This window comes from Parus major, unplaced genomic scaffold, assembly GCF_001522545.3.
Source record: "Parus major isolate Abel unplaced genomic scaffold, Parus_major1.1 Scaffold101, whole genome shotgun sequence".
Taxonomy (NCBI): domain Eukaryota; kingdom Metazoa; phylum Chordata; class Aves; order Passeriformes; family Paridae; genus Parus; species Parus major.
Window position 1 is genome coordinate 52,693 of NW_015379261.1, and position 72,089 is coordinate 124,781.

General features: G+C 36.0%; 2 long non-coding RNA genes across 3 annotated transcripts in view; both read left to right on the forward strand.

The window, feature by feature from the left end:
- LOC117243751 overlaps positions 1–2,866 on the forward strand; it is a 3,631-nt gene extending 765 nt beyond the window's left edge. For both annotated transcript variants that reach the window (XR_004495627.1, XR_004495626.1), the window contains exons 2-3: positions 2,429–2,533; positions 2,650–2,866. This is a non-coding gene — a long non-coding RNA (uncharacterized LOC117243751). The remainder of the gene's footprint in view (positions 1–2,428; positions 2,534–2,649) is intronic.
- Positions 2,867–26,700: 23,834 nt separating this feature from the next.
- Positions 26,701–57,475, forward strand: LOC107198531. The gene is made up of 4 exons (XR_001519040.2): positions 26,701–26,776; positions 32,806–32,887; positions 34,075–34,152; positions 56,072–57,475. It is a non-coding gene; the product is annotated as an uncharacterized LOC107198531 (long non-coding RNA).
- Positions 57,476–72,089: the final 14,614 nt, after the last annotated feature.

Here is a 72,089-nt window from a genome sequence, read left to right on the forward strand (position 1 = left end):
ATTTTTACAGAAAAAAACCCATTCCATGTTTAACATTAAATTTATATAGATGTTGACATATTTTGCTGCACAAAGATCTAAGCTTGCATATTATTTGATTTTCATTTGATAGTAATTGCTGGACAAAAATGTTTTCAGCTTCATGTTAGGTGATACTGCATTAGTTTGAAAAAACAGAGCAAAATGGAGTTAAATACACCTATTATGAAGCACACATTTACTAAACTATCAATGAAAGATTTACAGGATTAATTAATCTAAGCAACACAAAAAATTGTTGTAATTGTTTTGATGGAAAACACATGTCTTGTTAATTTTAAATGTATCAGCCTAAAAATAAGTTTACACATTTTAATGCAGTGGTAACAGCTAATACTTGTCTGTAATTTCTATAAATATATTTATTAAGCTATTTTAAATAGAATGGTTATATCTGAAATGTGAAGATAGTATGACATAAAAAGACGAGCTGGTATATTAAATAAAACCAGGCATTATTCAAAGAAATATTTGAAATTATTATTAGCTGCCATACCCTAGTTTCCTGATCACAGTGCAAATTGACTTAGAAAATTATAGTTTGCCTATCTAAAGTTTCCACTACAATGGAATTTGAGTCATAAAGCACCTCTCTACTACTACTTTCAGTCTATGCTTTGTCTTTAATACAAATCAATTATCTCTGGACTGTCTGAATTTTAATAATATTGAATAGCAACTTATTTTTTCTCTGTACTGTGTTCTGCTGGACCATAATCTCACAAAAAGATTTCAATATACACACAAAGACATCTAACATAAGTTCTTATGCAGCTGCATGGCCATATCATTACTTACATCACTTTTGGTATTTTTCAATGCATAATTGTGTCAGGATAAATGTGTTCATTGCAATGTTTATGGAAAGTGACTGAAATAAGTCAGAAATGTATCATGATGCATCTATAACTGAATGCATATTTGGAAATGCTTAGTGGTGCTGCTGATTTAATTTGTGATGCTATATTAAGAGATGGCTTCTATGTACATTTTTAATATTGCCTAATGAGACTGTGGTATTCTAGAGCCTTCTGCAAAGTTAACAAGGAAATAATATAAACAAGGGAACTAATTAATGGGAGGCTAGATACAGTGGAATATTAGTTCCTCAGAATTGTGATGCCACTGCATGATGATTCAGGACACATAAATGCATGCAAGTGGATAAGTTTAGAGACAATGGAAAAGCAATGTGCAGCAGCATCTGTCACCTCCTGCCTTTGAGGAAAAGACCCTCTGAAAAGCATAACAGAAGTCAAGTCATGTTCCTAAGAACGGTTCTGATTTTCAGACTGAGAAGCATTACTAGAAACACAAATTCTGAAAGGATGTTATTTAATTAACGTGTGGAAAAGGACAGAAATTAATGTGTGTTTTAATAATTGATTGTCACTACATAGTAACTCCCTTATTAAATGTGCATTAATTATGTTTGATGCAGAGCACCATGGTTTTCTTTCCTCACATTGCTGTGTGCATATAGTGTTGTGAGAAAAGATTTTGCCCCTTCCAAAAGATCAGAATATGAAAACAATTTACCCTGTGTATAATAGTGGAAAAAGGTATCAATTTCAGCTGCTCAGCTACTTCCTAGTAAACCTGTTGGTGCAAAGGAGGCCCCAGATGGACTTCAGAGCTCTAGTGCTATTCTGGTATATGATACAGGATTACCACATTAATAAAAAATCCATAGGTAAAATATATAATATTAATTAAGAATTATAATGCAACATTTACCATGGTATTCAGATGTCCATATTCTTAATGAACTTTTTTGAAGCTGCAGATTGGGGATGGATTTTCTCTGAAGTATTTCTTAGCATCTAAGTCTGTCTGACTTAAAATGTTTCTGATAAAATGAATTTGGTAGGTGAACAAATAAATGCATTCAAGGAAAGAAGGGAAATATCAGAAATTTAAGTGAGGGCTTTGTTACAATGTGAGAGCTTTTTCCTGATAGCTGCTTTTAGTTTAGGATTGCGTTCAGCTTTTGTTTAAAGTCTGTTGGTAGCAATGGGAATATGTTTAATATACCAATTCATGCATTTCGACATCCTTCATTGTGTCTCGTTTTTGCAAAATGCTGCACTTTAGAGCTTCATAAAATGAACAAATGGAGCTAATTAATGCCTTTTCACTATCTGTACTTAATATTATGTTTTTAAAAGTCTAAAATTAATCCTAAAGAGAATTATATGGGGATCTGATGGGATTGAAATGATATTTAATTGTGCTTAATAGTTTTTCTGTACAATTACTTAGAAACTGCTCAAATTTTGGAGTGTTGGACACCTGGATTATGTAATGCAGAGCCTGGCTGTTTGTTTTACTGGAGCACAAACACTCCATTTCTCCTCCAGCACAGAATTTGTTTTCTTACTTGTAACAGCTGCTGACCTAGACATACATGAACAACTCTAAAAATAGGTATAACCTGTGAACTGCAAGGAGGTGTGCAAAACATTGTGTGTATGAAGATTCTGAAAGTCATGAGGTAAATGAAAGAAGGGAGGTTCAATGGCCAGGGTAGAGTGCCTGGTCCTTCAAGACCTGTGGGGTGGGGATTCACCCCATCAGGGAGCTAATGTCATACCCTGGTTCCTGTTCTAGAAGTTCCTGACAGAAGAGCAAGAAGCTTCATTTGTACTCAGGCACTCCAGACAAAGGAATATCCATGTGTTCTCCATTGTTCCCTTCTGCCCTGGTACCACTGAGTCCTTCTGGCTGCTGCTCTGCCTTCTGGAATAAGAATACTTTAGGTTCACCCTGGCCACTGCAGCAGCTTCTCAGAATTGTGATTCTATCAAAATAAAGGACTGTTTTCTCAGTTTGTGTTTTCTTCAGTAAAACTTAAAGATTGTTTCAATACAAAAGATGAAGCAAAGATTTTTTTCCCAATATAATTCTCTTCATCTTGAGCTCTCATTTTGCCATTGTCAAGTATAAAATGACAGGTTCATGTAGCAAGTGTTTTTGTCTTGACAGTACATTTCTTAATATTGTCTTATTTTTGGTGAACATTCCTGCTTTAATTTCCTGTTCTGTATAAGAACCAGAACACTACACTTGGAACTCTTTCATCTGCTTTGGGTAATCCAAAAATGCCGCTTGGCATCTTGAATCTTTGTTCACCAGCATGGCACAGGAGAAAAAAGTGACCTTTTAGGCCTCAAATAAAATGACTGAAAACTATCTAGAAGAAATTCAAGAATAATAAAATATTTTTAAGATGAAGGAATGAGACACGAAGAGCTTAGCCTACATTCTCAGGTAGTCAGTCAGTCCTGGCCATAGTTAATCTCTTTTCAAAAAGGTGCTCGTACCTCTACCCCACAAAAGGTTCATAGGTGGAAGGGGCTTGCACTCATATTTTTTAGAGGAAAGATAGATCATCCTAGGCTGGTTCATTAAACAACCTTAATATGCAGGTTTCTCAGGCACCTTATTTAACCTTATAGTGTTGGGGGTTTTGAAATATTTAGTTTTATTTTAGATGGCAACAAATCTCTTCAGAGCTTCTGAATGCCTTTCTTGTTTAAACAGTGAAGGTTTTTTGTTTCTTTTCATTTCTTTTAACCTGAATGCTCTTTCAGTTTGCATTGTTCATAAATTTCCTCTTCACTTGACTGAAAATTTTTAAACCAGGAGCTTGATAATTCAACTGCCAAGTAAGGAGAGTCATAGCTTTCCTTCTTGGGGAAAATGCTTGGTAAAGTATTCTGCCAAAGCTAAGGAGTCCTGTGTCATCAACTGCAAAACCATAGCAGAATTCCAGCCTAATTTCACTGCAGATTGGTCGAGCTGTGGCAGAAAGCAACTCAGAAATGAAGAAGATCACTTGATACCAGATTGTTTCATGTGGAAACAAATGAGTGTTCCATGTCTAACCAGCACACCATTCGCCAATGGTTATCCAAGAAAGAGGCACATAAACTTCGTTGTACTTATACATAGTTGTAAATCTTAAAACAAATTCAGACAGTTGATCATGTACAATAATGAGGATTAAAGTAAAATCTAACTTGTTCTTTCATGTAGTTGAGGATTAGATGGATCTCTGAATGTCACTTATATTCAGCAGAAGTGTTTCATAGATGACAGGTAAAGCCAGGCACAGGTACTTTGAAGGCACAATCAGTATATAAAATCATTTCATGTGGATAAGGAATACTAGTTTAACTTTGTCTCAGCTCCTAGGTATCACTCAGCTCAACAGCATCCTATCTCTCTGAGCTGCAGAATTACCATTTGAATTTCTGTTTCTTTATCTCAACCTCTGTTTTCTTTGTGTCTGGAAGAACTGTGGAGCAGAGACTTCATCTCAAGTATGTTCCACTTTTGACAGGTATTCACAAAGACCACGTCAATATGTGCAGTGTATTTACTGCTTTGTGCTGTTATTGCCAGCAGCTGGAAGATGTGCAGAACATTTTACTGATCATCTTCTCTTTAATGTCAAGAACAATTCATTGCAACTCCCTGTGCATAATACAGTTAAAAAAACCCAAAGAAAAGTGTTTTTCCTTAAACTGGGGTGGTTTAAGCTTAACCACTTTTCCTTAAAGTCACTACTTTTGTAAAACTATTTTTATGTCTAGGACTGAGCTGTGTTCTTCTTTTTGAAAATAGATTGTATATCAGGAAGAATTTCCAGCTCTTGAATGTGTTTATTTATTTCCTAACCATCACAGAGAAAAAAATCTAAAGAAGCCTGGTTGTAAAACCTATAAGATGCAGAACTGCATTTTTTAGCTGATAATAAAAGTTGAATGTATATTTTTTTATTCTTTTTTTTTTTTTCTTTTAGGATCCTCATCAAAAATATGAATGTGAAAAATAAAGTAGAAAAATAAAAATCTAGTAGAAAATAAGGGATGGTACTCTGTACTAAACTGGTTTCTAACAATTTTTGGCTATTTAATTTATTTAATCAGCTGAAAAATAAACAACAAGGAACATTAAAATTAAATTTCTCAAGAAGTATCAGTGCCTGAGTAAGAATCTTGTTGCAATCCTTATTCTATCCAAGGACCAAGCTGGAGGCGAGATAATTGGCTTTGAGGTGGGCAGAACTGGAGCATCTGTAAAAGCCTACACCAACCTGAGTCTCCAAGTGAACAGAGATGATGCATAAAAGATCTCATTTCTTTCTGTACTTTTTCAGGATATGCTACTTTTTCCAGGAAGACATGCCCTAAAATGACCTGGGCTTGCCACCAAGATTTATAAAAGAGAACTTTAAATTCTTAGTTAGAAGAGATGTAACTGTGTATGCAGATCTTGCATATATTTCATTAACTTTTGCCTGAAGGTATCAGTAGTACAGTTTGTGAGCAGAGAAAGATGTGAAAGAACTGTGCTGGTCATCCAGAACATTCAGTTCTAACAGTTGACAATGGTGATGACTACTGTAGTTGGGGTCAGGTTATTAATAGTGAACCAAAACTGAGAAAATTTACAGTTAAAGCCTTTGTAACCTGGCATTCTTGTTAGCCTGGACATGTCTCTGTATGTGGTTAACCTTTGTCATTCAGAGAGCTGTATCTTTATTTTGCTCAGTGAAGTTGCAGCGTTGTCATTTGGACATCCTGTCATTCATCAGCAGGAAGCTGGGCACTCAGTCTCTGTCAGAAAGTGCTACTGGGGCTCTGAAAGGTTTATTCTCTCTGTGAGAGTTTTGTTCTGTTAACCTGTATAACAAAATATCTGCTGTGTGTTAATGAAGCTTCTCATTAAGTGTATTCTCAAGTTCACTGCAAACAGTAGAAATACTGGGTTTACATTGTAGTGCATCAGGATTTTGCTTTATTGTGCTTCCTATTAGAACAGTGTTATTATGAGCCCTCAAGCCGTATGATTTACAGGACCTGAGGTTCTGGGCTTTTGTCTTTGCCTTTCCAGTACTAAAAAAAGTTACTTACAAAAGGAAATGCATTGGAGGATTGGTTCTTCACAAACAATAATAATGAAAAAGAATATGTATAGTTTGTTAGAAACTGACTGCGTGCCAAAACCATCTTCATAATTTTTCCTATAGATTTTTTATTTTCAGCTCTCCATTGATTCTCCTATTTACTCTATTTTCTTTTGAAAATGGATAGTCTATTTTTCCTACCCTGGAAACAGCTGAACATTGTAGAAGGTTCTGCTCGAATACTGTTGGATGTTTCTTTGTGTAAAGACGAAGGTTATCAAGAGAGTCAGTTTGGGGGAGAGGAAATAAAAAAGAGCAGAGGTAAAAGACCCCTATGAGGTTCTATGAAGCTAAATACAGAAAGGAATTCAATATTTTTGGCTTTAAATTTGCAAAATGATTTTGGATTAAGGACTGCCTGCTGTGTTATGGACATTTACCTTTTACACTTTTGCTCAGAAATCTTTTGTGGACACATCTTTCTGTAATAGAAAAAAGTGACAAATTGGGCCAAGTATGTGATGGCCTGGCCAGCTAGGGATGAATCCCAAGACAGCAGATACTGAAAGTGTAGAGGGGCAGGTTAGTCTTCCTAAAGTTGTTTCTGGACTTCTCTTGCTATGTGTTCACCTTGTCTTATGATTTGTGTAAAAACACAGGACAAAAACATATAATTATTTAGACTGACTTTGCTGGCTGAAGGGCTTTTGTAGAGATGACTTAAAAGTCTTAAAAGTCTTTCCATCAGGAAAGACTTAAAAGTCTTTCCTGATGGAAAACATTCCATTAGATGTAGTTAAATACAGTGGATAGAAGGAATAGAAAAATACAACTTTCTTCTGTTAACACTACGTAGTATGCCATATCAAATTTATCATGTGGGTTTATTGCTGGAAGAAAGATGTTTTAAGCATTTCCAATGGGAAGAAAAGGTAGCATTTGCATGAAGACAGAACAAAATTTGTTTGCTTTTTGTTACCTCTTGCAACTGTTCCATAATGGAGACAAAAATTCTGAATGTATTTGCAGCACAAACCCTTAAGCAAGTAAGACGATGAACAGATAAATACAAGATTTTAATTTCAGGGCAACAGATAAAATGTAATTTCTAACGGAATTAATTCTTCAGAACTACTCTTTTGATAAATGAAAAGTGAAAGGACACTTTTCAAGTGCAAATGTGTGAAAATTTATGCTTTCTCAAGGATTGTTGTGCTGTATTTGTGCTTTTAAAAAGAAACAGCTCTCTTCTAGGCCCTAAACATAGAAATCCTTTGATGCTGTGAGATATTATGTATCTAAAAAAAATACAGAATGGAAATACACAAATTTGGTAGTTGAATTTGTACTTGAAATGTGGAGTATTGTTAAGCCTGAAGGCAGAGGAGGAGATAGTGTCAGGATGTCTGGAGTTTTATTCCCCAGATATTAAACAAGTGAATTTCACCACATCTGTACCTGCGGGAGCTCCTGTCTAAAAGAAGAAGAAGAAAAAAATTCTTGTCTTAAAAAATGCAATTAAGCTATCTGGCTTGTTTTGTACTTATTTTGATGGTAGTATAGGAAGGGCACACATTTCTTGAGTGTGTGCATACAACTTCAGTATGAGACACCACTGACACAGTGAATTGAAGATATTTTTCCCTCCAGGGTGCTTGCAGATGATACAAAATGCTGTGATTTTCCTAGCAGCAGCTCGAGTCAAGCTGTGCTTTAATGTTACCAAACAACTATAAACACGAGGATGGGGATTCTCTCACCTATACACCTATAATGTTATTTGCATATACTATTAAGGCAAAGAGCAAAAAAACCACCTAGTTATAGAGTACTGTATCTCAAATCTTAGATCCATGGCTGTTCAAGTCGGCTAGAATTTACAGAGAGTGCAGCTGATGTTCATTAATCCTGATGTTCTCTCCTCCCTGCTCCACTATTTGCCAAAAGTCTTTCATTGTGTTCTGAAATATTAATTCCCTTTGTTTTCTGCTGCTTCCAAAAATTTATTTCACGAGCAATTGTTAGTGGCTATGTCTACAAGGCAAGAGAGTAGCTCTTCTCGAAATGTTAATTGATTTGCAATTTAGCTGCCAAAAAAGACCCCGAAAGGAAAGCACAGTAAAAATTTATTTTCAATTAAGGCAGTGTCTCCACAGCAATGCTGTGCAAGACTCCTTCACATCTAGACTTTTGGAGATCAGGCACATCACAGAGGTATTGCCTTTGGCCCCTCAGGGAAGGGAAGAAGCCAACCTCAGTGTAAATCTTTTGGATGAGCCAGTGGGGGTATCATTAGCAGAGATGACTGCAGCTCAGCCGGGATTCAAAGGTACGATAGCGGAGATCTCAGAATAAGAGAGGGAAAACCAGATTTTTGCACAGACTATCCCATATTGTTCAGCACAGCATTCTTTGGCTTTTACCATGTTATGAAGAAAAAGGCACAGAAAAATAAACAATCAGCCTTTCCAGCTACTAGAGTTTTTTTTTAAAAAAGCGTAAAATTTGTGTGACTGAAGAACGGAGTTGCATAATTTTCTTCGGATAGCATTTTGCGCAGAAGCACAGAGGATTTCTCACTTTTAGTGGTGGTTTCTGGTGGGAAAAGACATCTTGGCAGTAGGTGGCAGTGGAGCTCTTTTGTTGAGGATTTTGTGACAGCAGCAGAAATCCAGCATTTACCAAGCACAGCCTTTTCCAGATGCAGGCCTCAGGGCCTTATTCGGTCCTGCAATTCACTTCTTATTGCTGGGGATGTCTCGTTAGGAGATTAACTGTTTAAAATGCAGTGCTAATGTGAAAGTTTTAATTGGGAAATCCTGTGCATGTTAAATTAATCTTAAGTACTTTTATCTAGAACGCCTGCTTCATTTCCACAGTGCTTTGTATTTGCAACCACCTCACATTCTTTTGCATCATATTAAAAACTTGAAATGGACCAACAATGCTTTTTACATTGCTGAAAATCCTTAAGAAAGATGGTTTCTGAAGCCTCCTAAATCCTAAAGTGCAGATGTTGATAAATGTAATGTGAGGGGAATGGTAACAGAGCTATAGTATATTGATAGACAGTTTGTATCCATGGAGAAAATGCAGGGCAAAGGTTTCATCCTAACCACAGCTTATGTTTCATGGATAAGCACGGTGAGCTTTAGGAAATTGTGAGAACAACTGAGATTTGCAGTTTGAAAGAAAAGCAGATAGTAACTCGGCTAAACATTTAGGCTGAGGTTTTCAAAGCTGCTTTGGGGATTTTGGAGACTGGAATCTTGGGCTGCCTATAAAATCCTCAGTCCTTAGGCCTGTTTTCTTTTCTGTAGAGCTTGTGCTGTTTCTAATTTGACCACATCATTTAGACAAGTGCAGGGAACAATATATGATAGAAGGAATATATTGTTAAATGTAGAAAGGAAGATACTGAAGTTGCAACTCTGCCAAACTATAAATTCCACTCCAGATCATACTTTATGCGACCATTCAGATTTTGTCTGCATACTTTTGTGGTTATTGTTGCTTTAAAAATCTTAATCTTCCTCAGAGGCACTGTGCATACTATTTGGCAGTCTCTTTTTTTCATCATCCCAGGCATTTTTTCAGGCTGACTACTTTGGATGGAGCACTGTATGCATATAATTTCCAGATTTACTAGTCTGACTGAGCTCAAACAGTGGGATCCTTGCAATACTTCTGTGTTGCCCAGTGACATTGCTGAAAACTTGAGTAGTCTACAAAGCCAAAAAATGCAGACAGCTGGCCATGTCTTCCTTTTACATATATATTTTGGGCTTTGTCCTTAAATGGGATAATTTATTATGGAACAGTCCTTGCCTTCCTTGCCTTCCTTCCTTCCCTATCAGGATGAAAAGTTTCTGAATGTGTTTTTAGGGGAAGTCCCTTCCAGAGATGCTGAAATAATATTAATAAGATTCAAAGATGAAATGTGGATATAATTATTTGAATTTGGGTCTACTGAATAGTCTCTTTAAATCATATATAAATAATGTAGCATAGGAATTACTGTGTTCTTTATCAGGATTAAATTTAATGATGGTAAGGCTTTTTGCTATATGTGTGTCAGCTATGAAAGCTAAATTTCACATTCATCTCTTGTGCAGAATGCTTTTAAGGTAAAGAATATGAGCCCATGCTTTGCCAGAGAAGTCGGAGCAAATCTGCCAGCACTGAGGTTTTCATGGAGCTTTAGCAGTTTATATTTAAAATGCAGATGCTCATGTTTGTTTGCATGATTTCAAGGATTTTGATGAAATGTTCCATCTGATCTAGTCTCAGAAAACTCAGAGAAATATGTTAAAGGGCATGATTCATGTCTTGTATTTGCATTTGCAGAGAATATGAAAAACATAAATATTCCTCCAAAATACAAATATTTTACAAATTATTAAATCTTATCTTTCTGTGTAACCATTTTTTATAAGTGTTATACAATGCAAGCATGGTGCTTTACTATTGAAGATGGTCTGCTTTTATTTGCCCAGAACACAAAATTATTATTTGCCCTTAAATAGTAAACTGAAGTGTTAGTGAGACTGATATGCCCATATGGACAGGTGGAAAATGGCTGAAGGCATTAGAGGAGATCTGCATCAGGTAAGACCCAGCAAACCTACAGATTTATAAATACACGTATTGATTACATACATGTGTACTGGTGTGTAAAGGAGGGGGAAAAAGGGCTGAAGTAATTTTAAAAGCAGGTATTCAGCTTGGAAAGGTGTTTGGAGAGAAGAGTCACAAAACCAGTAATCCTTGGTAAAAAAGATTTGTAAAGTTCTGAGCAAGGGCCTTGAGGGGAAGCCATATGAGGAGTGGCTGAGGTCTCTTGGTCTGCTCAACCTGAAGAGGAGACAGAGAGGAGACGTCCCTGCAGTTACAGCTTCCTCATGAGGGAAGAGGAGGGGCAGACACTGATCTCTGTGGTGACAGTGACAGGACTCAGGGAATGGCCTGAAGTTGTGTCAGGGCTTGTTTAGGTTGTGTATCAGGAAAGGGTTCTTCACCCAGAGGGTGGCTAGGCACTGGAACTGCTCCTCAAGGATGTGGTCACAGCACCAAGCCCGACAGAGCTCCAGAAGCATTTGGACAACGCTCTCAGGCACAAGGTGTGACTCTTGGGGATGCTGCTGGGCAGGGCCAGGAGGTGGACTCGAGTATACTTGTGGGCCCCTTCCAATTCACCATATTCTATGATTCTGTGAAACTGTGATACTTTGAGAGCCAAGTCCATCAGCTTTTTCAAAATTAAGTGTCTTAGGGACATTCATAGCTGAATGTTGTCTTTTGATAAGGGCAAAGGCATGAGAGCTCGTATGGAAGCTGATAAATAACAAATTGCCTTGCATGCAGGAAAAGGAAAGCCTTGAAAGCTTGAGAAAAGATAGTCTAGTATCACACTGATGCCCAAAAAAGATTGGCAGCAACTTCATGGATAACCTGCAATACTGATAAATTAAGTTTCACTTTAAGGCTTTTAGTCAATGGCGAACAATTTGTGAATGTCTGTGGTTTGGAGTGAGTTAACCAATTACATCTCAGAAACAGTGTATGTCCAGATTTTTACATGATGACTTGAAAAACCTGCATAGAACAAATATAAGATGTTACTAAGTTAGAATTGATAACATCTGTTAACATGCAACTTGTACTTTAAGCAGGAAAACTGGATTTTAATTCATCTTCTGGACTACATTTTCTCACTTCCCCAAAGCTATGTTGCTATCAAAGAAGATGTACCAATTGACCTCAACAAACACAGCGTCTGTCTTTGCATAAGCTTAAACATAATATTCCTGAGAAGTGCCAAAACTCTAAAAATACATGTTTTCCTATTTCTTATATTCTTTACTTGGTAAGTGCAGAAAGGAACCTATTTAGGTGATTGGGTTAGAGTCCTGTAAAGGGGTGAGCAGTTACAAAGGTCACGGTGTAGATCAGTCCCCAAATTACTTGGTACAAAACTCTCTCCTGAACAGTCAACAGATGTATCCACACTCTATGTCGCCATTGCCCAAAATATAGGCCTGTGGAATATGGCACAAATTAAGCTCAAAAGCAATGGGGAGCACATTTTCACACTCCAGCTAATATTGTGGCCTTGTCTGTAGCGTGTGTTTACTTTGTTTTGGCAGTGTGCTGACCCAGCCATGTACCTTTCAAACAGTTCTAAAGCTGGGCAGAATATGCTCACCTCTGTTCAGGACTTTCACCTCTGTTCAGGACATGAGATGTCTTTAAGCACTTTTCTGTTATCAGTAATCTCATTTTTCACATAATACATAATGCAGCATGAATTAATTTGGGTCCTTAGATTACAGTCATTTTGGGTTACAGTTAATCTGTGCTGAGCAGCTAATCTAAACATTAAAGGCTCTGTATTTTATTATTATTACTAATTCCCTGACCCATGCATTCCCCTTGCTTGTTTCATTGACAGAACATTAATATCTAGTCATGGGAAAGCATTATTTAGTTTCATTTGTCAGTCAGTTGAACAGCCTCAGTGTATCGACACCTTTAGTCTACTTAATTAAACCCCAAGCTACAAACCAAAAGCAATTAATTTCAGCAATCAATAAATATTAAATGTAAAGTATTGAACACAAACTCATGATTCCATGGTACATTGTAGTAAAAGATTTTTGAAAAAATTATTAAAGCTTGGCTGTATGCTTCCTTGGAGAACATAATTTACTGAGAATTTGATAGCACAAATGTGACTGAATTTCCTCTGTGGGACTACTTCTGGAACTTCTTCTCCTGAAATGGTTCATAAAACACTAAGTTTGCAGAAACAAGTAGGCATGTAAATAAATACATTATCCAAACAGCAGCCATGGTGAAGAGTTGGTTTAACTTTTCAGTTTAATGCACTACCCACTTTGTGAATCTTACTCTCCTTACTCTTACATTCCTAGATATCAGGTTGGATTTTCAGTTGTCTCTGTATCCATTGTTTAACCTTAAGTAGTTGTTTTAATAAGTACTTTTACTGAATATTAAAATAAGGTAGAGCTTTCATTACTAGTTTGTCATGAGTTGAATTAATCACAGTTGAACAACTTTTTAAAACTATGCCTCAAGAGTTTTCAAGCTATTAAATATTTTTCTATTATAAGGACTCAGAATTGTTCACTGCAGAGAATAAAGTACCACTTTTGCATACATTACACAAACACTTAGTGCTTCATGAATCCACAATAAATTTTCTTGCTGATTACTCATGTAATCTAAGGATCTCCTGCTGTTTTATAGAGAGTCTTATTAATTTCATTCAAGTAGTAAAATTAGCACCTGTAGAGAACCCTTTATGGCTTTTAAACTTTTATCATATTTATAAGAGCCTGCTTCATTTATCATGTAACAGTTGGTTTATTTTATCTCTCAAAGTATTTATTGATTCTTAAGGATGTTTAATGAGGTAAAAAAGAAGTTTAAATAAAAGGAATTATCATATCAGTAGCACTGCTTATCAGTGATAGATTCAGATAGGATCACAAGATCTGGAAGCTAGATTTTTGTAGGGTTGAACACTGAGCATTTGACTGTTCCTTTTAAACTAGTGTGGAACCTCCTTGTCTGGTCCTGTAAATAGAAACTGACTGAAGTACTCATTTCCTCATGTATATGCTGAGATTCTGAAGAGTCAGAGCCTTAACTGGGGAATTCAGTTATAAAAATAACACAAATGGATTGTAGAATACCAGAGACTGATGATAAATCTTGGAAAAGGGGACATCAGGCCATTGAGAAAATTTGTCTTTCAGCTGAGGAAGAGAACAGATGACACAATTTGAATACTTTGATGATCAAGCTTCTGTCTTATATCTGCACAATATTGTTTTTTCTTCTCTGTATGGCTGATCCCCAGTAACACAAGTTTTTTAGAGATGAAACATGTTATAATTAAGTGCTAATGTTATAATGACGACAGTAAACTTAGAATACCTGAGTGAGTGAATACAGATGAATATTGTGTTATGATTTACACACACACAAGGTGTTCCAGAAAAATAATACAGCATTTTTTTTTTTTCCATTAGTTAAATTCTGTACCTATGGCTCAGAGGTAATTTTATATTTCTTCTGGAAACTGCTTATGTCCAGTGGTGGATGTGACTTGACAACAAAATCAGAGTATCCCTGAAGGTGTTCAAGTCCAGGATGGATGGGACTCAAAGCAATGTGGTCTGGAAAAGAGTTCCCTGAACCTTCCTGTGATTCTGTGTTAGGTCTCAGCATATGGACTTCTTTATGGTGAACAGAAGTCCTTGATTAAAACCCCATTCTCAGAAGCAAATTCTGTCCAAGAGTTTGTTGCATTATATCCAGAGCTGTGCCCATAAAGTTGCTTGGTCTGTTCAGATGGCTGTGGTACCTAACCCAGTGTATGTTCCCATGTTTGCACTGTGTGCCCATCGTGGTGATCTTTTTCAGAGCAGAGGCAGGGATCAGGATTGCTTTGCTGATGCATGGTGAGGTCTCAGCTCATGACACAGTAATATCCAGGGCAATGAGGGCCACCTGGGATGTGCATTCAGTGTTGCTTTCCTACCCTTATCTGGGGCACTACCTTTGAGATTCTATTAATAATAGTGGGGGAAACAGGGGAGGATGCTTCTCACCAGCTTTTCATTCCCCTTTCTCCCTTCAAGCCTGTTACAACAGCTTTTGAGAATTTTAAATTCCCTTTGGATGTTAAGAAAAGCATGTTCTTGTTCCTATGTCTGCCAGGCTTAGAGTCAAGACAGAGATTTCTCAGGAGGTCATTCAGATATCTACCTTGAGCATGGGTAGCCATGAGTGGCATGGAGGAAATTGGGCTAGCTTTTGAAGGTTTGGAAGTTCATTCCTGAACAGCCAAAGCGTCCTGATAAAGTGACAAAATGGTGAAAGAAAAGTATTGTGGAGGAAGTTTGTACAGAGTGTGCCATTATCAAATGTTAATGTGTTTTTCTTCATTCCTTTCGCAGCAGAGTGCTGGCCACAGTTTGCATTTACCTGGAGGGGAGTGCAGTAGAGCTGGAACTGACTGCCCCAGGGGTGGAAACAGCCCCACTGTCTGCCATGGACTGATCCAGGCTGCACTGGAAGAGGGTGAGGCTCCACACTTGCAATGCACTGATGTCCCCACCAAGCAGCAAGACAGAAACACAGGCTCTTAGGCACTGTGGGTTTCTGGAGGATGCATATTCCAGGCTACAGTCATATTGTAAGTCCTCTCTGTCAAGTGACCTGGAAGGGAGATGATTGTAAGAGTCCTGAACAACAAGCTCTTGAACAAATCAAATGAGAAATTGTTCATACAATAGGCCTTGGACCAGTCAACTTAGGACAAGATTTGAAAAATATGCTGTACAGTGAGAATGGGCCTTCAAGGTGTCTGGCAAAAGCACCCAGAGAAACTCGAGGATGATCCCTGAGATTCTGAATTTGGAGATACAAAGCATCCAAGGCCCTTTACACCCCAGCTGACAAAGAGATCCTGGCAGCTTATGAAGGGGTTCAAACTTCCTCAGAAGTGACTGGGTGCTGAAGCACAGCTGCCTCTGGCACCCCGACTATTGGTTTTGGGTGGGATCTTCAAAGGGAAAGTCCCTTCCACATGTCATGCCCCTGATGGTATGTGGGGTAAGTGGGTTGTGCTGATCACACAGGAAGCTTCAGTAGGAAACCCCCATCACCCAGAGATCTTGGAAGTCATCATGAACTGGCCTGAAGATGAAAATTTTGGACTATGATCGGAGGAGGAGGAGGAAAAGGTGATGTGCTGAGGAGGCCCCATCATATAATCACCTACTAGACAACATCACAAAAATTCTTTGAAATGCCTTCTAAGTATTCCCCATGTCCTTACTTTCCTCTGTGGAAGCTGTGACCAGAATAGTGTTGATAACACACCAGTTTCACCAGCTGCTGAGCAGTGCTTGTAAAAGTGTCAAGGCCTTTTCTGTTCCTCAGTGCCCTTTTATAGGATTTGTGTATTCATCCTTGGAAAAATGATGACCTATATGACTTCCTGTGTATTAAGGACATGAGAGCTGTGTGCTGTCATTTAAGAGTCATCTAAGAGTATCAGTAGCAAAATGCAAGTAGTCTAGGAATTGTTTTATACAATGCATTTTTATTACTGTGATGAAGCATTTATTATAAAACATGACTGAAATTACTCATGTTTTGGTTTTATGAAGATCTTTCAGAAACAACAGTTAGGTCACCAGAAAAATAGATCAGAAAGGCAATTAAAGATATTCACTTTAAATTATATGAAAGCACAAATTCTCTACAAACAGAACAGAAGATTAAATCTCTCTGAAATTTTGTTGTCTTTTTTTTTATCCTGCAGTGAAATACAAAAAATAATGAAAGTGAAGAAAGATTTTAGAATGTCACCTGGTGGAAAAAGAACAGACTAATATCACAAATATTGTGTGTACAAATATTAAACTCTGCTCTCTTCTCCCTTCTTTTTCTTCATTTGGATTATATATGGATATTTTGATATTCAGTTTCAGACATTCCAGTCCATTGACACAGAAATGAAATGGTCTCCTCCTGAACTGATTTTTTTTCTCTTGCCCTATTGAAGTAAAGGTTCAGAACTACCAACAATGTTTGATTTAAATTATATGAAGGCATTGCAGTAAGAATTTAAATGGCAGCAGTTGCATAATTCCTTTGTTATGAATCATTTTTACCTGCGAATTAACTTACTAATTACAGCAGTTAAGTGTAATTATTCTGCCTCTTAAGGTAGCTTATTACTGCTTTTAACAATAAGACAAAGTCTGCCAAAGTTAATTATCATAATAATAATTTAGTGCACACTTTTGGCCTTGTTAGGAATACAATATAATCTTGGAGAAATGATCTTTTCCATGTTAATCAGTCATTCACAAAGCTGTCTTTCATGTTTCTTACTCCTCTGAGAAGTGGATTGAAGCTTGGTAATTGGAGAGACACCGAATGACAGAAGAGAATGTACTGCTCAATTTCAGGGTCTGGTTTTCGCCAAATACTGAAATGCTTTCAAAGGCTGAGTTAAGTTTTCTCACAGTAATATAAATGTGACAAATTTTAATAATTCCCTTTAAACCCCCTTCATTCTTCTGATCCCTAACCTCTCAGATGTATATATTTCTTACTCAGTTAGTATGTCACCAGATACTACCAGACAAGCAGAGACTTTATGTTTTTTTGCTGTTTTCTATTTTTTTTTTTAATCAAGGTATTTTGGATTTATATAGTTTCTTGCATCTGGCCATAATTTCATGAAATTGGCATCTCCCGTTTTTTTCAAGATGATAAAGAACATCTAGGAAACCTGTTTTTTATTAGTAGGATAGGCTTTGATCTATTTTAATTCTTTTTGTAATAAAATCAGTGACACTGGTATTCTTTCCTTCATGAAAAATTGCCTTTCTCTCTGTATTCAGGTGAGATAAAAATGAAGCAATCCTCTCTGTGAAGAAGACACTCCAAATGGAACTCTAACACAGAACCCTTAAGAATAAGTTTATTAAAGAAAATTTTTAGTTTATTTATTGTGAACTTGGAGAAGTTTCTTTACAGGTGTCAGGCTGTGTGTGAAGAAAGATGAAAACTTTATCATCTAATGTATCATAATAGCGGAGCAAAACTTTTAATACATTTGCAAAGACTCTGAATAGTTGCTGAATTTTCTAAAATAAATATTTAATTTACGCTATGACACTTGATGCCCTCACAAGCCCCCAGATTTATGAATCTCTTTTGTATTGAGACATTTGTCTGCTGTAAGTAGATAATAAGGACAAGGCAGATTTTAAATCTGTGATCCATACTTGTACAACCAGCAGCCTGGTCCTCTCTGCTGCTTTGTGAGCTAAATTTGTCTGACAGCATTTGACAGCCATAATAAGAACCTGTATTTGTAAAAAAAATTACATTGTTTAAAGAAAAAAAAAATGGAATTTTTAAATAAGGATTTCCTAGGTGTTAAAAATAATGTGGATGGAAAACCAGCAAAGAAAACATAAGAAGAGTCTTTTTTGAAGCTGTCTGCTTCTCATAACATATTAAACATATTGCTTTTTACAGATGCAATGAATTTCTGATGACCATGTAGTAAAAAATATTCAGTATACCTTTTCTATTTTTTGTTGTAGCCTTTCATGCTTTAGCATTATTTGAAAAAGCCATCTTCTGGCTGCATTTTAGTCAATTCTTATGCTCAACATTCCTGCATTGTTTAAAAGTATTACAGATAATAATTGTGACTCTGGGAGATTAAAAGTGTATTAATATTTAACTCAATTCCAATATGCATTGCTCAAAATAACATTTGTATAGAGATGACTTTTGGTCTTTACAACAACACAATTATATCTGAATTTTGTATTTTGTTACTTAAAATCCCCAAAACATGAATTTAAAACTGAGATTCACTTTTAATAATACTCTCTATAATGGGAAAAATGGTCTTCAGGGTTTTGGAATTTGTTCTTCTTAAATATATGTGGAACAGCTGGTGACAGCAAGGGTGCTGAGTGTTGCACCAAATATAAGGAACAATTACAAAGATTTGATAGTATTAATATTTCACTCTAGCAAGACTTTTACAGCAATATATTTTAAGCAGTTTATTTATCATATAAAGAGACAATGAGAAACATTAGTCCTCTGGCTTTTTTAAGGTCCTTTTAAAAGCACTTTCTGCAACTGAATTTCATGGTTTTGTACAAGATATTATGATATGATATTATGTAAATGATATTATGATAAACATTATAGAAATGTATAGACTTATTTTTATGCTAATAGAGACATATAGTTATCTGGGATATTTTATTTTTTTTAGATCACCAGAGTTTTAAAATGACTGGAAAATTCTCACAATTTTTTTCTCATCCTCAAAGACAACATCTTTAAAATATTAGTATCACTTCAATAGCTTATTTTCCTTCCAATTTATTTTTATTTCATAGTGGTATTTCACAGTATTACTATGGCAGCATTGTAGGCTTGCTTGAATGGACAAAGCTCCTTTGAGACAAAAGCCTGAAAAAACATTTCTACAGTAAATTCTTCGTTGCAGTGTTGTGATTTTACAGACAAGTTCTGTTCTCATATGTGAGTATGTTCTCATATTCTTCAGAGCTCCTTGAATCTGGTCTGCTCATGTGAGTGATATCATAAAATAAAATGGATGGCATCAGTAGTAAAATAAAACTTGCATACAGGAAAAGAGAAGCCATAATGCAGGATATAAACTGCACATGTGGTTAGAGATAAGTTTTCTTATTGGGTATTGTTTAATTTCAATGGTAAATAAACTCTCTTTTTCTGTTAAGTAGTGTATCTTACTGCCCACATCAGCTCAGGAATTGCACATCCTCCCCTGAAGTTTTCTGAAGATCTCCTCGTACTCCCTTTTTTGAAATTAAAGTTTTAGGAAAGCAAATAAATTTATGAAATGTAAGTGCATAAACAGTGCATTATTATCTCACCTTGCACTCCTCTCTTTTTAAGTCCTTCACTCAATCTCTCTCTGCTGATACAAGATTTTGGGGCTTCATCTGGCTCACATCTCTGACTGCCCGTCTTGGCAGTTCAGCTCAAGCACAGGGATGCCATTTTCAGTAAGAGCAGAGAGGAGGAGAGGATGCATGCCCTTATCTCTGCAGATAATCAGGCTATTGTAGGATGCATACATTGATTCTTCAAGTCAGACTCTGTGGTGAAGGATTGTTTTCAATAATGTGTAGCACTGGCTGTATATTGAATGAGCTGTTTTGAATAAAAAGTCGAAGAGATTTTAATGGATTTTTTAATGGGGAAAAGATAAAATAGTTTGCCAGCCTATGTGCTTTAGCAGGTAAGGAGCATTCTATGAGGGCAGCCAAGTTATTATGTGAAAAGTCCAAATCTCAAATGCCTGCATTCAGATCACCAGTAGGAGTGGGCTGCATTATGCCAGTGATTCATGTCTTCCCTTTTAAACTGATGTCATGACACAGCAAGAGATCACAAAGCTAATCCAAAGTGACAACCCCACCAAAACAAACAAACAAACCAACCCCAACCAATCTTTCTGAAAACCCAAGATTTATTTGTAATTTCTTTAAGTAAGCCTGATATTTCATTCCCCTGGCTGAATGGTGTTTGGTTAGGACATAGCATAGACATCATTGCTTGTGAATAGGAGGGAAAATCAGAACTGTGATTGGGTTAGAAGCAGTGTTAAACTTCTGCATTCTTTCTTGCATTTTTAATAGAATTCATTAAAATACTAAATAGCTGTCTTGACTGAGGAAAAGGTGACTGGCTGCCAATCAGTTTAAGATTCCATGTACATATTCATATTATTAGGAGGATTCCTTGGACAAGATAAAATATATACTGAACAGTTCTAGGAACTGTAATATTATTCAATGGCATGAGATTGTCAGCTTATTTAGGGTGAGGAAGGAGGAAGGTTCAAAAGAGATGGATGAAAAATTAGAACAAGATTAGCATGCCACACATGAAGAGTTTAGTGTCTCCTAATAGTAAAATCTGAGCAAATTCTGTATTGTTACCACAGCAAGCATTAGCATAGCTGTGTTGCTCTACATGATAAGTAGTGTAGCAGGAATTGACTTATAACACAATTACATTTTTAAATTTAAAAAGGATCAGTATTATTCAACACAAATATCATGAAAATGACAGAGCTCTGTGGAAGAAGTATAAGAAGAATCCATCTAACTTGAGACAGGCAGCCACTTCTAGAAATAATGGGATGTGATAGAGCCACAGTGATTGCCTTTTATTTCTAGAGGATGTTTCTCAAATGAGGAAAAGTCATTGCTGCATTAAAGAAGAAATTATGAAGAATGTCGGTGTATATGTGCAGGATGATAAACAGAATATAAAATGTGTCATATTTACATCTTCTATTCTTGAGAACCAGACTTTACATAGCATATACTAAGGCTAGGTAAAAACTGGGCTTTCAACTCTGTCAAGGTTTTTATGAGAAATTGAAAGCTCTGTCTGAGAGCAACATCGAATGAGGAAAGCTGTTTGAAAACTAGCAGGCTGACAGGTCAATAATATTTACTTCCCATCTTTGTTTCTGAACATCTAACTCACTACTGTCTTTCATATGGTTTGTGCCTACAAACAGAATACAGAACATTCATGTTTTAAAGATCATTTTAATAATAATTAACATGCTCATTGTTAGGATATACTAGTAATTAAAAAAGTAAATGATTAGAAGTGAAAATGCGATAAGACTTATGAGATCCTCCTATGTTTGATTTGGAGAGAAGAACAATTTAAAAAGTTATTAACAGCATTAAGGACTTGTTAATGAAACTTACAATTTAAAAAACTTAAAAAGTTTTCTTTCTTGGTTACAAGTTGAATATCGCAGTTTTGTTTGAGTGTCTATAATATATTATGAATAATGTGAAAGAACAGGGTCTTTTCCATAACATTTCTCACAAAATTACATAAAAGTTGTGTTTCTCTTGCTCTTGAGGTTGTTTTATTGTCGATGTGTCATCGCAGCTGAGCTGTCATTTTTGAAGGAAAGTTTCCCAACCCTTCTTTAACTCTAGTTTGACACTTAATTAGACTTGGCTGCTCTGATGAGATTGCAGCAGTAATTATGTCTGCATATCCTCCTTCAAATGAAATATGCAGTCATTAGCCATTGTCAGCTATTTTGGCTTTTTGAGAAGAGAGAACCAGCAAACAGTTCTAACAGCATTTGAAATAAATGTCTAATTGCCTGCTGCACATCTAATTAAAATCTAAATGTGGACACTGATGAAAATTCTTAGACATTTTGAGAAAAGTAATCTGAAGTAATTGAGAAATCTGGCCACTTTGTAGATACCTGCCATTGTGCAAGTGTAAGCTTGACTTGTCTTTCTAATTACAGTTTGCATTTGTCTGCAACTGGATCTTGCCCAGTGCTAAATGACAGAGGTGACACAGATGGCTTTACCATAAATACTGAATAGTACACAATACATCAGATACTGGGCTTCATATTTCTATAGAGCACAGGGTGGAGATCTTGACCACAATGGGTATTGTTAAATTGTACAATCAATATTGATTAAATTCATCAAAAGTGATACTAATGACTCCTTGTCAATTAGTTTGGGTTGTTTTGTTTTTTTTCTTAATGTCACAAATTGCCTGTGTGTATTTATTTCCTGCTATTTTTAGCTGCTTTTTAATGACTTCATAATTTGGACATATTACTGCAGCCATGGTCAGTTAAATACATGAGATGCTACTCCACATTTATTGTGATCAGAAGATAAAGGGTGTACATTTAAAGATGTTGTACATTGTCCACGTTAAGAAGGATTACTTATCACAGTATTATCGAGAGGACATTTGAATTCTTAACATGTAAGTTGTTGTGTACTGTAATTTATTGTCTTTTTCTGCATTTCTAGCACACTGTCTCCCCCTGTGTGTCTGGGACTCTTACAAATTATTTAGAACCACGTTTTTATATGATTACACCCTTTCTGGTTGGAATTGCCAAATAATCAGAAATCAGTTTATTACCTTCTTGAAAGGAAGCTCAGCACAGAATTTGCCATTCTCTGCCTGAGTATGAAGATAGATTGCTTGTAGGGATGACTTAAGTCAGACAATCGATCTGAATGACTCAAACTTATGGAATTTTTAATCAAAGTATTTGAGATGTATCAAGAATTCTTATTTTGAAATAATGTGACAGCTTTATCAATCTTCCAGTTTAGTGTTCTTTATGCTATCACACAAATAAAAGGAGTAGCAAGTAGAGTGTGTACTCTAAAGTATATTATTGAAACTTGCAATTTGCACCGTGGTCGTACTTCTGGTTGAATTTTTAGCTTTGTTTGATAGCAAACAAAAGACACAGGATGGGTATTTTTAGGTCTTCATTCTTTATGTTAGCAATTTTTGGCAGTGAGAGGAAGCAAACCTGTGCTTCAAAAGTGCTGCACGGGATGCACTGAGTGCTGTGTTTCAAGAGAGTTGGCATCCAGCCATCTTAACTTTTGTAGCATCAGCTCTTAGACAAATTTATGTGACACTGAGCCAAACATTAATCAAGGTTTAATTGATTTGCCATTATGAGGCAGAAAAAAGTAGGTCTTCTTCCATGCAGAACAGGTGTTTTGCTATCCCACTGTGAAGAACGGACATTCTCTTTAGGAAAATAGCAAAAAGATAACTTAGAAGATAAAGGTATCATCTATAGTACAGATTGAAATCTAAAGCTCCAATAAATCAATAGCTAAATGCTTAATAAACTACTGCTGGCTGGAAGTTCTTCAAAGGGGAGATTAAGAAAATAATTGGTCATTAATTTCTTCATAGCAAGAGGTTTATGCATTGAAAGCCAATGCTTTGAGCAGCTCTTTGACCAAAATTATGAACTCAAAAAATGATATTGCAGAATAGAGAATTAGAGGTGGATATTTTAGAGGATAAGCAAAGTTATTGAAAGTAGAGTACTGTATTTTGCTTTAATTTTCTCTCATTTGTTTGTTTCTTCTCAAACTTTTTTTATAAATAAATTCTGTCCTGTCAATTTCTACATAGTTCAAATAAATGATAAGATAGTTTAAAGTTCTCATTTAAATTATATGTCTTGTTTCAGTTATGCCATTCTTTAAATAAAAATTTTAATATAAATACTCATGTTTGTTCATAGTAACCACAAAGCTGAGGAGACTTAACTGAGCTGGATTCAGTATTTTGTTAGTAGGTGTGGAAACACAATAATTACTTGCCACATTTGGAATCAAAAAGGACTGCAGAGTAATAATTTCAATAGATAAAACTAATGGTTGAATTACAAAGATGAAACAATATTTATTGCTTTTCTGTTACAAACAATGCTTTTAGAAAATACAAATAAAAACTTGTTTACGTTGCTCTTTGTATTTTTTCCTATATGACATCTTGAAGTCCTCTTCCTATTTAAACCATTTCCCAGTAAATGTTTTGTGAAAAAATGAAAGCAAACTCTTGTTAGTGTTTATGTTAATGAATGTGCTAAACACACATAAAGGTTTTTTATGACTAAAAGGTAAACAGATTGTTTTTCTCTCATATCATTCCTCAAGCACTTGTGAAAGTGGGAACAAAAAGTACTGCATGCTTAATTTTGAAGACAGCACTCAGTGGAGAGGATGGCACATTCTCTTGTCTGTGAAACACTCGGTATCCCAGAGAGATTCCTAAACACTTCAGAAAATACACAGTATAAATCTAGCAAAAGAGCCAGGGTGGAACAATGTACCAGCCAAAAACTACCCTAGATCTTGTAATCTTGGATGGCCCCCAATGAAGTTTGAGGTCATGATTAAGGCTGTGCAAATGGGAGGCTTTTGGGGTGAGCTGGGTTAAACAAATGAATTTACTGAAGCTTCTTTGGTGGAAAAGTGTTAACTGTACTGCTGTTATCACATGACAGCTTGGTACACAAGTAAGTTGCGCATAAATCTAGGGAAGCTACTGTTCAGTTCTTCAGTTTCTGAATCCCTTGTTAGCATTTGTATCCTGCATCTGTGGGACTTCTCTCAACAGGAGATGCAATCTGAAGATTACTTCTGTATCTGAAGATTCCTGCAGATTACTGTAGGAAATTGGAGACATTTTACACTAGTAAAAATGGTCATCAGTGTTAAAGAACTTGTCAAAAATTGTCATTTAACAAGTCAATAGAAAACTTAGATTTCTAGAGGAAAATCTTGCATAGTTCCTCCTCCCCCCAAGACTATTTATTTTCTTATACTCAGAAAAATAACAGTTTAATTGACAATAATTCATATAAAATATTTTTATTCTTTAAGAAATGTCTTTCAGTCCTCAAGAATTTAAACAGTTCAAAGCCAGTTTTGAGTTTAGAGGTGTGGTTTTAAATTATGTTAATATTTCCTGACTTCAAACATTGTTTAGGTGTTGGTGCAGAAGCCCTAACTGGGACTTTGGGAGAGATGGTTATGCACAGAGGTGGTGCAGAGAGCTGCTGACAAACAGCTTTGGGGAGCTGAAAGAGAGGAGGCTGCCTGAAGCCAGAGCAGCCTTTGCCCCTACAGGATGTGTAAAGAAAAGCTGTGGGCAGGCAGTGCTGGCCAGTTACACCAAAAGGAGGGGAAAGTTGTAGTGTAGACATCCAGGGCAGTCCTGGCAGTTTGAACATCATCTGAAACGCTCAGAATAGATCAAATGCTCCTTGAAACCTCCTCTAAAATATTTCTTATTTCCAGACTTAGCAGACTGATTAGCTTCTTTATTCTTTATTTATGTTTTAGTTGGCTTCTTGTGTATAAGGCTGGGAGAAGAAGTATGGGTTAACTGAACACATCTGTGAAATGGGAGAAACAGAGACCTTTTCTGTGCTATTGCTGGAATGCTCCACCTTCCCTCCTGAAAAAGGGCATCTATTAAAAAGAAGAGAAAGGTGACAGTTTACATTCTTGACATTACAGATAGCTCCACAGATGCTAAGAATAAAGAATTATAAACAGAATCATAAGAATTTACTTTCTGCTTGCCCAGACTAGCAGATGCTGAAGAGGCACAGATTATCTCTGTGCCTCTTATGGCTCTTATCTTACCACTGACATCCTCTTCAGCTATGGATGTCAGTCATAAGGGTCTGAGGCACAGAGCTGCAGGAGTTTAAAATAGCTGGCCCCATTGCACATTATTTCTAGACCCATTTAATTCCTGGCAAGAATAGCACTGACCCAGATTTCTAAATAATGGGGTAAGTTAATTTCGTTTTACTGCTTGCAATTTTAATTAGGAAGCTGTTTTCCTTATTTGGGTCATATGTTTCATTGAACTAGGAAATGGTCAGCTAATACAAATGTCTCAAGAAACTTGAGCTAGAGCTAGCTTTCAACAGTTATATAATTTAATTCTAACAAGCAAGGGATATGCAGTTTTCCCTGAGACTGAGGATTCAATTTTAAGAAATTTTAAGAATTAATTTCAATATTTATTTGGACTCACATGAAAATGCACACACTCGCATAAATACATCATCTGGCTGTAGAACTCTACTGTGGCAAAGGAGTTCACTCAGGTAGGCAGAGTAGACTCTTATTTTGCTTTCATAGTAATTTAACTCAGCCTAATATTTAAATAAATGGATGTGAACCACCTGGGTAACCAGGAGTGGTATCTACTAAATGGCAGTGAAGTTACTTGATTTGAAATAAGAAGAGTAAAAGGCAGAAGAAAAATAAAGAGCAAAGTTTGAAGGCACAGTAGGATGCTTTCTAGTTACTCCTGTGTGTTCTTGACTCTTGCTCTTTGAGGATAGCTGAAGCACTTCAGTTTCATTGTTCCCTGAGTATCTCATGAATATTTCAGTTCCAAATGGTTGAATGTTGTTTTTTTATTAGTCCATTTAGATTGCAGCTCAAATATATTTTCCTGCATGTGGCTGAGATTTGGAATAGAGGAATATTTGTGGCATGAGGCAATAAATAAAAAGAAATACATAGTGTACAGTTCAATACAGTTGCAACAATTGAATGCACACTCACAGTACTTCACAGTCCTGGGACTTGACATAATGCACCTTTTATTTTATATTTTAATATTAATTTCTTGCCAATAACACTGTGTGCTTCTCTCCCCCTGAAAAGTCATCAGACTGTGAGAAACAGATAATCCTTATAGTAGTTTCTTTTTATTTTTCCAGTGCAGTTTTTTCATTTGCTTTTTCAGCTGTCCTCAGTGCACCAGTGGACATCATTGAAAAGAGCAGTTGTGCTGAGCCATTAGCAAGAAACATTTGTAAAGCAGGTTTGTCATGCATAAATTTGATTACTGTTTTTTGTAATTGATAGTGTATTGTAGGAACATATAACAGATCCCTGTGCAACTGAGATATCAGGTAAACAACAAAGTAGGGTATTTTAAATATCTGGTATAGGCAATCTGTCTATATCTGTCAATTGGTCTGTGCATAGTTTTTGTTTTTCCATTTTTCAAAATATTTAATTATTGTTCTTTCTTAGTGGTGAAGTTACTGGGGTTTTCTTCTTTTATAACTAGGGCAGAAAAGAGTCCTCAGACATTCCCTCTGACCAGGTTTCCTGAAGTGCTTGGCAAATATCAGAACATGATTTCCAAAGAAGCTTATCTTAAAATATTTTGCATTGGTAATGAGAGGCAGGATGTTACAAGAAACAAAATCCCTTTTATGATGCTTTCTGCTGGAATTTCACGTGCTTGTTAGGTACTTAGGAGCTTGTTAGGTACTAGCATCCAGTCTAAATGATCATATATTATAGAAATGAGAAGATTCCTAGGGATGGATTTAGCAGTGGAGACATCAGGTAATGACAGGGCCCAGAGGCCAGCAATTGATAGATGCTGTACCAGCATCCAGAGGTATCTGTGTTGCTTCTAGATTTTCTTCTGGGTCAGTGGAATGTAATTAGATTGTTGAGGGATCACCTAGTTTGCTGTGTTGACCTTGATCCCCACTGGGGTTTGTATTTGACTTCAAGAAATTCAAATATCCTTGTCTGGAACTTGGATAAGATATTTTGTGAGTCTCCCCTGAGATTTATGCACAGAATGCTTCTGTAGTAAACAATCTTCACCCATCCTCCTAATCTTTTTTTTTAGTAAAATATTGTCAGCCTGGGGGCACATCATATTTATCCACCAAGTAGCATCTGTTTAAAAGCCAGAACTAAAATTTGCAGCATCTCTGTCAACAAAAACAAAAACAAAAACAATGCAGGTTTTAATATGTGCATGCATAAGCTAACTCTTTAGGAAAAGGGCCTTGAGTTATAGATATAAAAAAGAACATCAATGGAATATTGTTACTGTCAATCAAATCAGATGTCTCTGAAGAGTGTCCAGCCATGTGCATTGGAAAGAACACTATTCTTTCCTCATTTTCTTTGCTGGCACAAGCAGCAGTCTGCTGATTTTCACATAATTAAGGATTGCATGATGAAGGCAACAGGCATATTATTTTATATAAAGGCTTAGATGAAGGTGCCAGCTAAGTCTGGAAGATTCTTTAATTTGATGTGACTGCTGTCAGGAGCACAAGCTTGATGAAATTAGATCTACTGGCTACCACCAGAGTAGTTGGTGAAGTGAAAAATGCACATGCAGGGCTTAGATGGGTTTCCTGAAGTCACTAACTGTATATTTTTGTATATCACTCCAGGGCTAAGAAGCACAGTGTTAACCTTCTGTGTACCAAATCTGAAAATCTGCATTTGATGAAATTCTGGAGCTTCAAGAGCTTTAGCTGTTTTGGATCCTGACTATCAAAACAAAAGCAGAGCCTCACACCATTCAAAACACTTGGCTCTTTGCATCGTTTATTGATCTGCCAGCGATGTAGGCAGGGCATCCCTAACAGATAGCTAACCAGAGATCAAAAAAGAATGATTTTTCAGGACATATGAAATCACTTAGAATGTTTTATGCATCTAATGATTGCCAGAGAAAGTGTAGAGAGAAAATATTTGAGTATCTGAAAGCAAATATCTAGTGGGATACTCAGTAATCGCTTGTGAGCAGAAAGTCCTGCCCCACTGCTCTCCCCATCTCTGGCATGCACACACTAGAGCAGGGGCTGGAAGCCTGTCTGACCCCTGCCCTTCGTGATTATACCAACAAATTGAAGGTGTTGGATGTATGGGTAGATTTCCTCCAAGTAAACCAGTAATTGTCTTATGTCTTTCTATGCTTTGAAGAGATTTTTATTCAGTTGTCTTCAAAAGAAGCCTTGAACTGAGTAGGAAAAATCTGGATTTGGTCATCAGAGTGTGAAGGAGAAACCTGGTGTGTCTCTGAATCTTGTTATGTCATATGACCTACTGGAGTAATATGCAAATTTTTGGGATCCCTGTTTTGAGGGAAGAGGACAAGAAAGAATTACAATTTGCTTGTTTACCTGTTTCTGGCTTCCCACAAACACATGACATTCATCTCTCAAAAGTGCTGATAAACTTAAGAACTCGTGGGCTACTTTCTAGGAATCTAGACTGAATCTTTACTCAATCTACATATCCTTTTACGTTAATACTGCAGGGAATAAAAATGTTTCTGTACTTCATTAACTGTTAATAACCACAATATGATTAACAGATGCACAGTTTTCTTTACTATAGGCAGCAACATCTAATTAGAAAGAGAGCTTTTCAATGAAATAAACTAATTTCTGTGCAATTTGGTGCTGATTTCTAAGACTGTGAGTTTTCTGAAACTCCATGTAGGTGTTTCCTTCAGCCAGAGAAGAAGGGATATATCAATATGCAAGGGCTACAACTGCTTGAAGAAGCTCTGAGAGGTTGGTAAAAAAATAATTTGAAGGCAGCCTGGAAAAGTAGAGGAAACTGTCCATTAACCACTTAATTACTAATCTTCTGAGCCACATATGACTACAGGCTTAATTAAGGCAATGAAATGTGTGGAATTTGTATCCAAGGTAATTACAAGGACACTACAGTTTTAAAAAAATATTAATTTTATTAATATTAGGAATGCAAATTCACAGAGAAAAATTGTAATACAAAAGCTGTGGCAATTGGGATGAATAAAAATAATGTCATTTAAATTAGTGTAAATGTTTGTTTTATGAAACTCCATTATCACTCCTAAATTCATTTGCAAATGAGCTACTGAGCCTAAAAATGGAATGTAGTCATGTACATGTGTAAAACAAAAATGTGAAGCTTAAATGTTTGTAAATTATCTGATTTATTGGCAGCTGGAAACTAGAATCTGATTTACAGTTGCAGTCTCCTCCTTCACAGCGTGGATCAGCTACCAACAGCTGAGGTGCAGATATTACAAAACCAGTTATTTTTAATTTATCACTTCATTGCAAAGCCTGTGCTTTATGAAAATAGGTCATTAGAGCTGTGTCTTCTACTCTTGTTTTTATTTTTTCCAGTTTCCAGTTATTTTGGTTTTTTTCTTTTGTTCTTTTTAAAACACCAATTTCTGTCTTCTAAATCAATGTTTATTTAGGCTAGACTTCTCTGTGTTCTCCTAATATATGACTCTCCCCAAATTATTAAGAATACACATATATGAAGTATGTATAAATTACTAGACTTCCCACGAATAGCACAATTTTAGCTCAACAAGTGCCAAGCATCCTGTTTGGGCTGCCAAAACTATCTTAATCACAAATTCCTCTCCCCTCTGTTTTCTAGATCCAGGAGAACATAAAGCCAGATGAGTATGTCCTGTATTCTGTTATAATGGTTCTGGGGGATGGTGCAGTTTCCCAAAAGGGAGTGCAGTACAACACTGAGTTGTACCTTTGCTGCAACTCTGTGTGAGAGATCCCCATTCTAGGGCTACATCCTTTGATAAATTTTCAGAGGATGATAGTTGGGTCCACAATTTAATTTAGTCCTGTCACTGCTTTAAAACAAGAATCAGTCTCAAAGATGGAGCTGATTACTAATGGAAGGCAAAAAAAAAGAGAAAAAACCCCAAACCAAACAGCTAATAAGCATAGAAAGCATTAAAAAATGTTTTCTAAGAATTTTAATGAGGTAAATAGCTATTAATCCTGAAGACCAGGCTTGACAGTTCATTCAGGTAGGTTTCTTAAAAAGTGCCCTTGTTAAGTATTGTGCTGAGGGGGATGAATTCAACCATGGCCAGGGGTGTAAGAAGGCTTGGAATTCACATCCATTAAGATGACAGACAGCTTGCCAGATGGAGCCAATGGAAGCAGCCCTTTTCCTTTCCAACTGTAAATGCTGCGCAGTGATTAAAATAATGAGACTGAACTGCTGCAGTGGCTGGGACAGAGTTCTGTTTCCTTTTGAAGGGGGTTTGTTGCAACAAATGTCTCTCTCTTTGTCTGAAGATTTTTAAATTGGAAAAAGCCAAATGAACAAACCAGCCAGAAGTGGACAAACCTGGGCTATGAAATTATAATAGCCAGGCCATCAGTAAATGCCACAAATTAAGATATTTTAGTTAATATCCATATTTTTGTGGGAACCAGTATCCATAAATTATTTTAGGAGAATCCATAGATGATTTTTCCAGTAGGCAAAAGTGTAATTAGCTAAAATATATTTTAAACACATTAAACATAAGAGGTATAAATACCATTTCAAGCATAGAAATCTAATGTGTTCAAAATTTTCTTGGGATGAATGACTCTTTTTCTAAAAGTGGTGTCTCACAAAGATCTTTGCTCTTTTCTCCCCAGTCACAAGTTTCACAGTATTTTTGTCACTCTGTGCTGTATAAAGAAAAGTTTTCATTTCTACAATAATTTTATTTTTATTTGCAAGTATTTGTAATTCTATTATTTGACTCTCTTGTTTGGATAATAATGGTTTTCACTTTTCTATAAATTTCCATAGAATAGTTTCAGTGATTAGCATTCCACATACATTTGTAAAATTTCTGTGTGCCAGAAAGACTCTTACAGATAGCACTGACTTATCTGAGTAAGCAAGGAAGTGTCCTTTATAAGGGGAAATAAATAAACAATTTTAAAACATTATATTTGTGTCCTACTTTGGCCTGAAATCTGCTTGGATCCAGAATGGTAATAGTGTGCACATTCTGCTTCCCAGTATTTTGTTCAACAGTTGGTATGTTGGCAAAATCAAAGAAAATTTATTTAAATATTTGGTGACAACAAACTATTAAATTAGGTAAATTAAACCAGTGTTGTCTGTTTGGGACACGTGTCTTTTGAGATACAGGGTTCTAAGTAAGCACAGGCAGTATTTTTAGAAGTGCTGGAGTCAATCTGAGCTTCAATTAAATTATAGGATGGAAAATCAAGAAACAGATGATTTAAGAATGTACCTTTAGGCATTCAAGTATTGGAGTTAAGACATATGGAAATGTTGGGAAGTATTACATTAATACTGCTTATAGTGGTAACTTAGTGACCTAATTTTCCAAAAAAGCCCATTGAAAGTTAATGAGATATATGTGGCAAAGTACCCAGTTTCTTTTAGAAGAAGATTTCTTTTAGTCAATAAGCTCTTAAATATCACTGAAAAGTCATATTTTAGTTTTAGTCCACTTTCAGTAGTATATATTGGTTTTAGTCAGACAATATGTTTTCACATTCACAGGCTAAGAACATTATATTCATTTATATTTTTCCAACTAATCAATTCAATAACTAAGTATGTAATTTTCAAGATGTTTCTAATAACATTATGATAACATTAAATGGATTTTCTGTGCCATTTTTCAATACAATGGACTATCATGTGTTGAGGCAAGATTGTTCCATTATGATTATGTGGCATTCTTTAAAACTTTTTACACATTAGGCTGTCATTAGAACTGATAAATCAATGAAAATATTTAACCAACTTCTACTAATTTTATTTTGACCTGATTAACTCTGCAATGTAAACTGTATAGATCACAAATGCCATATCAGTACATACTGATAAAACAGTTAAAAAAAAAAAAGAAGAAGTAAGTTAATGAAAAATATTGCTAACTGAAAATGTAGATAAATGTTTAGGTCATGTGATAAATATTCCTGACAAGCTCAGCATGACTTGTGGAGGTTAGGATAAATTTTATACCTTATTACAGAGAAGGAAGAATCCCTGCATGCTCTTTTGTAAAACGAATCAACATAATTTCTTACAGAATAGCAAAAGAATGGTTAATAACTGAGCAAATTTGACTGACATGGAGCGTAAATAAGAGAGAAATTAATCTCAAAAGCATTGTATTAAGCTAGTTAAAATAATAAGGGAAGAGTCCCTGTTATATTTCTCTGTGACCAACTCGGTCTCAAGAACCTCCTTTGAAATGCTAAAGTTTCTGTTCTGCATTTATTTCAGCTCCCAAGGGAAGTGTTGATCAGTCTTTCCACATGTACCCATAACATTCATGGATAAACCTGCTAGAACAGTGAAAAAGCAAGTAAGTATGAAAGCCCATCTCCACTGAACAAAACTTCTTTTTTCAGTGCTATCCAGAATTTTCCTCTGTGGTGTGTGGCTGTGCAACTAAACTAACATTTTTTTTTCAGAATTATATGTGTAAAAGTCCAAAGATATGAACTCAAAAGGGGCCTCTTATGTGCTGATTTGTAGATTCAGACAGGTGCAGCTCTGTTTAAGGAAACATGACTTAGGGGGCCACTTGAGAACTCAGCATATGCAATACAGCATTTAATTGTTTTTCCCTTAAGTGTGAAGAAGAGTTTCAGCATTTTATCCTCTTAAGTGTTATTCATGGATGTGTAAGCAAGATGCCATTCACAAAAGGAATGAGGAAACCTGTGTTCACCTTGTTAGGCTGGCAGCTGGTAGAAAAAAGAAGGAAGAAAGAAAGTAGAGACAAGAATTAAAAGCAAATAGCTCTTTGTGGGGCCTGATTTCAGTGCTGAGCATTAATGTGCTCTTTGAGCAGCCTCACCTGGGAACTCAAACCCTGTGCAGTGCTTGCCTGAGCTGCAGACCTTTGCCTGGCCCTGCCTCTTGCCCCACCACCAGCTGCTCCTGACAGGAATTTATCTGGACTTGGTTCACCCTCATGTCTAGGGCTGATGATGGGCCCTCCTACCAGCACTGTGCTCTGCCTGCCATGCTCAGCCCCTGGGGATGCTGTCTTGCCTGTGAGAACACGGCCAGCACTGTGTGGGGCTGCCCCCCAGCTCCTGGCTCCCCATCCCTAAGCAATCAGCTGGTTCTCGCTGTGCCCTAGCAGAAACTCTTGTCAGCACAGTCCTCTGTGATGAGTTCATCCTGTCACAGCCAAAACTTTGACGCCCACCAGCTTTCCCTTTGATCTCCTCCCTTAACAGAACACATCTGTCAAGTTTACAAAACTGACACACAGCTATCAGATTCACAAGCTTGAAAGGAAAAAGAAATAGTGCCTTTACAAAGCCAAGGACAAAACCAAGAACATTCTGTCATACTACTTGTAAATACAGTAATAAAGCCATTGCAGAGCAGAGAAAGAGAAAATCATATGTCATTTTCTAAAGTTAATTTTATACACAGATGTCCCGTAATTCATACTATTACCAAAATTAGATAGCCAAAAAAGAAAGCATGGACTTCACTGAGGACATAATTTCATTCTAAATCTTCATATTTCAGATGTCTGTGTTAGAGAGATCCTGAATGACTCTGACACCAGTAGGGAAGTTTCTGCATGACCTATGGTTGTGTCCCAAGGTAGGTTTCATTTCTTCTATTTCACTGGTTACATTGGTGAGACACCCAGAGATCTTTAAGATAATCAAGACTCTGTCCTACAGAGTTATTCTAAATTTTAGTATCCACACCAGTGAATTTCTAAACAAATGTTGAGACAGAACAGATGAGTAGTCAAAAGATGAAGGTATCTGTAATAATGGAGTGATTCCCTTTTGTTAAGCTGTCTTTTCTAGATGAGTTATTTTGCTTCTTATCAACCGGAAGAATTTTCAAGATGTAAAAAAGATGAAGAATTTAATTTGCAGTGACATAATGATGTGGTTCTGAGGACTTTAATCAATGTTCTTCCATATAGAAGGACCAGAATAGGAGTTAGATAAGGGAGCTTATAAGAAAAGCCCTTCTTGAAAATTAATAGCAAAACTGGTGTTGATGCATTGGGATATTTCACTTTTATGTGAAACTAGGTGTTTAAGAATTGCTAAATCTAATAGTCTAGGTATCACAAGTGCATGCTTACCTCTGTCATTGGCAGGAGTTTGATTACATACACTTTCCACTGAAGAAGAGTTTAGAGTGCTCTATTAAGTAGTGATATTTAATGACTCTTAGACACGAGTACAAGATGGTTACAAAATGGGGAATAATGAATGCAAAGATGAAACCCATACTATTTAATAACTTTAACCACATTTAACATGAAAATAAACAAATCCAATGTCTAGACCTGAGAACAGACATTTCTATTACTGTGACTTGACGTGGCAAAATTCAAAGAGGAATGGGCTGTAAATACAAGGCTCATGAGGAAGGAAATAAAAACTAGTAATTACTTTGATGTACCATTAAAACAAACAAAATGGACACTGGTAAAAGCAATGAAGATTTCAAAAGACACAAGGGAAGTAATTAATACTGAATATTTATTGTGCAACCAGTAAATAGTACCAGTATCTCATCAGAGTACATTTCTAGATATATGTCTCAGAAATGCCTAATTTGGGGTTATGGCAAATGTGATCTTCAGTTAAACAGTTGTGTATTAAACTTTGATTCGGACTTTCCCTAAATGCCAACAGCTAAACTTTTTAACATTAATGAAGACATTCAACATAGCTTTTATCTGCAAATTATTTACTTCATAGATCAATATTTATAGTTGTACTTGATACTTTGAGAAATGTCTCTGTGCTTTAAAAGCTACAGCTACACTTCTCACAGTCTTCATATAATAAATTTACATCAGAGAGATCCCTTTGTTGACTTAACAAGCATAAGCACATTACACTGGATATCTAATTTAATGTGAAGTTTATAGGTGTTGGAAAAAACAACAGTATCTGCCTAAATTTACCTCTGTAAAAATACTCTGTGTTTTGGTTTTGATAATTTTTAACCCGTGTCCTCATGTGTGTAATTGAAAAGTTACTTCTTCTGGTACCTGGACGGACTAAGAAAGAAAAGGAATAAAAGAACTCCTAAAAATGGTGTAAGATGTTTTCCTGACATAAAACTTTATAATAATATCTTTCAATAAAGCAGTACCTTGCTACTCTTTCTGTATTGTATATGCTCCAACTAAAATAGATATTAATCACTGACTGAACTATACAACATGTAATCCTTTTTGGAGCTGGTATTTGTTCCCTTTTCTGTTTCCCCATAATGCAGTCAAGGACAGCTGCTAAAACCTATGATTAATTCTCTACATATGGTTTACACAGAGTTTTTGTTTGAGTCTTTATTAAAATTGATATATCATAGAATTAGAAGGCATCTGTTTAGATACGAAGAACAGATCTGTTCATAAAGCTGTTCGTGTTCCACAAAATCACAGAATGTTCTGAGATGGAAGGGGCCCACAAGAACCACCAAATCCAGCTCCAAAGTGAATGGCCTGTGCAGGGATCGAACCTGCAACCTTGCCATTCATTAGCACCATGCTCTGGCCAACCGAGCTAATCTCAATATTTACAATAGAATTAAATAATGCGGAGATTTATTTTAAATCAATGGTGTCTTAGGCCAATGCCATTGACGCAGTAATAACAATTACATTGACCCAGATAATCTGATCCACATGAGGCAATGCTCTGTGATGGAATTATTGTTACATTTTACACAGCAGCAGCAAGGATGATGACAGTAGGAAACTGACCATTAAATAGAGTCCATCTGCAATGGACTGGGAATTGGTTTTATTGATAATAATAAAAATTACATGTATAACGTTTGATAGCTGCATAAGTTGAAATGGCCATCAAACTTTTCCAGTGCTGCATCCTGGGTTCATCAGTATGGAGAGCTTCCTTTCATCAATGCCATGGTCACACATGGCATGGTCTGTAAAATTCCTTACTTCTGGAGAGAGACTGTTCCTGTCAGACACATTTTGTATGATTCTCCATGTCCCATATCACAGAAATAAAAACTAAGCAGCCACTGAGCTGCTTAGTTGGTAAAACTGTTATAATCTTGAATCTCTGAGGATCATTTTGGTAGATGTCCTTTATGGGTCATAAAACAAATCCCTAATATCTTCTTTTTTGATGGTAGTGAAAGAATAAATATGCATACATATTCTTAATATAAAATTTTGATTATACCAATATAAATATATGTCACTTATTTATTATATAAGTAAATGAAAAAAGTTGTCATAACAAAATATTCCAACATATCTCGTATTCTTCTGCTGCTATTTAGAAGCTTCTCATCAGTTCTTTTATTGCTCTTCAAGAAGTTACTTTTTTCGCTTCTCCTGTTTTTTTTTTTCCCTGATCTTTAGTTCCTGTTTGCTTATTATCATTGATGAGTTTGTTGCCTGACTAACAGATAACTGCAGCTGCAAATCACATCTCTTCTGCAGTTTGTTCTTTTGGAATACCAGCCTCTTAACATGGAAGGAAATTAAAGAGAGTTCCCTAAATGAAACAAATAGTTCCAGCAACACCATCAATTTGCACAAGATCCTGTAGAGAAAGCACCACAGATTTCAAAGGGAAAAGGCAGATATATAATACCCATCTTAGTCCCAGCAGAGTTTTGGGAACTTATGCATCTAAAACTAAAGTTTACTTGGATTGTGTGGTCAGGTGTTGAGCTTCTTTAGAGCATTGGCTGATTTGTGACAAAGAAGATTAACTTTATCACTACCACTGGAAGCTACAAATAAATTCTATAGCCAAGCCAAATATCAGTGAGAGGTACCCTGCCCTTAAACTTGGGAAACTTGGGTCATTTCAATCCTATTCTCTGCACTGCTGTCAACATCCAAACCCTGCTCTAGATAAACCTGCCTGGCCTAAATTACATTTTAAACTTTTAAAAGTAGTTTTGTAGATGTAGTGGTTTAAGTGTAGATAAGGTGGAGTTTTTTAGGGAGAACTGACATCTTTTGTTGTGCCAAGTGATATAGCTGACAAAAATGGAGTGCTACAGAGGGATTTTTAATCCCTTACAGCAACAGTGGAACAGAGAATACTAAAGAATGACAAAATTGAGCTGAGATTTTCTTCTTCTGGGAGGCAGGGAGAAATAAATAAAAAATAATAATAAAAACCCTTTTATTCTACATTGTGTAATGGGATTATACAGAGGCTAAACAGTTGGGTGTCCTGCCCAGTCATAGTTTTGAACTGAAGCTACATGTCTAACAGCCATTCCCAGAGAATCCACTTGGAAAGAACTACTTTGTACAATATCTGGAGAAGACTGCATCCTCACCCAGGCAGGTAAAACTGCCCAGTGCATTGGACTGTTGTGTGCATCCTTTTGTAAGCAGGAAGGCAGTAAGGATGAGAAAGGGAAGGTAGCGTCCTAGATCTTTTTGGAAGCCGAGAGATTTTTGTCTGAAGTTTGGGACACCTGCCAACTTGGATTTACTTGTCTGATTTATTAATATCCTGAAATGTATAGCAGGAGATTTGCAGAACTTTACATGCCTCCTCTCAACTAACCAAGAGTTCTTTCAGTGGTCAGTAATTGCTTTCTTTTGATCTCTGTTTAAAGCACTCCCACCAGTAAATTTAATTTTTTTTCTCTGAAAGAGTTTCAGGAATAACATTCAAAAGTTTTTTTCTTAAAATACACCTAAAGAAATTGGTGAATAACCTGCTTTGAAATAGTACCTGAAATAATCCTTCCCATTCTCTCACTGGTCTGAATATATGACAGAGCCAGTTAGGTACTTGTGAAATACAGAGCTATCTTGAATCTGTTTGACCTTCCAGATCTTTTAGCTGCATTTATCTGCAATATATAACTAATTCTGAGATACTGGATACTGAATAGATTTGGTATTACAGTATCAAAACCTCCTTTTCAGGTTATTTGTAAAGCCTCAGTGACGGAGCACTTTATCAAAGCATATGGAGTGACAAAGCTAAAAGGAATTTAGGTTTTATTTTCCTATAGAAAGAAAGTAAACTGCCAAGAGGAATAGAAAACAAACAAGACTACCTGCAATATATTCTGTACAAGAATATTATAAAAGGTCTGATATTTTGATGTGCTTTTGGTGTGATCTATGCCTTGATCTCAAATAACAAATCAATCTACTAAAGTAACAGAAAGCCTAAATTTGCATATCTGACTGAATATTCATGTGACATGTATTTAAAAGGCTTTCAGCTGCAAAGGCTTCACTGAGTGTTTTTGTAAAGGCTACCTAATACTGTGCATTTCTGTGAATGTTTCTGAGCTAAGCAGATAACACCTACTTCCAGCTTTCTAATTTGTCACAGTAGGAGCTGTAAGAAAAACTAAAAAAAGAAAATAAATGCCTGAAGCTATTATATAAAGATTCCAAATCTAAACACTATGCAAAGATCACTCCTCTCAGAATAAAAGAAAAAAGGTAATTTTTAATTAGAATTATTATTTTATTAAAAATTAGCCGTGTCACTGTCATTCCATCTAAAGTTTTTTACAAATTTTCTCCGACATTATTTAAAACAAGGCCAGAGTATCAAAGGCAAGCTGCCACAGATCAAAATCAGTAAAGCTGACATTGCAGAGTTAAAATGAAATCAGGGGACCATGTCTCAGAACACAGACTATTGATACACACCATTTTTAACTGGAGTTTGTAAAGTTTTTGAAATTTTCATGGAGTTTCAGATCAAAAGGCTTTATTTCACCTAATTTAGTCTCTTTTATATCACAGGCCTTTGTGGTTCATACTACCAGAGTCAGGAGATCTTAATTAGACCAAAGCATTTTGTTCCTTAGAGCACTGAGGCAGCAGAGAGCACAGAGATGTTGTTGTCATCAAGGTATCTGTCTTGGCAGGAGGTTGGTTAGGTCATGTCTATGTAGATGATTTTAGCAGGTAAGTACAGCCTGCAGAGGAGGTGCTAAACCTCCAGGTCGTGCTCTACATTGGACACACTTTTACAGAGAAATTACTTTCTGACACCAAGGTTGCTTTTGGCTAAATCTGTCAGTTTCATATGACAGGTTCACATGTCCCTGTTTCCTCTTCTGGAGAAATCGGAGTACAGGGTCCCTGGACCACTACCCTCCATGTGTTTGGCATATGGATAACAATTATTCCTTCACCTTAGGAGATGGGATAGTCCTTTTTGCTCAGTGAAGTACAGCCAAAGAGACTGTAAATATGTGAAAAGGTCAGATCAGATACTACAATTATTAAAAAAACCCAACAAAACAACCTGCAGTAGTTCATCCCTTTCAATAAACTACTTCTAGCATTGGCCAATTTATCCTTCTTCAGCCAGAACAAATCCTCCATTCCACACAGGTAAACTTCAGCATCCGTATGTAAAAGCTTGAAGATGACAGTGTTAAACTGTGATGCAGGAAACTGACAGTAATTCTTGTCTTTTATATGAAGTGTCACAGGCATACGAGGTAGTCTGTCAACCTTCATCTTATTAAAGCCCCAGACTGGAAAGGATGAACAGTAAGACTCATCAATCCAAAAATTCCAAGGCCAGAGGCAGCTCCCCTTTTGGGGGAGATATAAAGCTGGTTTTTTTATACAACTCCTGATGCTAGCTGGCTCTCCAAAAGGTCCTAGCTGTGTTGGCTATCAGAACCCACCTCTTAAAATTTCAAAGGTAATATATATATATATAAACACCTGAACAGAGGTATTTTCCTTTTTTCACCCATGCTAAACACTCATTTATGAAGACTTCTGAATATTTTGCCTCCTGTTCACACTACAATTTTTGAAGTATTAGGTGTTGTCTGTAATTTTCTTAGATTACAAATATTTCATAAGGTGATTGATTGTTAGGGGATGATGAAAAAGACCATAAAAAAAGTTGCCTCTGTCTCATTAATGTGTGACTGGGACAAAATCAAATATTTTATGCTTAAAACAGGTTTGTTTTTTTTTTTTTTCTGGAAGATTCTGGACATTTTTACCAATTTGAAGCTTAGACATCTAAAAATACCATTTTATACCTGAGCTTCCTGGCTTTTTTCCCCCCCTGAACTTGCCTAGTGTTTTTTTTTGGACCTAGATAAACATACCACCCACAAGAACCTTTAAGTTAAGAAGTTATCTCACTTAGCTAGAGTGTTGTTAAGAACTGCTTCATCTTTTAGGTGACTTTTCTTCTTGCTAGTTTCATTTGATGCCTCTAGGTCTTAACCTGAAAGACACAGTCAGTAGCTGATCTCTCTTCACATTCTCTTTTCCACTCTGTTTTATACACTTCAGCTACATTCCTTCCAGTCATCTGGATAATTAACTCAAAATTACTTTATCTTCAAGAATTTCATTGCATACTACTAGTTCCACTAATTTATGGGGGATAATCGTCAGGCTGATCTGCCTATAATTCCCCATGGTTTTGTAAGTTGAATATATTAGGATGGTGTTGGCAGGACAAGGCTATCTTCAGAAGGTTTTTAGTTTTGCAAGATTTGTTAAAAAGTATCATTAGTGGTTCATCAGTCTCCTAAACTACTTCGTTTAAGGCTCTTGGCTAAAGATTTTCAAGTTGAAAAGTTTGAAAATACTTCTAAAACTTCAAGTTGCTGGTTTGAAAATACTTTTCGCAACAAGTAGGCAGGTTTTCCTGCTCCTCAGCATCACCATCCTGGATATTTTCTCTCTTTCTATTCCAGCTGTAGAACAGAAGTACCTGCTCAACACACTCTTTCAGAAATTCTACCAACTGCATCAAACAGTTGATCTATGCAAACCTTGGAATTTTCTTTGTTTCTTTCATTAGAAGACTTCTTTTCAACAAAAAAGATTCAGAACAGTTTCTGACAATCAGACCCTTTCAGGTCAAAGATCAAAAATTCAGGTGTCTGAATTCCCAAGTCACCTTTTACAAATGTGGATTAGGAAACAGACTGACTAAAATTTTGTACCTCAGGGGCAGGAGGGACATGCTTTTAATTAGAATAGAAATTGCCGTGTTGTTCTATAGTCACGTAAAATCAGAAACATTTTTTTTTAATATTCAGCAAAACTATTTTCTGTAGTGTAGGTGACTTGCTGTTAAGGAATTATTCACTGAAAACATATCCTTAAGAGGTCAAATTACAGCTAGAGAAATACAGAGAAACTGATATTTTGTGCTAAAAGTAGTGCCATAAAAACATACTGTTTCTCTTTGGTCTCTTAAAACATACACATAGGAGTTTTTGAGCACCTGGTATAATTACACAACATTCTACTGTAAGAAAAAAAAGAGAACCCCTTTATCCATCCACAAGATTCCTTAATTGGCCTAGCAGTCTTGGATGAAGGAATTATCTTGCACAGCTGTTTGTAGCGTTGTGTGGCATGTTTAGGGTTGACAGAGATAAATGACACTATAATTGACATTTTACTTTTCTTCTATACAGATTTTTAAACTACAAGATCAATTGGACATTTTCAAACTTCTATTTCTACTTCCAATTATTTTTATTCTACAAGACATGCTGAAACCTGTCATAGCTAAGGCCAAATTGTCCAGTTTTAATATGGTTCACTCTCTTTCATCAAAATAACTTCTATTACACTTTGTCAAAATAAATGACTCTGCTAAGGTAACTGGAAGCATGCATCACAGTTTATTGTGAGCCTGGAAAACTAAATGTAGAGAAATACCCAAGTAACTTATTTATCTCAAATTAATCATGTAAACAAAAGGGAAGGCACTTGAGCAGGCAAACAAAAGTTGCCTCTTCATGGAAGTCTTTCTAAAATGGTAATGGCAAACTGCAGAACAAAACCAAGCAGTCACATGGAGTGCTCCTGCTGCTGGTTTTCTAGGCAGCAATCTCAAATGCCTGGATTGTAGTGTGTTTGTGTTGGAGATGGAAGTGCTGACCTTAATGGTGTGAGGGGTGTGCAATGATAGGATAACGGAGCGCAAACACACATTAACCCAGAAAATCGGGTATGAAATATTTTCCTGAAGGAGTAGCTTTCCTCTGTCTCCTTCATGATAGCATATTGTTCTCTAAAATGCCTTCACTTTGCTCACCCTCAATAAGTAGGCAATTATACATAGTCTGACAATATTCCTTTCCCCAATTATCCAGTTGTAAGTAACGTGTTCGTCCTTAGTCCAACACCGAGCAGCAAATGAAGCTGAAATATAGAGTTAATGATTTTGCCTTTCTAGGAAAAGAACAAAACATTTGATTTTCCTCTCTTCATGCCCATTTTTATACTTCTGAGGAAAGATACACATGATGCAGAGTCTGTGTGGGGGAAGGTAAATTGTTGTGTCCAAATTAACAGTGGCTGCTTCCAAAGAATCCTTGCATGTGTGTGTGGACATGCACATGGGTGTGTGCATGTGGGGAAGAGACAAGAGCCTGAGAGGTTGTTGGTAGCTGTGGGCATGTGTTGGGGATTGTCTACAGGCTCCTGACAGGAACTGGCAAAAAAAAAATAGAAGGGAAGAGGTGATTGATGTGGAAGGCTACCAGGAGCAGAGAGGGGACTGAAAGCAAGCAGTACAGGGGAAGAGGGAAATTAATCAGATGGGAAAATATGCCAAGATAAATACCAGAGTAACATAAATTTAAAGAGGGTAAAAATACCATTAAGCAAAATGAAACAAAGCAAAAAATCAAGAAAAAGTTTAAAAAAAAACCCTAACACATCCAAGGAGACCTAAGAGCCGAAAAAATGTTTACTTACTGAAAGCTTGAGGTAAATATGTTTTCTCTGTTTTAAAATGTTAACTAGGAACAAATTAGTAAAAGAGAAATAAGAAGTCTCTCAGTTTGCCTGAGGCAGCAATGGGCCCAAAGCTTAAACGATGAAGGAATATTATTTAGCAGAAGCTGGTGTTCAGTAAGGGCTATGATCCTCTGTATTGTGAGTGAATGTGATTGTCATGAAAGAAAGAAAGAAAGAAATACTTTTCCTGAGCTGGAAGATTGCACATCAGTAAGCACTTTTGGTCCCACTGGGCTTTGATTTCATCTGCAGGACCTCCTGTTATATCAAGACACAAGACATGCCTTTCTGGGATGTGATGTTGTAAAGGAGAAAGCTGGAAGTAGCTGCAGTGGTTATGAATGATTGATGAAGGCCAGAGTAAGAAAGATTATTTTGTGGGGGTTTTTTTTATTTTTTTTTTTATTACTTCTGATATCCATTATCCTTCACCAAACCTGTCTTGTCAGCTTTAGATCATAAAGATAAGGACACACTTTAAGACACAACACTAACCTTAAGGGTCACAAGGTCTTAATGCCACTGAAATAACAATGGAAGCCCGCTGTCTTGTGAATGTGGAGCCCTTCTTTGCAGCTGTGAACAATTGCGTGAAGAAGGTGGGACAGCATTCTGTACTGTTCTGGAATCAACTTTCTTTCAAATAAATTTTTTTTGAGGGGTGAGTGGGAGTTACAAACTTGCATTTGTACATATGTGGCAAAACACAAGGGTCTATAAATCTTCAAAAAAGCTTAAGTAACTGGAAAAGGGACAGGTTCACTATTCCTTGACCTCCAGAGAGTAGAACATGACTTTACCTTGGTAACACCATCCCAGGCTGTCAGCTTCCTGCATATTCAACACCAGCTAAAGAGTCCAAAGCAATTTTATTTTTGCTTTCAGTTACTTTCAACATCTGTGCTTTTGCTGTAATAGGAAAGAATGCATCAATTAACTGGAACATCTTCTGTCCTTTACTTTAGCCTCACTATTTTTTTGTGCCCAGTTATTTACTTAGACTCTTTACCAAGGCAAGTGCACACTCCTTTTCTGTGCCCATTTCCTATTTGTTTATTTTCAGTGAAAGCAGATGCCTGTTAGAACTACATTTTTGGATAGTTTAGCATGTACCAAATGACAGTGATATCTCCACTGCTTTGTACAACATTGCATCAATGCAAATATGGTTGATTACTTCCTGTTGTCTTACCAAACACCAGTCATTATTACAGTAATGCCTATTTTTACCTTGATGATGGTCACACCCAAGTGTTTTTCATTCAATAGCAAAGTAAGTTAAATAGCTGTATACTGCAGCCCTGAGTCAATACTCTATCCAGCAGCAAAGTGAAAAATAAAAAAAAAAAAAAAAAAAAAAAAAAAAGAAGGAAATGCAGGCTGTACACTGACAAGTAGCAATAAATCCACTGAACATAAAATAAAGTAATAAATTAGCATGTCTGTTTCTCTGCCTCAGTGTCCCAGAAAACTGTTATACAGATGATAGCATAACATGTTACTGATTTGTTGCCGCTGTTTTTCTGTTTTCTGTCAGAATGTAGCCCATTCCAATTTTGTGCTCTATTTTCATTTCTCTTTTGTACATCTCTGAATCTCAACATTACACCCTTAATTAACATTCCTGTCAAATGGCTACCCTTTTAAAAAAAATTACAGTAATTCCAATTTATAATTCATCTTAAAAAAAAAAAGAAAACTTGTGCACTCTGAGAGTATAAAATTGCTTTTTCTTATTAAGCTGTTCAGGTGTCAGTGCAATTGTTATCACTAGGATTGCAATCATTGCAGACTTTGGTTGATATGCGAAAGGGTGTTATGAATGTGAATGTAGCTATATGTTTTTATTTTTTCATTTTCAGAGTGCAGACACATTGAAATATGCATTTAAGTAGTTCCTTGGTTTCAGTTCTGTTTTTAAAGAAATGGTTTTATCTGCAAATCTTTGGTGGCCTGGAAATTTCAGTTTGCCTGACTCAACGGGCACTCAGATATTCTGAGGCGTACTTGTGTGTTTAAAAAGCTTTTGTGTTTAAAACCTCTGGGTTCAAAAAACTTAGCTGAGAACTTTGGCAAAATCTGGGAAGTTTTCACCTTTCGTCTCTTGGGTTACTACGCAAAGTCAGAAAGATAGTAATTTTCATTCTGTAAAGCTGTAATTCAGACCCATGGAAATAGCATTAAATCACAGTCAAACTACCTGCTTTAGCTTTTGTTTGGTATAAAACTGGGATTGGGTTTCCTTGGATGTCACTAAAGTAATTACTGTATTTTCAGAGATTATGAGATTGGTATGCTTTGATATTTGCTATCCAAAATAAAATGGTCATTAACAAGAGGTCAGGTTAAGGAAAACACATAGAAACATTGGCTTACAATACATGACATAGACATGCATATGACAAATGCATAGACAACTCAGTTAAGATTAGCCAGGTTTGTATGTTAGCTGTATGAGAAGATCCTATTTAATCTCTGTATTTAAGACTAAAATTAATATTCTTTTTTCTACCAGCAGTCACAGGTAGCAGTCACAGAATAAAACCTCAGGAATGTACGTTTTTTTTTCACAGTACCATAATTCAAATGTTGTTTTGCAAGATTTCATTTTGTTTTAAATTTTCTTCATCTGTTTTTCCTTTTCTTTCCCCCAGTACTGGTGTGTCTGAACTCTATAGGAAAGTACATTTAAAGCTACAAGACCAGGAAAATAATTATCAAGGATAAAAGAATGATAGAAGTATTGGTATCTGTTGCAATGGAAGAGAGAGAGAAAACAGAGTAAAAAAATAAGACTTTTAAAGGTGTGTTTTTATTTAAATTTTATTTAAATTTTTGTGGGACAGTAGCAGAAATGTGATTCTTGTGATCATTAGCCTGATTTAATATAAATTCTACTCCTTGAAGCCCATCCTTTTTAGAGCAGGAAATTAATTCAATGGCTTAAGGTATGCTAATGCTGATTGGGTTCAGTATTGATTTTTAAGGATTAACAACAGTGGTATAAAATCAGGTAGCATTTAGAACTAAAACTTTAAATCTTGATTTGATTGTACCCCAGTTTATTAAATGGCCAGATAATAAATATAGTCTAGGACTGTCAACATCAAATCTATTGTCAAGAGAAGTGTGTCTAGGCTGGGGTTTATTATTGTGATATAGACATCTGTATGCACATAATTAACCCCTACAAATGCTTTTTTTCTTTTTCTTTTTTTTTCCCCCAGCATATTTTCTGGATAGTTCTCTTTTTATTCCTTCTTTTTATGCATTTAGTTTTGTGTTCACAACAATGTCTCTGGTTTTATTTCTTGAGCATTTAGATGCTCACTGAGCTTTCTTCCCAGTGTTTCTAATTTTCATTTATAATCAGGCTCAGCTAACCAAACTCTTCAAAAAATTTATGAAAACTTGTGAAAACCACTTATCAATTCCACATGGCTGAAGGTTTTGTACCAGTGTAGACCTTGTAACATGTTACTATATTTTTTAATATATAATGCAAGCCTTGTATTAGGAAGCCAGTAGTAACACACATCTTCTGCATCATAGTGCTACGTTTCTTTTCCAAACTCATGAAAAACAACACAAGAAAAATCTTAGTGATTCCATTATAATAAATGTGCTTCCTAAAATGCAAACCAGTGCTATTAAACTTCATAGTCTCCTACCAAGTCTGACCTCGATGAACTTGTGTGCATTATGTGGTAGGGCTATTCAGTCTTCTCTCTTCCTGATGCCAAAATGTTGAGCAAATTAATTATTAAAATTTCATTAATACATTGAATGTCATTGTTGGAAGTGGAAACCAATGCATGGACAGGAAAATTTTAGTCCTGGTCTGTAATGGACATGTTTAAGTTTTTTAATTGCTTCAGATGTGAAGAATGCAGGTTTAGAAAATTAGGGATTTTTCCTTTCTCATGTGTCGCTGAACCCTCAAGAAAAAAAAATATTACCCAGTGTGAACCTTGGTTATGTTTATGTTTTCCTTTCCCCTTAATAAGGGTACTTATCATATTAGTGGAATGAGCACATTCATTTTTTAAGGGACTCAGATAATCATCTACATATTGCTCAATAAAAATACATTTAAAAGAGTTGCTCAGTAGCCAAAAAGAGTTATCAAATGTGTGCAAGCTTCTCTCTGCATTTGTAAAAGTAACTTTTGTGCATTGGTCAAAATGTCAAAACAAAGTATCAAATACGGCAATGAAACAGGAGAAAGCAACAATCAAGCTTTTGGATATTATAAAGCATTGGCAAGGAGTTTCACTAAGTGACTAGCTCGAACCACACTGTGTACTTTGAGCAGGGGTACAATATAATTACATAATTGTTTTTGGTCCATCCTCTTTACTCAAAATCAGAAGTAACTTATCAAAGCTCAAAGTTACATATTTAACTATCTAAGGGTTTGTGTGTGGTATTCTCATTTGCTGTCACGGGTGTTTTTTTGAGCATGAAGCAATAAAAACACAGAGAAGGAAGTTCTAGCTGGAATGCAGAGAGCATCAAGGAGAAGCTGGTCTGCTTACAGAATGAGATCTTTGGAATTAAGGCCCTTTGTTCTGGGAAGAGTAGAAAAGCTGGCAAATGCATTTTAGACAATTATAAAAGAGGCATTTTCCGTACTACATTTAGAGCCCTAATGTTAGATGTCTTGCATAAATACTAACCCGTCTCTTTACAGCACTGCGAAGCACTCTCATTCCTCAAAATGCTTGGGGAACAGAATCTTACAGACACCACCAAAATAAGAGAAGCTTAAAAGAAATAATCCCACGCTTAATCAACAGTGGAGTGCCCACTTTACAGCAGAATCCTGGCAATCCTGTTTTATCTCTGCTCTTGAACCATTGAGTCCAACTTGGTTCCTCAAGTTCTTACCAGATTTTTTTTTTTGTGTAAGTATTACACCAACCTTTTTATCAGTTGTGTTCTGTTGGGGTCAGGACAGAAGGAAATTATACTAGTAGGGCTTAGGATAATAATGATGAAACAGATTTTTACAGTTGCTGCTGCTGAAACCTCCACGATTTCCCAGCAAGGGACTGCAATTCTGCTCACAATTGTTTTCTCATGTGCAGCACACAGCAGGATCATAATCCTGGTTATAGCGATGGGAAATGGGACAGAAAGTGACTGACAAAAAGGAAGACCCCTTCTGCACTGAAGCAGCCTGATGTGCAATACTTTGTCTATTTAGAGTCATCCCTGTGGTCTGTACTAATGACATTATCTCCCAGGAGACCATTAACTGATGATTGCATCCCATCGTAGATTGCTCTGAGTGGCCTGAGTGCTTTTAGAAAATATTATTTTTGTAACACCTGCTACATCCCTGTCTCCTGTTGGAAATCTAATTCCTCTCTTGGCCTGATGCTTTTTTACATTTCCCACAGTCTGTTTTCCTCAGTTGCAAAGCCAGTTTGGTTTCCTGTAGTACAGCTGTACAGGGCTACTGCTCCTGTCAGCCTTGCTCATCATCTCTGCATCAGTCTTATCTGATGTGGTGTCATCTTTGCTGCTGGCATACAAATTACATTGTTGATTTTCAGTGTTTTCTCTGACTTAAGGCTTTTAAAAGTATGGGATATGGCTCTGACAACTTGCCATTCTTGGAATCCATGACTGTCTTGTCTTGTATTAATTCATTTTATAAAAACCCACTATTTCTACGATCAACAAGAGTATGAGTTACTCTGTTAGCATTCTCTACTGGTACTTAATTACATCTGTCATTATTTTTCTGAAGGGTCTTGCTCTTAGATACTACTTCTTCCTACACAATTTTTTTTCATTTCTGTTTTTCCCTCTCTGTCGTTTCTAGGGAACTGACTGTTTACATTTTATTGTGTGGAGAAAGTTGTTATATTTGTATCAAAATATAGCTGAGATGAAAACTGCTGTTTTCAAACCAGAATTTTAAATCCAGCATATTTATATGTTCCTACATATGCCATATACTTATAACAAAGTCACAGGGCTGGATTTGCATATGGCTTGCATTAAGCTTCCTATGTCTCCTGGAGGGTTTCCCAGTACTTTATTAAAATCATATGCCTTAATTTTTCAAAATTAGAAAGATATTTGAAATGTATTAAAATATTAAAATTGTGTTAAGATAGGATATGCTTTATCTTACAGCCTCATGCTAGCTATTCTCAATTTTCTTTATCCGTATTTTTGAGGGATTAGTCATTCTTACCCACTGAGGTGAGTTACTTTTCTAACACTTCATATTAGAAGTGTGGAAAATGATACAGCTAGATGGTATTCTTTTTGTCCAAAAAAGCTACATAAAGAAAGCCCCATTTTAAAGACTTTAGGGTTTCTGAAATGTAAGAAGAAACAGAATTTTAAAAAGAGAAAACATCTAAAGGCTAATTTTTGTCTGTCTGAATCTTAAAGCAAAAAGCAGTCTTAAGAAAAGCATCTTGGATGAACAGGGCACCTTAAATTGCAAACTGAGAACTCATGTTACAAAGACCTTTCATTTTCAGAACTGTATGCAGAAATTACTGTGAACTTTTATGCAGGTTTCCCTTTTTCAGGGCTTTTTGAAGTTTTCCTTTAACTGTCTGCTCTGCATCCTGATTGAGGTTCAGCACATTTATATCCAAAGGAAATCACATCACGGCTGAAAGTAAATGGCATTGCTTCAGAAGACTACTGCTTCTTAAAGAAATAATTTTTTCAACCTCCTTTTGATCTTCTAAAAGAAATATTAATATAATTATTTGAAGCAGAAAAACCTTTAAGCTTTCAGCCGTTACTATAACCTATAAAAATAGCCCTTTGTAATAAATTAATTACCTTTTAAGTTCATGTATTCATTTAAAACTGTCTGTGCAGAATCACAGTGTTACCTGTGAGTGTATCATTGGGTCCTACCTGTAAGTGGGAGCTTGAGAAAGGTTAGGGTTTTTTTTTGCTTCTGAACATTTTAAGCCAAGTTACCATTTTTAAATGACCCCAGAGTGGAGAGGTATGGATTGGCTTACGCAGCTCACCCATCAAGAGCAATTTTTCTGAATCTGCCTGAAAAGCCTGAGACTCTTTCAAAAAAAAAAAAATATTTGCTGGCAAGCTACAGTTAACAGTAGGAAAGGAGGGATTTGGGTGGGATCATTTATCTTGTTTTGTTTTGGTTTTTTCCCCCCCACAGAAAGTATCAGGGTGATTTTCATGCTAAATTGGAGTTCTAGCCTGTGAAGAGGGGCTAGGCAGTGTATGCAGTGGAGGTCACATATTTTTTTTCCTCTCTTGATGATCTATTTGGCAGAATCTATCACACAGTTAGACCCTCAAAAGGGTGTCTAAAATGTCCACAATGGCTATTGACTACTGTGGATTGAATTAAGGGCCAGTTGCTGGAAGCTATTGTGTCTGTAGTATTTTCACCAAGGCGAGTCAATATGAGATGACTTTTGCTTTTTATTTTGTGAGAAAAGGCATAATCCATCTTTGAGCTCAAGCCTTCCCACAAATGCTTTTAAACACTAAGCACATTAGACTTTAAAATAAAATTATGCTAATAATGAAATTATGTTAATAATGAAATTATGCTAATATGAAACTTTCTGCTTGCCAGCCAGCAAGAGAAGAAGAGAAATATATTTCTTATATTTCTCCTTGGAAATTGATGCTTTGGTATCCACCTGAACACAGAGATCTATTTTTAAGGTCAACTGAGGTTGACAGAAGTTATTTTAAGATGGTCTCTCATTTGAGAAGCTGCATCTCAGTTGAGTGGTCTGATAACTGATAATTGCAGTTAAATGGGAGGAGAACAAACCCAAACCATTTTCTTTTAAGGATAGACCCCTGTGTCAGTCCACATGTGTCTTTTATTCAGATACAGGTATTTACCCTGAAATTGGTGCCTTCCACTCGTAGAGTGAGAAGTTTTCGTTTCATCAAAATGAGTTATCTTTTGCGGACAAAAACATATCTGTTCATTGCTAAATACTGCACCTCCCATGAATAGGAAATGTCTCAACTTTTAAAGGAACATTTCAAGAATTTCTTTCTCATACAGTAGCTTTCTTTTTATTTTCAAAATTGAAAAAAAATAAAAATTATAACAACAGATTTTACAGTGTCTTTGGTGAATATATTCTTTTGTCAACAACAATCCAAGTTATCACGATGCATCAGATCTCCTTGAGCCCATCATTCATGTTTTTATTGAATTAAAAAAAAATCATAAAACCAAAATTTAATTTTTTAGCTTGAGATTTAGCTTTGAGTGCCAGTAGCATGGTGTTTCTCCTGGTATTCCCCAACTGAAATTTACTCTAATTTGACACATGTAGCAAAATTTCTTGCAATTTAATCCCACATGATTAATCCCACAAATCCTTCTCATTTGATTAGTTTCTGTGGTCCTTCTGGAGTGTTTAGTGGATACATTGGTTTAAAAAAAAAAGCGACATTATTTTACGTGTTTTGCAAAATATTAATCTAAATTGGTAGGCAAAAAAAGGGATTTTTCTTGTCATTTTCCATAGCAGCATCATCACTGCTAGCAGCCACAGAATGTGTACAGTGGATAGAAGTCATGACATAAATTACCATAATAATGAGCTCCTTGGATCTATTGATCACTGAGAATTTCCTTGACCTTTATATTGGTTCATTTCTGTTATGCTTTCTGGGAAACAGCTTGGGAAAAAGACTGGTGCATTCAGATACAGTAATTAAAATTAATAATAAGCAAGTAATAATGCACAGGAGAGCCATATGAGAGAATGTGATTAAATAGACTGCAGACTGGAACCTCAGTGATGCTGCACCAGGACAGAGAGCTCCCTGTACAGCTGTATGAGGTAAAGCCACCATCACCTTCACTCAGGGCTGTTAACACTGAAGGAGGCTGCAAAACCCCTCATTAGCTACAGCCAGATGTTTTTCACTGCAGAGCACTGCTATTTAATGGCAGGTATTGCCTGGCACAAGGGTTAGACACGCAGAGCTGTGACCTGCAAAAGGTGTGTTCTTAACACATTTTGCACAGTGCTCCTCTCCCTGGTAGTGTTTTCTGCTCTGCCCTTTATGGAATGATGGAATATTGGATTTGATAAGGGGGATTTATTTCCTTTCCAAACAGTAGTTAATTTATGTTTTTTTTTTCAACATGTCAATATAACATATTGGAAGAGAATAAAATAGCTGATAGTCTAAGACAGTACTTTGATATCAATTTCTTTTCAACTACCTGTGTTACTTTACCAGAGTTAGGTGCATGATCTGAAGCACCAACACAGGTAAAATTAGGGTGAATTTAGATCTGAAATTTAGCTTCCCCTGTTATTGTCTAAACCTTACTTGTAAGAGGCCAAATCTCTAGAATTTGATTTCAAATCTGTTCTTCAGCACTGAATTCTCTGTGATTTTTAGAAGGATATTTTTACACAGATCTGTCCTTGAAGAGCAAAGATAAATAACTTCATATAGAAAATCATCAGATATTCATTAGGAGAACTTTTGTTTTGTACACCTCAGAGAAAATGCTGCTGTTCAGACCAGCCAGTCAGAATGAAAAATACATGTCTCTTTACTGCCCTCTTTATCGCCCTTTACATGTCAGTGTTTATCCCAAATCAGGTTTTCTCTGGTTGTTTTAAATCGTGGGACACTGGTCACTCTTCCACAGGCTGCAGTTCTTCAAGGACAGCCTGCTCCAATGTGGATTCTCCAGAGGATCACAAGCCCTGGCAGGAAACCTCTGCAGGGTGGGCTCCTCTCTCCATGGGTCTGCAGATCCCTGCCAGGAGCCTGTTCCAGCATGGGCCTCCCATGTATTCACAGCCTCCTCTCAGCCATCCACCTGCTCCAGCATGTCTTTCCTTCACAGGGGAAACTCAGGTCTCCTTCCTCCCCCTCCTTCTCTGCTGATCTTGGTGTCTTCATTGGTGCTTTTTCCTAAATATGTTATCACAGAGGCATTAACATAGCTTCTGACTGGCAACCAGCACATCCATCTTGGAGCTGCCAGGGATGGACTTTGCTGGACAAGGAGGAAGCTTCTGGCAGAATCTCACAGAAGCCACCCCTGTAGCACCTCTGCTACCAAAACCCGGTGACACAAACACTCCTGCTTTACAAATTATAGTGCTGTGGGAGATGAGAACCTTCAAAGCACAGAATATACAGTTTAAAGCAGTGTTATTAGGGGAAAAAGAGCAACAAAGTCAACAAAAATAAAGTGCTGTAGAAAGAGAAGGGGGCTAGAGGAGGCTATGCAGGGAGAGCTGGGACATCACTGATAACTGCTAGCACTGAGAACAAAGCAGACAAGCCAGGTGTTTTTTATGTGTGTTTTGCCTGAGGTAGAAAGGGAATGAGTGTTTTCTTGCTCTGGTATGATATTTCAGTGGGATTTGCCAATATTTTCTGAACTGAGTTGGATGGAGAGTTTGCAGAGCAGAACTGAGGCTATGTGGAGCACTGAATTGCTCGTCGTTCCCTATGTGTGACATCTTTCTGTGTCATCAGGATATTTAGTGGGTTTAGTGGTCTATATAACCTGTAGGGCACTGTGGGAAGAAACTTGCCAGAGAAGCTGTTACAGAACATATATTAACTACTGAACAGGCCATATAGAAAACTCCTTTGGGCCACTCAAAGATATGAATTGCTGGTGCAGCTGTGTCTGAGTAGCAATAAAGAGTTTTATGCATTCCAGTCAAATGGCTTTGGCGTGCTAACCTCACTGCAATCGGTCCATCGGAGATAATTTAGGGTGTGAAAGAATGTGTCTGCAGCAAAGAACAGTAAGAAACTTTCTTGATTGATAATGCAGCAGGGAAAAGGTACTACCTTTCTGGTCATCTGCCAAGAGCTCACCATCTGATTCATAAGCAAAGGAAGTTGTGAAAATTCCCTATGGATTAGCAAATATCACAGAGAACAATTTACAAAGGCTGTCAGCATAAGACAGAAGAGGCTCTGACATTTGGCAGGCTGTAGGAGAAAGATTATGCTACTTAATTCTGAATTCTCTTTCAAATCAGTCCTGTTTCTCCAAAATGTAGAGTGAAACAAAAAATGCCCAAGTCACTCACCCCCCGTGACTCTGTGCACCTTCATCTTTTTATAGGCACCCTGTATGAGAGGTGAATCTTGCTCTTTGGTGTGGCTGTCACAGCTTCTGCCACATTCTAAAAGCTGGGTGAGAACTCAGAAAGTGGAGAGAACAGCCCCCTCCTGCCAGGGGGTTCTTTGTCACCCCTTGTAGAGGAATATTGTATTAAAGTGAAAACAAACATGCCATCTCTCACACAGCAGCCTTTCATTTTCACCAGTGGTGTTGTGAGAGTTATCTATATCACTGGTTAGAATCCATGGCCTTTGCCTGTTTTAGGATTAGAAAAATGGATATGGATTTATATTTATATTTATATATTTATATATTTATATATTTATACATTTATATATTTACATATCTATATATTTATATATTTATATACTTATATATTTATACATTTATATATTTACATATCTATATANTTATATATTTATACATTTATATATTTACATATCTATATATTTATATATTTATATATTTATAATTATATTTATATTTATATTATATTTACATTTATATATGTATTTATATCTATATTTATATCAATATTTATATCTATATTTATATTTATAATATATGAATATATATACATATATACACATATGTATCTATATATATACACACACATATATATATATATATATAATTTCAATTAGTAACACCTCAAAGAATGGGCAGGATATAAAGAATTGAGATTCCTGGGATTTTTTTGGCAGCTGAAAATTTAAGTTCTTTTACTTTGTAGAAAAATGTATTTCTGAGATTTCTCCCAGTTCGGCAAATTTCTTCTGAATATTGCCACAGTCTTAAGTAGTTAATATTGAGAATATGTCACCTGATTTTTTGTATTGCTGCAAAAGACATGAAATGTCAACCAGGAAATGGTTAACCATAGTTTTTTTTAATGATTTGAAATGGAAAAGAAAATAACCTGTAAACCAAAGGCATATATTTTAAAGAAAATATAACATTTATAACAGAAAATATGCATTTATTAATCTAAAATTTCATTTTTCCATCTTGTCCAATTTAATAGTAAAATCACTTCTATTTTAGATGTGGATTTATTAATGGAAATGTTAAAGCAACTGTAATTTCATGAAAAAATATTTATTTTTTAATAAATGGTTTGTCCATTGAAATTTAAAAACTTAATCTTTCACAGTGAATTGAAGATTGAGTCAGTGTCTGTATTTATATGCTAATAACTCTAAGGAAGAAAGCAGAATTAACATATAATGCTTAATTATGAGAAAAAAATGCAATAATCCTATAACTTGGAAGTAAAGTTCTGGTCCATAATAGAAGTTTTAATTATGTATTTTCAGTGTAAACATTCTTTAGTGATGGTTCTGGCACTGGCTATAAGAGAGAAGAAAAAAGTCCGTGCAAAAACTGTTGAAATAAAATAATCTTGCCCAGTTATAATTTTGGAAAGCTCATTTCTTACAGTTTTTTTTGTGCATTTACATCATTGAGAAGAATGATTTGCCATTAAATATTTCACATGAGAGTGCTGAATGCTGCCCAATACCTGCCATTGTGCAAGTTCTGCCATTCCATTGTCTTCTAAAAAAGAATCAACGAGTTTTGGATATAGGGTTCCAGGGTCAAATTTAAGGTCTTTTCCCAGATTTTTATCCATATCATTGTTTCTCTTTGCTTTATTTTAGTGGTCCAGAACATCACTGGTGCTTCAAGCTGCTCCTGTGGTTTCTCTGCAAGTGTTTACCAAGAAACTGCATTTTGAGATGGAAAACCAAGTCCCCTTGGTCCCACACTCACCAGTTGTTAACTGTGGTCTGTGTGGCTGGTCCAAAATAAAACAATGTCTCCCCCAGTTCAGATGGAAATTAATCTGAGAAAAACTGAAAGACTCTACTATCCTTTGCAGAAATTTTAAATAAGTGATTTATCAGCATTTTATTTTCAGATTTGAAAGACCTAATAAGAACAAAATTGATCATCATGGGCAAAAAGTCCTTCATAACAATGTTTAATCCATTAACCATAAAATTTCTCTCACACCCCCTCTGTAAGAAAAATCAATATATCATATAAAGAAATAAAGAAATGCCAAATGTCTGCACACATATATCTCTTTCTGCCTTTGAACAATGGTATTCATAAAAAAACCCTGACTACTGACTTTTTCTGAGGAACAATCTAAATATTACACAAACACATTGGTATCAGGATTAAACACGAAAAACTTAAGAAAATTAAACTGACAGGCTCTGCAGATTCGGAACTGATATCTGATACCAGAAAAAAATTCAAAAGAAAAAAAGCAGCAGCTGACTGACTGTCTGTTGGTGTGTGTGTGTGTGTGTCCATCATTATTAGTATAATTGGGTTGAAGGTAATTTTACATATAGAGATATGTTCTGGTGAGCTGCAGCTTTCTATTGGCAGCAGTCAGTGCTGTGAAATATTTCTTTTTATGTTTCTCTGCATCCAGTCTACTGCCACGGTGTTTGTATCCAGGTGTTAGGACACTTTGCTACGCCTGTTCATTACAGCTAGCAATCCTAATCCCTGCTTTAAACAGAAGCTGTGCATAAATTTGCTTTACTTGCTTAAGAGTAAAACCTACCCTCAAAGGATACTGCCTTTTAAACCCTGTTTTCTAAATGCAAGTGGGATGATAAATGAGGGATATGAAATGTACCACTCATATGTCCTATCTGAAGGTACAAACTTAAAGCTGCTTCTTACTTGTAAAGTGTCCAATAAAATAGCAAGAGAACCCAACCTGGGGAATTGGTCAATGGTGGGGGTTTGGGTATAAACAAAATATGTCATTAGTAACAGAGCAGCTAGAACACAGAAAATCCTACTTGTGTCATTGCTTTCCCCAGACTCCCTGCCCATTCTCTCCCCGCAGTCGTTTCCCACACACTGTGCTGATAAAAGATTTACTTGTGAGGTTACCTACTCCCCTGTGCTCTTGATTTTGTGCCTGTGTTCATTTCTTCCGCTTATTTATCTTATTCACTAATGTGAACTGCAAATTTTATGTTAGGTGGCCTTTTAGCTACATAAGACTTTGATATGAAGCATTAGAAAATATTTCAGTGTTTGTTGTATTAAAGATTTCCCAATGCTGCTTTTATTTTTCTTCAGTTTTTTACAGCACAAAATTCACAATTCTGAAGGTCTTCATTGGCCAACAAGCCAAATTACACATCTAAATATTGTCTGAACTGTGTAAATATTATAATGGGCACTTGAAAATCAGTCCACAAATTTCTTTCAGCATAACATCAAAAGAAAACATTTCCAAGAAAACCTTTTCCTACACTTCACTATTTTGGTATATGTGCTCTAAAGAAACATTAGATTAAAGTGTGAGTAAATACAGGGCTTATAAGAAGCAGCTGGTCAGAGAGATTGAAGTTGGTTCATTTGAACAGGAAGATGGGCTCTGAAAACAATTCCTGAAGGTTTGTGATGGTTACTTTCATAGAGAGAAGACTTAAGAAATAACCAAAAGTTTTAGAGAACATTTTTAGACCCTTGATTCATATGTAGGCTATACTCTGGGAAATTTATAAAGTAATCCATATTTGAACATAAATGTCAATTAACATTTTCTTTTGTTAGGAGTCCCGTGTAGCCACATTCCATTCAGATCCCTCAATCAGATAGCAAGTTCCCCGAAATTCAGAGTAATGAGACCAGATTTGCAGTGAAATGCTGATTAAGCTTCAAAAGGTAATAGTGCAGCTATGGCACTTTAAAGGCTGATTTTTCCATATGAATAATAGCATTTACAGTTATAACAACTGTGATGAAAATTATGAGGGTAATGAATCCTTGGAGCTCAGGACACATAGTGAGTACTAATTGGGATCAAGAATAACTTTAATCAAAAGCTGTAACACTGAGAAGTGAGCAGCTTTCTGGGTAAGGGTTTATGCCTTTTATTCTAGGAACCAACAGTGATTTGCTGGTTTCTAATAATCTCTGTTAGCTGAGACTAGGTGGAATGTTATGTGATTGCTTGGTTAGATGGTATGTTTGCCTTAAAAATACAGAGAGAAGGGGTTTTTATTTGTATTAAACTGTACAACCAGGACCTCTAAGAAAGTTACACAAGGAGAACTGGAAACTTTCTTGTTTTTATTAAGTAATTCAGAACTAGAATTAATGGCATGAGTCCTAAAAACACCTAAAGGTTCAACTCTTTAAGATCTTAGTTATATAATTTAAAATTATAGCCGGCTAAAAATTTATTTGCCTAAAAAGGGCAAATAATAAATCTTTCACATACATGCTGTTTTCCTCTTTACTCAACAAGATTATAATTGTAGCAATAAAATATAGCAATAATCAACAGCAAAAAAAAGCGGAGTTTTCTGGAGGTTCATCTCATTGACTAGATCAGATAACTCTAGGTTCATGAAAGTGCCTTTTAAATTCTTATTATTGACCAGAAAATGAGTGAACCCCTTGGTTGACTCCATGGGGGCCTTTAATGAACATGACCATAGCGGGATTTTGCAGATGACTCAGAGCTTTCTTGTCCTGTGCTGAACAATTTAAACACAAAGTTCCAGAAAGACCATTCCAGAAAGGGAACAACACAAATGTGGAACGATGTGCAAGAGATTACAAGGACTTGCTCATAATCTTTTAGCTCAACATCAAGCCTGCACATCACCTCTCTTAAGAATTAAAAGAGAATGCTCAGGTTTGCTTTAAACATTTCAAATATGAGGGAATCCAGAACATCCCTAGTTAAGTTTTCCCACTGGTTAATAATTCTTACTGTTTAAAACAGGCCTTATTTCTAATTTCCTTTTTGTGAGCTTTAACTCTCAGTCAAGGAATATAGTTGTATCTTAGCCTGCTATGTGGAAAAACCCTCTGGTGAAAGATACACTCTACCCCTGTCTGTTCCTACAGATCCCTTAAAGCTTGACTTTGATGAGCTAAATAGATTGAACCTATGAAATCTCTTTCTGTAAGGCAGATTTTCCAGTCTTTAAATCATCCTTGGGGTTTGCTACTTTCTCAAATTTTGCAACATGGTTTTAATCAAGTGTAGGATAGACCGATTTACTTTTTCAGTAAACATCTTGAATAATATCTTCACTTTATTTTTGCCTAGATATCCACCTGTTAAACACTGCTAAAGACCTTATTAACTCTTTCAGCTGAACATTCTTCTAAGAACTCAATCTGAAATGGATATTTATAAAGAATTTTTTCACCCCCCAGAATCACTGCTAGAATAGGACCAAAAGTATGAGCTGCAACCTTTGTCTTAGAAGCATGGCATTAAGATTAGAAAAACTTTAAATATATGGTGCTTAATGATTTCTGTGATATAATAGCAGTTCACTGCCCAACTGAAACAATAACATAAATAACTTCTAAAATTTAAAAAAATAAATATTTACCATAGAGCCATTACTTGGAAATGCTTACCAATTTTTCATGCTTTTCAAAAATGGGTGACACAGATAATGAATATAACTGGCAGGAGAAATGTTATTGCCCAGGTTGTTTGAATGTGACCATTACGTGGCACCTGATGGTTGTCTATTGTGCAAACCTGCACAGACTATTTCAAGCATAATCAGGACATCTTACAGACAGAATAAAAGTCCCCCTGGTCCCTATACCCTTTACAGAATTTGTAAATGAGCTTTCCAGAATACCTTTTTTTTCTGTGTATCATTGTACACAGCCTGAATTGGGGGATTTGCAAGTTCAACCTATGGAAATTACTACAGTGCATGTAGTAATGCACCATGCAAGATGGCTTAGTGGTTTACTTGGTACCTGAATGAAAAATGAAACTTGCTATTCTGGATTGCTAGTTTTAAAACAGGAGGAGAAGAAAATATCCTTGATTCCCTAGCAAATCATTCCAGTGTCTCTTTATGAGGAGCTGAAGCAGATTTTTGTGAGTTCTATGAACATGATAGAGTGTATCTTCTAAATACATTCTGTTTAGAGTTTTGCTATTAAATAACTGAGGAATACCTAAATGTCAAATCTGATTGTATTGAGCCTTCAAAATGAAGGCAAGTATGAAAAAAGAAAGGACTTAGTTTTTCTAAACCATAGGTATAAATTTGTATTGTAACACATAAGAATTTTAATGTTTGATATATCCTTTCTGTATTAAGAAAATCTTAGTGAAAGGTCTCTTATTAAATGGATAACTTAATTAGACTGAGTGGATTCCAGAAAACTAGATTAGGCAAAAGATGATTTAACTTTAACTTCAGTCAAACTACTACTAAAGTTGACAGCTGAATTAATGATGTCTGAATCAATAGCAATTCTTTTAAGCTCAAATATTTCCAGAGGGACTTGGTCCAGGAGGCACAAAACCAAATAGTTACACATTAGACAAGTTATAAACTCCACTGGGTAGGACCCAAACATGATAGCTCAGCTTCAAGGAAGATGTGTACTAATAGAGATCATGAAGGAACAACTCAAATATATTCTTTGAACTTGTTTTGTTTTCTTTTTAAAAGATGTTAAATGGAAAGTGGGCTTTTAAAAGTACAAAATATTTTCTGTTCAAAGTATTGATCCATCTTGATCAAATGCTCAAAAGTCTACCTCTTTGAAAATCAGCATTATTTTTCTAATTCTAAAAGATCGTAATCAATTTTAAAGTCACATTAATTACTTTGATATGCCATAAGTCCTTTACACCACAAGTATTCTAAACTTGAGCAAACCCAAAACTGGAGCAGCCTGTTCAACCCCAGCTTTCTCATATGGCTTATGAAATGTGCATGTCTTTATAAAGCATGCTCACACTGAGCTGTGCAGTGAGAAGAAGGGAACTGGGCAACTCAGCCCTTTGGTACTATTGACAAGAAGAAAAGACAGATTTTTTTTCTGTTTGGAAAGTCCTGGTATTGTCCATGTAATTAAAATGGTGGCAAAAGGTCCTAGTAGAGAGTCTGCAGCTCAGGAGGAATCCTGTGGTGCCCTGCTGGGTGTGTGTGCAATAATCTGTACAATTCTACAAGGTCTTGCAGAGCACGTGCAAGGCATGGACATCCCACTGGCTCTTTCAGTGCTTGCGTTTGCAAAAGTTTTCATAAGTGTAGGAGAAGATATACTTGCCTGTTTCTGTAAAGACTAGTTTATCTCTTAATTTCAAAGTGCTACAGCATGGCACTGGCGTGCAAATTAAATAAAAAGTGGTATCTGAATCCTTTGAGTGATTACAGTTCTCATTAGGAGCTCTACCTAGAGTTGTACAATGGATGCAGGAGAGCAGCACGCTCTGCAGGCTGCCCCAGTTCTCTGGAAATCCTCTCCCACTGCCTTTTCATACAGAAGACTTGTCAATAGCAAGACTTGATGCAAACAGGCAAGAATTCTTACTAAAATTTGTGAAACGTCCCTTACACTTTCTAAAATGGCTTGAAAGCCCAGCATATTTTGCAAGGAACACTTCCTTTCCTCGATAAGAAACATATATCACGGATTTTTCTTGCTGAAAGGATGACAGTATTGACATTGGAAAATTCAACAATATACATCATTTCTGAGAGATATTTTGACTCACTTTCCCTGCTGCTTACAGTAAAAATCCAGGCAAGTCTCTTTTTTGCAGCCAACTTTTCTCCTTCAGCTTCTTCCAACAAAACACTTTTTCAGGGTTACCTGTCTGTGTGACAGATGTCCTAGTTTTTCATTCAAATCTGATTTTTGGGCAGCTTTTCTATTAAGCTCTGTGAATATTCATGAAGAGATTATGATATACCTAGAGTTGACTTAACTGGGCAATGAATCAATTGCTTCTAAAATTTATCTTAAAAGAGAACTAAAAAAGGAGCACAGAGGAAAAACCCTAACCATTTTTCCATACTTTTTAGAAACATTATATTGATTGTGAATAGTTTGGAGCTGGAAGAATCCCTCATGGGACTGAAACTATTGTCTTTCAACTACGTGGTTGAATCTAGCAGGATCTGAATGAGAAACAGAATCCGGATTTTTATTTTGTTTATGCAAATGGTTTTGCTGTTCAACATAGCTTGTTATGGGCTACCTCATTCTCCTGACTTAGTGCTCTGCCCCTGCTGATTTCCCAGTCATTGCCAAGCTAAATCTGTGCCAGGGTTAGTAGCCACACCCCACTAATTTAGCATTTTGAGCTCCAGGCATTTTAACAAAGAATTTACAAGAGTAATTTTTTCTTTCCTAGATAAAAAAAAACCACTTTGTCTCAGCTCAGCGTTCACAGAGACCACTCTGTCTGCCTGGTTGATATGTTTTCTATTTATAAATAGAGTTATATCTCCAAAGAGGTTAATTTATGAGAGAGATCAGCTCTAACCAGTAGCGTGAACTGAGCAGATTGGGGAAACAAAGCTTTGGAGGGAGGCTAGAATAAAACAAATTAACTGTGTAGCTTTCATTTGGTTTCCATTATTCAAAGTAAGATAGTACAGTGGATTTTTTTAAAGGAAAAGGCTTTTTTAAAAAATTTTTTTTAAAGGAATCCCAATTATCCAAGCATCCACAGTCAGAGTCACTCTTTCTGATGAATTTTCAACATCTTTACTCCCTGACTATTGACTTGCTATTAGTCATACTTCCATTAGTTGTGTTATCCCAAAATATCCATGTGATAATAACAGTTCACACAGCTAGTATGTAAGAATGAAAAAAAATCCTCAATAAGAATAGTCATGCTTTGGGACTGATGTTGAATATTCTCCTTTAAACCACAGAATCTTTTAGAACTTGAGCTTGGGAGGATTTTTCATCCCGTGGGTGAGATTTCACCTGATGCTGTTTCTAGCAGAAGCGCCTGCATCTAATTTCTGAGTCTCATGTACCATCTCCCTTTAATAATTTTTTTTTCCTTCAGAGATGGAGATAATGTATCTGTGTGCCTAGAGATACTGGTACATATCTGACCTTTATGTCTTCTGGTAAATGGTTAGAATTTAAATTGCCTGACTGGTGGAATGTTTCAGCTTTTTCCTCATGAGAGCTGATCTTCTGTATTTGTGAGGCCCATTAAAAGTAGTACATGGTCACATCCTAGGAGATGAGCTAATCTATTCTTTTTTATTTGAACTGTCACTTAAGCCAGTGTGATTTCTGGAGTTCTGTTCATTATATAACAGCACTAAATAGCATCCTGCTTGATGGAATATAGGACATATCTACCCAAACTACATACATATATATATATATATATATATATATGTCCCTTTTGTCATGAATTCCAGAAAAAGACAGATCAACCTCCTTTGTTCCAATTTCACAGCTCTGTTTATGGGAAAACCACAGGAGCTAAGTATATACCAGGTACAACTTAAAAATTCAATTTCTTTGCAGTAACCTTCTCAAAATCTCTATAAAAGAACATTATCATTTTCATCTTTGTCTGATGCCTTTCTATCCCATAATGCCTCCAGTCATAGTATACATCAAATATTTAAGTAAAGCCAGCTTCATATTCTTAGTTCCATCTCTGTGTATATGTATATATACAAATGGAAATAAATGAGACCTCCTCAGAACTGATAATTTATCTCCTTTTATGAAGTTTTGTGGTTTGAGTAGAATGTCAGCTTTCAATAAAAGAAATAATTATGTGAATGAATGTGTGTAGTAATTTTTCTGAAGAGAATGAAAAAATAAAACTTGCTATTATGAATTGCTAGTCTGAGACTTGTTCTGACTGAGCCAAAAGCTGACAGGGCTCCCCCAGATATTACAAATAAAAGCAGAAACAATTTAGAAAATGTAAATAGGAGACTAAGAAAAAAATGCTATAGAATGAAGCACTTTGATGCTTTGTATTTGTTACAGACTGTCTTTCCCTGTGGGTATCTTCTTCACAAGTAAAACAACAGATATTTAAACACTGGCAAGTTTCATCCCTTGAATTTTAGAGAAAAATCTTCATATCAATTCATTTACTAAACCTAGAAGGATTAGATAGATAACAAAGCTGTGATGAACAGCTGACTCCAGTGTTTTAAGGGCATCTTAAGATACTAACATGGATCAGCAGAGCACTACAAATATTCTTACAGAAAATAATGGGTTGTCTCATAATTTTTGAATGTTTGTCCCTTCACCTAACAATTTCGCAGTCTGAAATGCTGTCAAACTTTACCTGGATATCTCTTTTTTTTTTTTTTTTTCTTTTCTCTAATTGCATTTCTGTAAGTCTTTCAGGAATAATTACTGGTGAATCTCTACAAGATAAAAGAGAAATAAGTTGGTAGCACACTTCAGGGAAAGAAGTTCCACTATTTTTCTTGCAAATTGAAGATCTCAGTCCAACACAAATTATTCAATTCAATTGATTTAATTCCATGGGATTACTTGGGATTTTTTTTAGCTCTAAGGGCTGCTGGATAATTTTTGACCTGAAATCAGAGAGAACACAAACTTGTATTTATCAATACAAATCACTTATTCTTAACCTGCCAGAGTTCAAGAAGCATTTAGCCACTGCTCTCAGGCACATGGTGTGATGCTTGGGGCTGTTCTGTGCAGGGCCAGGGACTGGACTTTAGTGATCCCTGTGGGCCTCTTCAAACTCAGGATATTCTGGATAGCATGAATGCTATCTGTATCACGTAAATTCAGCTTGTAACTTTTTTGAAGCCTTGAGTCCTCAGTAATTTCTAAAATCAAGCTTTATATGGATGAAAGCTATAGGGCCAGTCTCTGAAACCTGGGACATTATATTTAGACATCATCAATTGCTGAAGAATAACTTGAAAACAAGAGGGACCTTACAATTTTGTCTGATAGATATTGCCAGCCACATGAGGCATTATTAAATAATTTTTAGTCTCTTCCAAACACACAGAAGCTCCAAATTTACCTTGCAAAGGCTGAAGTTGGATGCAAAATAGGTTTAGGAGCGTCTCCCTAGAAAGTAAGGAGAGGAAAAAAATTCACAAAACCTAAGAAGATGACTTCTGTCGCAGCCATTTTTAGCTGTGCAGAGGAAATTTGGAAATCTTGGGCTAGCCAAAGGAAGTCTTGAGACAGAGGTGCTGCTATTGCTCATTGTGTGGTTCAGGGACACGTGCTCACTCAGGGTGAAACACTGGCCTCTCCCAGCCTCACTCAAATTAAGAACATTAACTTTGATCTCCCCACTCACATGAGTGAGACTACATCCAACCACTAATGTTCTGTGCAAATCAATACCTATATGCTCATATGCATTTCAATTTATTGCATTTCTCTGTAATGTGAAATGTATCAGAAATGCCAGGGTAAGCATCTAAGCATGTTTCCTTTTTCCTTTTTTTTAATTTTTTTATTTTTCTTTTCCTTGGCAGAAACAATTTGATTGTACTTTTGTGATGTTTGGTCCCTGACACAAATAACTTCAGTGAATCATCCTTGAGTGTTTCCTTCCTCTGAAGAGATGCCCAGTTATATGCAAAATACTTTAAAATGATGGCAGTATTGAATATATTTGAAATTTTTGAATTTCAAATTCAGATAGCCCCAAATCACCAATGTCTTAAGAAGAAATTTTAAATTAAAATTTATAAATATATAAAAAATAATTCAAAATTTAGAAGAGAGGAAAATGCATTAGTAATATATGAATTTCCATGCACAACAGAACATTACTGAAAAATTAAACTGATTTGGGAAGTCTTATTTTTATTGTCCTATTTTGACAAGAATAATTTGTTCTAGGTTTCTGAACAGCAAATTTTCCAAATCTTGTTCTGGAATCATGAAAACTGCTTTGAAAAATTTTCTTTTGTACTTAGTAATTTAGATGTTAATATATAATGAGTACTAGGGAATCAAGGTGATACTACATCAATATGTATTATTTTTAATTACACTCCTTGATGCTTTCTTTTTCTCTTTCCATCTGTGTATGTGGTTGAATATATTACTCATGCACTTTTTAGCAGTGTGAGAATGAATGCCTGTTTGCCCTCATAAATGGGAGCCCCTTTGAAGGAGTTAACAGCAGATGGCCAGTGAGATACTGACTTGTGCAGCAGTGCTGTCAGTGAAGTTGGATAATGCTGGATTAGGCGCTACTGTCACCATCCAGCTATTGTGTACTGGCTTGGTAGACAGTGCAAGAACTAGAAAGAATAGATTTTGCCTTAGGAAACACACACTAGGTGTTCTCTCCCACAGATGAACTGATGCTAGTTTAGCGTACTTGGGACTGTGGCCAATGCATTCCATTAAAGAGGACTAGGGCAAAACTGCAGTGCTGCATTTTTCACACCTGTGCTACAATAACTTGATGAATTTCAGAGGTCAAGGATGATCTGAGCCTTTCCTGAGATATAAGGTACACTGTTTCATGGAAACCAAATTGTTTTTATGAGTAAGGAAGGCCTTCATTGCAATTTTTGCTGTTTAAGTTGCAGTTCCAGAAGAATTCATGTGATTGAAACACTAGATTCCACCTGGGAATTGAAATCTCTGCAGTGTGTAACTATAGCTAGGAGTTGCAGTACTCTGACAGCCTCATGGTGGGTCACCCAGCACAGTTCTGGCACTGTAACCACACACAGCTTTGTCACTAAAATCATGAAAGTTAGAGGCTCTCTAACCAGCCTCTTTCTAGCTGAATGAGGTTCCTCGTGCGTTTTGGTCAGGCTCGTATGATCAGGCCATCTGGAAAAGGTCAGACAAGATGAACCCCACATCTGATTTAGTGTGCTAACCCCTGCATTACTACAGTTAGTTGCTATGGGAAATGATAATTACAACATAGTCTAATATTAGCAGAAGACAATCCAAGATTTGGAATTTTACAATTTTCTTCAAAATGATAAACGTGTTACAAGTCATATTGATTATTTTGAGCCAATCTCCCACACCAATACAGTTCAGGAGTATGACTCCTCCTTGTCTGTAATATGCCTGGCAGGAGAGAAACAAAGACATTGATCTGCTATTGCTAAATAGACTGGAAAATACTTTGTACTAGCCATTTGAATAGGAAATGGAAGAATGCTCTAAAATAACATTTGCTACCATGCTTCATGATATTACCATAGAAACAAAGATCTTTGTCTGAATGCTTTGCTTTCTTATTTGTATTTTCACACAGAAAATGGGCCTTAGATACTGGTCTTAAATAAGAAAACCAATCATTAATTTTGCATTTTTTAAAGTCCCACTAACCAGACCACATTTGCAAAAAGATAGGCATCAAACAAAAAACATAGCAATTTAAAATTATGAAAACTATGATTCAATACACCATCAAAATGGCTTATTTAAATCTCTTTTAAAATATAATGATGTTACAGAGCCCTTAAAAGTTCAACTACTGAAGAAGGTGTTTAGATAACTCAGCGGCTTTCGGTAAGATGTTAAAGCACACGTCTATTTATGTCCTTTGAAAAGCAGCGTGAGCTGGCAAGAAAAGAAAGCTGTTTCTAGACTGAATTGATTGGACTAGTAAAATGCACTTGTGAAGTTCAGAGAGCTCGTTATGTATCATGAAATGTATTTCTAGTGGCAATGAATTGGCTGCTTTAGTAATGGTGATGGGAAGATGATGTCATGAAGATAAAATATACAACTAAGTGACCTTGAACTAAGAGATTTCTCTGGTGGACAAGTCTGAAGATGTATATGTGCTATGGTTTCTGTGTTGTATTTCCAGCATCACAGTAAAGCCAACTGTCAGCTAATCCCAATATGTTTCATATTCCAAACCCTGGTAATCACGTGCCTGCAATCATGATTCAGATGGTCACACCAGCTTCAGTAATTAATATTGTCGGTGAAACTGACAGTAGACCTAAATGTCAACAATTCCTATAATTTTAATTAGGATAGTACTTTCCCCCATCCTATGCAGGTCCAGAGAACTACAGTGGGAGAGGAGGAAGGAGTTGAGTCTCATTTCACTCCTTGTGAAGACAGAATGATATAAAATGCTCATGGAGGCTTGCTTGTCAAGGCTTTAGCAACTTGACTCCACTAGGAGTGTGGCACAGCAGTGGATTTTAGGAAGCAAGATACCCAGTGTAGAATGGACAAGGAAGCAAAAAATAGGGAATGGCTGTACTGGCAGAGTCTTAAGTAAGTAAAAAATAAGTACCTGTTCCTGCATCAGAAGCAATTCTCTTTCTCAAGCAAAGAGAAATCCCATCACAATGATGGAGCCTCTTGATTGATAAAGTTAGAGGGATTAGACACACTGCACGAAACATGAAACTGGAAATGGTCTGTGCCATGATCCCTGAACTGCTAAAGATGATACAGAGCAGCAGCAATTTATACATTGTCAGGGAAAGAGTTGACCTGTCCCAGCTGAAGTATTCCAGCTCTTGATTTGTACACATTAAATTATTTTTAAAGGTTTACTCAACATTTCCATGCTTTTTTCTTTTTTTTTCAATTTTTTTTTAGCATGTGTTCCATTAAATCCACAAAGTATGATTACCACACAGTTAAAATAAGATTTTTGTAATGAAATTGTATCCTTAACAGCCATATTGCTTGATTTAAAACTGACATTAAGAACATTTAAAAATGCCTCTATAGAATGCAGCTAGCATATATAGCACAAATGTTGCCATTACTGTAACACACTGCAATAAGTTTAATAGATTAGCGGAAAAAAATATTATAGCAAGTAATAACAGTTAACAACTTTGAAAAACTAACTGCTTTAGGTTAAAATCTTTGGAAATATTATCATTTGTAGTACTGTTGAGTATTAGTGAAGTCCCATATATATATATCTCTTTAGGGCTCTTTAATGGTACAGCAATGCACCATGGAATAGTAATGAAAAATTTATGTAATTCCAAAAAAAGATATGGATAATATTCATTCATTATTGGTCAAACTTTTCTGGATGTTAGAGAAGTGAGTTAACTGTAAGTGCTTGTTTCGAACTAGATTTCACACTGGAAGTGAGAAAAGACATTTGCCTTCCAGGTACTTAATGATTCCATTAGACAATGATGGATTTTTTGTATTATAGAGATTCTTAGAAGATGAAAAATACTGATTGCTTCCCTTCTCTAATATAGCAATAGTTCATGTCTCAGGACTAGTTTTATTGTCAAAGTGAATAATATTTTAATATGTTTAGAGATGGCCTCATTCTTCTTGGTGGAAAAATGAAATTATTTTTGACATGAGGGTGTTTTGTTATCTGTTCCTTGAGTAGCATCAATATCACATAATTTTGATGGCGTGCTTCAGGTGTGATTTCTGGAAACAAAATGCAAGAGAAAAAATGTCCTTAATGCATCACAGTTTGAGTTCTTTCTCTGTAAACAGTAATTGTGTGTTAGAGAAAAAATATTTGAGTTTTCTATGGAATGAATACTAAACTAAACCAAAGATCTCTATCAGAATGTTTTCTTAATTAAAATAAAATTAAAAAAAAAATAAATCTCTAAATTGAAAAAAAAGTTTTTAAATTTTTTCTTTAGCATAAATATGTTTACTACCTTATCATACAACACTGTTTGATTTCTAAGCCTGACCTCAGTGAACAACGATAGCATCTAAGGGAAGTTCTGAACAGGAATAACACTCTGCCCACTTTAAAGATAAGCAATTTATAGTCTGATTTATCTTTATTATAAGTGGCTGGTAACTTTGTTGAATATTGTAATTTAAGTAAATAGGCTTAACACAATGATTTTTTTTAAAATTCATATAGATAAATGCAATTCTTTCTCTGATTTTTTTAATATTATTATGACTGGTGTCAATCAGTTTCAGTGCTCTCTATGGTATTATTACAGTCTCTGTTTTTCATCATGACATTTAAGTTTAAAAAAATGTTAGGAAGGCATTTTCCATCTGAGAACAGTTCGTTGATTACAGGATCAAATGCCAGTGATCCAATTTTACATATCTGCCATTCCCAATGAGAAAATTACCTTGGACTCCATCTGCTTCTATTCTTTTCAAATTAGGGAGGAAAAATTGTTGTGAGTTCTACAAAAGTAAAAACACTTTTGGACAAATCTCTACATTTTACATGCAAAGGGAAATTATCAGTTGGAGTGTAAAAGAGGATAATTAAAGATATCAGTTTTATGAACACAGAGATTTTAAGAGGGGTATGGTGGTGTTACCTAGCCAGGGGGGTTTTGTTTATGTTTTATGTCTGTGTATTTCCAGGCTCTCAGGTTGAGTACAACAGTTGGTGTAGAAGGATGAGTATTTGAAGAAAGGGAATGAGATATGCGGTAAGAAAATGTGCTGGAATATCTGCTATAAGGATCCAGCTGGTATCATGTCTGCCCGATAACTTAGCTGTTCGCCTCTCTGGGTTTGCTGGTTGAGTAAGCAATGGATTGTGAATGGCAGACTTAGCTCCTCTCTACACATTCTCATACCCCTCACAAGTGCAGAAAAATTACCAGAAACCTCAGGAATGTTTTGTCTTCCTGGCTTTCTTCTATGATAGCAGTTCATGCTAATATTTGCATCATTTAGAGCAGTGGCAGCTGAAATGATACCAAAGTAGAGAACTGATTTCAAAATCAGAGATTAGTAAATTATCTTGCTGTCAAAAGTAAATCCTGAACTTAGTGGCATAGAGTAATACTGAATGGACACTGGCCACTTAGAACCCCAAAGGATTTTTAGTGCAATCTATCATCTTCCTTGTTTAGGTGTTTGTTCTGTGAACAGACTCTGTCATGTTGTCTCCTTGTCATGTGAGTGTCTGACAGAACAAGATAGAAAATCAGCTGAAAAACAGTGTATCCAGCCAGTAGGAAATGGTGAGGACAGGGACATGTCTTCCTCTCTCTGGGGTTTGGACATCTTAAACAACCCTTCCTGGCAATTCTTTGCTTTATTGGGATTTTCAGTACTAAGCTTCCTGTTTTCTTTAAGAAGTGAGTTAAAAAGAGAAAGCAGGCAGGCAGAGTTCTTGATGTCTTCATCCATTTCTTTTTTCAGTTTGAGAATTCATCTTATATGAAAAATTAAAAAAAAAAATCCTAAAAGATTCTGTGAAATGCCTAGTTAATGTCTTTTTCAAAATTTTAATACAAGTCTCATTGTTCTTAAGGGAAGGGTGTTTGTCTAAGTCCAGTGTCCCTTTTCAGGTGGCTGTCCCTTGACCCCTGCTTTTGGGTAAGTGCAGTATCATTGCTGTGCCTGACTTCTGCTTTGTCAGTCTTGCAGAGCTGAGCTGGCATCCTGCTGGCATTTTTTCATGACTTCAGTTTGCCTGAGCTGCACCCTTTATCTACTTCTGCAAGGCTGTGCTGTTCTGTTCTACTGTCCTTATCAGTGTAAAGGGCTGCTCTGTTCTGCTGTCCTTATCATCATAACCCAGAGGCTTCTCCAGTTCAGTGCAGGCAGGTAATAAATGGTGCAAGCAGCAGATCCAGCAGACACATCAATGAAACCCATTTTGAAATGTTTTCAGTGCCACAGCAAAGAGATCAGTTGACATAGACAAAAAATTAAATAAATTAAATAAATAAGGAAACAAACAAACAAGAGAGGGAGAAGGAAGAAAAACTGAGAAAAATTGTGTTTTGATAAAATCAAGGAATACAGAGTTTAAAAAAGGGACTGTTCAAGAAACTCAGAATGGGGAAGATTCTTGTCTATGTTACTGTACTCAGTGATACTGAAAATTCAGCATACCTGATGTAAATCTGAGATTATTACACTGAAGTAGTGCTTTAGAGGAGAAACTAATCTGTAAAGGAAGAACCTGAGACTGAA